The 72,089-nt window shown below is 35.3% G+C and overlaps 2 protein-coding genes across 3 annotated transcripts; both read right to left on the bottom strand.

Annotated features, from left to right (window-relative positions):
- Positions 1-24,107: 24,107 nt before the first annotated feature.
- ZnT63C (solute carrier family 30 member 1) lies at positions 24,108-38,230 on the bottom strand. Its single transcript, XM_089594382.1, has 8 exons — positions 37,566-38,230; positions 31,116-31,301; positions 29,320-29,542; positions 28,633-28,903; positions 28,419-28,536; positions 28,126-28,341; positions 27,923-28,033; positions 24,108-26,814 (listed from the first exon to the last, which is right to left on the bottom strand). The coding sequence occupies exons 2-8, from the start codon at positions 31,290-31,292 to the stop codon at positions 26,608-26,610; spliced, it is 1,323 nt and encodes a 440-aa protein (XP_089450508.1). The 5' UTR covers positions 31,293-31,301; positions 37,566-38,230; the 3' UTR covers positions 24,108-26,607.
- Positions 38,231-39,010: 780 nt separating this feature from the next.
- Positions 39,011-49,714, bottom strand: LOC106644336 (Rap1 interacting factor 1). 2 transcript variants are annotated; one of them, XM_089594915.1, is made up of 16 exons: positions 49,662-49,714; positions 49,404-49,568; positions 48,788-49,000; positions 48,085-48,708; positions 47,009-47,588; positions 46,700-46,905; positions 46,335-46,629; positions 46,048-46,261; positions 45,364-45,965; positions 44,970-45,277; positions 43,763-44,058; positions 41,390-43,197; positions 40,712-41,325; positions 40,331-40,585; positions 39,846-40,212; positions 39,011-39,778 (listed from the first exon to the last, which is right to left on the bottom strand). In XM_089594915.1, exons 2-16 carry the CDS (start codon positions 49,502-49,504, stop codon positions 39,461-39,463), a joined length of 6,801 nt encoding a protein of 2,266 aa, XP_089451041.1. In that variant the 5' UTR covers positions 49,505-49,568; positions 49,662-49,714; the 3' UTR covers positions 39,011-39,460. The 2 variants fall into 2 exon arrangements, with proteins under 2 accessions (XP_089451041.1, XP_089451040.1); XM_089594914.1 differs by lacking the exon at positions 49,662-49,714 and having other exon boundaries at positions 49,404-49,652.
- Between the last annotated feature and the right edge of the window lie 22,375 nt (positions 49,715-72,089).

The raw sequence follows: 72,089 nt of genomic DNA, 5'->3' as shown, positions 1-72,089 counted from the left end.
GTATGCTGAACTCAATCATTGGCTTCCTCCTTCTCAACACGGGTTTCGCAAAGGAAACTCATGTACGGACAACCTGCTTAGTTTTGCTCTTACAACAGAATCGGCTCTTAAGGACGGACAGGATATGCTAGCTGTGTTTCTTGATATACAGGGATCATTTGATAATGTCAACCTAGAAATACTGTTGGACAAATTAGCAGCTTTTGGTTGTTCCGCCCATTTCATTTATTTTATTAAGTTTATCACATATGATAGACACATTTTCTCCAACATCAATGAGTCTTTCTGCATTGCATCAAAAGGGGTTCCTCAAGGTGCAGTTTTAAGTCCACTTCTTTACTCACTATACTCGGCCTCTTTAGTCTCATCCTTACCGTAGCAAGTTCACGTGTCTGCCTTTGCAGACGACGTAGTTCTGTATGTAAAAACTAAACACTCTCTGGACAATCTACCTTTGATGAACTACTCTCTAAAAGTTTTCCAAACAAATGCAGACAAGATAGGGCTCTCTATTTCTGCAATTAAGACTCGGTTTCTTCATATTAATAAAAGAAATGTTAAGCCTGGCTCTACCGTGATTAATCTAATGGGCAAGGTTATAAAATCGTGCAATAACGTCAAATTCCTAGGTATCATTTTCGACTATAAATTTCTCTTTAAGGAACATGTTGCTCACATTGCAGGTAGATGCTCTTCAGCTCCAAACGTCATTCGTTTTTTAAGAGGCACTTGGTGGGGAGCGCACCCCGAAACGTTAATCATATTCTTCAAGAGTTTTATTTGCTCTGTTATTGACTACGGTTGCTTCATTTATTATCCAGCCAACGTTAATCCTAGAAACAAGTTGGAAAAGATTCAATTTTCAGCCATCAGATTGGCCTTAGGATTCAGAAATAGCACCCCTACCAATATCTTACTGAAAGAGGCGAAAATAGAAAGTATTAAAGAACGAACCTCATTCCTTCTCAATTGTTATCTGGCCAAAGTATCCAGTAATGCATCTTCTGAAACCCTCATATTACTCTCTAATTTCTTCAATAATTACGCTGGAAAACGATTTAATAAATTATTGTGCTCAAACATTCTGTCCTTTCCGATCTTTAATTTACCCATTCACAATCGCCCCCAAATCAACATTTATGATTACAACTTCAATGTCATCAACTCCTCTATTCCAGTCGATGTTAAATTTGGTAGATCTCTTCAATCCTCTTTAGCCCCAAATGAACTGATCACTGATATGGCGCACGAATTCAATGCTTTAACCGTGTTTACTGATGGTAGTAAGACCAAAGAAGGCCAATGTGTTGGTTTTTCTGTTTTCTGTCCAGTCCTGCGGCATAGCTTTATATCCAGCCTTCCCAGTTACGCTTCCATCTTTTCTGCAGAATGTGCTGCAATCTCTGCGGCTTTTGATATGATTCTCTCTCATCCAAATAAAAATTTTATCATCTTAAGTGATTCTCTCAGTGTCATTCCTAATTTGTCGGCTGGCTCTTACAGCATTAAGACCAATTCATATATTCTTGACATTAAATCTAAGTACCTTGCGTTTTCTGAAAACAATCCTACACTGGAAAAAAGTTGGTCACCCTGCGCCACCGAATACAGTCACGCCGTGTACTTACTTTCTTGGTCGCGCCGCATGCCTGTTTTTGGCGCGCGGCGCACCCAAAGTACCTGGCGCACGGGACAACTAAAATTTAGATGTGCAGCAGCACCAGCTACACATTCGGTAGTACGCCCAATGTTTAGGACTGCTGTCTGCCTGTTTTATGAATATATAATGCTATTAGCTTGCGTAGTTTAGCATTGTGAAAAATCACTTGCGTGATTAGTAATAATGTTACTAAAATTAATTTCTAGCATTAAGCACTTTTTCAATTCGTACAGTAAATTATTAAACAATTTTTTTTTATTAGTAAGACATACTTTTAATTATGTAATACGGTTTTGTATTACAATAATCATATAATGATTGCAGTTTGCTCGCTATTTGAAATGTGTTTTTAATGTTTTATTAATTACAAATGACGTACCGTATAGTAAAGTAAAATGTTTTCTCTTGAGTAGGTATGCTTCGATGAAATGAGAAATTTACTTTAAATAATAAGTGTAAAGTAAGTAGAGTATTAGTAATATTCTTTAATTATGTACATTACAATCATATAAATTTAATTATAATCTAACGTAATTACAAATAATATGGAGCGACAACTAACAAGTCTCCGTTAGATCTAGTATTTAAAGTACAAGGCGATATGTAAGGTATCTCTGACTGTTTAATTAATTGATATTTATTTTTTTTGTAAATTAAAAAAGAAGCATAAAAATGTTCATAAAATGTAATTTCTTCATAAGTTTCCACAAAAAAGTAAACATTGTCGGAGTATACAAAAATATTCAAGATCTTACCAAACTCTTTTTCACTACACGACATGTCTAATACAATAATGTTTCCTGTTATATATTTGATACCATTTACATCAATATACTTGTATGCTACTGATTGACTTTCAAAATCTTTTAACTGAGTTCTAATTGGTATTTTTGGCACATATTTATCAACAGGACCAACATTTTTAACATTGTTACACAGCACGTATACGTGAGGTACACTGGTATATTACCTGGGAGATATACACATACACTTACAACAAAAACACTGCCACTAATTTTTACAACCACATTAAATTAGAAACAAAAGTTAAGTAACTGCACAGCGTTTAAGCCACATCACCTCTTTTAAAACAAAACAGGCAGACAGCAGTCCTATAAACATTGGGCGTACTGACAAACGTGTAGCTGGTGCTGCCGCGCATCTAAATTTTAGTTGTCCCGCGCGCTAGGTACTTTGGGTGCGCCGCGCACCCAAAACAGGCATGCGGCGCGACCAAGAAAGGAGCTGTTCACATAGACATTTTTTGCTTAATTCAATGTGAACGTTCATATTGAAAAGGGGGTTCCACTGCTCCGCTAAACTCAAATTGAGTGAACAGACTGAGCAGACCTATGCTGTGTTCTCTGTCAGTCAACGTAGTTGCGACCATATAGGCTTTGTTGCCTGATGGAAAAAGAGGTATAGGTCTGTTCAGTCTGTTCACTCAATTTGAGTTTGGCGGAATAGTGGAACCCCCTTTTCAATATGAACGTTCACATTGAATTAAGCAAAAAATGTCTATGTGAACAGCTCCAAAGTAAGTACACCCGAGTGACAGTGATTCTTTCTCGGCACTTGCCCTAAATGGAAACGTTGAATATTATTTTCTCGAAGCAATCATAGATGTCGACAGATATGCATGGCACCCAGACTTCTCCCCTATAAGTAAAGAAAGGGAAGCGGAGAGAGAGCCTGACAGAGCTTGTTTACGTTTTTGAGCGTATCTTCTGCTATGCCGTCGAGACACGTAATAGTGTGATTTTTGGTGCCGGCATTATAAGTATAAGACTCGTTCTCCAGCTGTAGTTGTACCCCGCGGTATTATTTATGTAATTAATGAACTATAGCTGCACGATAGAGTCCTGACGGCTTACATAAAACAATGCTACTTTAGTTCAATAACCTGCAATTAATAATCAAGTTTAATTAACTCCTGAACAAGAGTGTGTACGTTGTAAGTAAATGGCTGTTTTTATTTGTTTGTATTAATTTATCTCGCGGTAAAAGTGTAGTTTACGACTCCCTCTGAGAAGTTAGCCGCGATTGTAACAGTGCTGCCAACTAAGCGTAGCGCGCTAAATTTAAAAAGTAAGTGGCGGGATATTTGAATTTGTAGAACCTGTAGTATTACGTTTGAATTATCTGATTAGTCCTGAAAAGGACTGATTGAAAAAACTCGCACACTAGGCGTAAAAGGACTCAGGAATGAGTGGAGTAGATCGTAGCAACATCATTTAAAAAGGCATCAAAGATACACGAAGCCTCCGCTCGCAATCGAAGGTACATGAATACTGCCAAGTACGAATCAAAATGATTTTTACTTCTATTTGCCGCTGGAAAAGTACGTTTAACAGCAGTCCACATACCCTCGATGGTGTTCGTGCAAGCTTCAGTTTCGGGATCTTTGAATGTTACAGAGTGATTTACAGTCAAGTGTTTGTAGCCCTCTTCGTCCAAACAATCGTAAGCTTTCCAGCAATCGCTTATAATTGTTGTACCAGGCTTGACAAACTTTTTAATAAGAGGCACGAGAGTAGCTGACGATCTATCGTCCACGGAAAATAAAAAATACCTGTTACTATCACGTTCTACTCCACCAAAAACCCATTGCCCTTCCACTCGTTTTCCGCGATTATACTTTCGCTTGCCAAAGTTAGACTCGTCAATTTCGACAATTTTACCAGCACCTCCAATTTGTTGATCAGCCGTGAGAGAAGCAACAATTTCTATACAGATTTCTCTGCAGAAATTGCACCAATCCACACATGTTTTGTTGGAAATCTCTAATTCTCTCATTATATGCTGTTGAGAGAACTAATAAGACCACATGTACGTCAACTGAAGTATTTTATGCATAGATAAGTGTGAACCATCAAACCAGGACCCTTTACGGACTGATCTCAAGGTCTTACACTTTCTGCACCTCCATGTATACTTGTCTGTCAGATCAGTTTTCTCACCCAAGTGCATTTCAACTTGACACTTGGAACAAATCGCAGTTTCTCTAAGTAATCCGCGACTCTGAAAATCTGTTATAGTTTGCAGAGGTGACATCGAACCCTCAAGTGCAAACAAATCACGTAATCTCACCATTTTATTAAAAAAAAACACGAATTTTGGCACACGAAGTAGTCTCGACACAAACGTTAGCACAACGAACAAACAACGAATGACAAGTTGAAACTTGAAAGCTCAACAGCGGTGAATAGCAAATAGAACACATGATCGCGACAGTATTTCGCGGGATATTCAAAATTAAAAAAAAAAAGAACTTTAAATTTTCCACAGTAATGGCTCGCTCGCTCGCTTCGCTCGCTCCCTCGCGCTGAAAATAATAACCATCCCTATACAGTACCCACAGTATAATTACTGACCGCATAAGTGTAAAATTTAAAAGTAAATAATAAATAAAATTATCCACAGTAATGGCTCGCTCGCTCGCTTCGCTCGCTCCCTCGCGCTGAAAAAAATAACCATCCCTATACAGTACCCACAGTATAATTACTGACCGCATATGTATCGAAAACATTGAACAAAATTTCAAATTTTGAATTACCCGCCATCCATACATAGTATGATTGTAAATATTTTTTCTAAATGTAAGGTTGGTACTATAGTTATAGTGGTTCACTCGGAGCCAACTTCTCGGAGGGAGTCGTAAACTACACATCCGCCTATCTCGCAAACGAGATGAATTTAGGGGTATCAAAATCTTGCACTTATTTTCTAAACCTGTAGATTGATTGAAAATATCAGCTGATACCAGATGAGCAGGATTCCTCAAAGATTCCTTGTTAAATCCTGAATTGTATATTACGTGCTTGTCAAGATTAAAACAGATGGTATTCGATGCTTATTTTTTTTTTTCATAAAGTCTAAATGACAGTTAATTTAGTGGAAGTGTGGGGAAGCAGCAAAGTTTCAGATAAGTGCCACAAATTCTTAATCTTTTACATAATATATATTGGATACAAGAAATCCGATACTTTGTGGTTTTTTTTGTATTTGTTTCCAGAATATGACTTTTTTAAAGGAATATCCAACAGTACTAAACATGACCAAAGGATGACAGCAATGGGGTATCGGGCAACAAAAGGAACAATCTCCTGGCAGTAAAGTGCTTGTACTCGTCGGATTTGGTGTTTCCACCAAGTTCTCTTTACTAGTCAGGTCAACTGTAAGAAATTCATGCAAAGGGCCTGAGTGTTAATGCCCCAGTAGCTTCCAGTAACTTTGTCAGCAAAAATCGTGTAAAAGTCTGTATCTGGGTAAGCTAGTATATTACTCTTTTTTTTTTTGCTTTTTTCACAATAACAGCATGCTTTTGTACTACTGGCATTTTAATCATGAAAATGCACGTATCATTAGCAGAATTTTAATAAAAATAGCCTGTTACCATTGTTAATACTTAACTTCCAAACTTGTGTGTGCGTTTTAGGTAGTGCAAGGCTAAGGAAGAAATATCGATGGCATTCGAAAAGGACCCCACGGCTTAGGAAAGCCAACGATGATTGGTGTATGAGTACTGAAGTATTTGCAGATCATCACTATTTTGAAGGAGTACCCAGCACGATACACTGTCACACTCAAAATTAGATCTTTGCAGGGAGTGTTGACAGAAGCTACAGCCAAGGTAGGTATAATATTTTATAGGCACGTTGAAAAATAGTTCCAAAGCGCTCAATCAACTTGCAATGTCGAGACAACAATGCGCAATGGTTTTTGTAAGCTGCAAACAGATTATCTTAAAATCACCCACAACCTCACAAATCACTGTATAAGCCTGTTTTGGGCATTCGCTTGTGCATACTCATCTGCACCGTTAAGGGGGCTCCAGCGGGAGGAGTTAGGAGGTCACAGGTAGCTTAATTGATAGATAAAAACACGCTGATTCCAACGGTGTCCTGATTTACCCCTCTAACCCTGGAAAATTTTGAGATATTTGCTCTCAAAGTTCGTACATTATACATAGCCTCTCATAGAGCAACGTGAAAACATCGGTATTTTCTAACAATAATTGAGGAGTTACATGTCAGGACTGTAACTGTTTTATAGAAAAACATCTCAGCTTTCAGATGGTACCTTCAAAAATATAGGTAACCCTGGAAATATTTGAGATATTTTGTAAAGTATTGATCAAGTCATTGAATTAGCAGGGTCATGACGGGATGCCATCTTGTTGTTTGTAAGGCGCGCGCTTTTGAATATTTCAGAATTACACTGCAAGTACTTACATAAGTTTCATGTCATTTGTAACTCTTTTTTAATCATGTTCTCCTATGGATTACTTACACATATTTTTTTTTTTAAATAAAATAGAACATTGAAAAATTTTAACTGCAATTATTTTTTATTTTATCAAAAATTGCGTCAATAATTTTTTTATTTGAAATAACTCTTACTTTATTATTTACACTCATAGATAAAAATGAGGTGATGCCATTTGTAGGATCTTTTTTATATGCATCTACTAATACTTCTATTGATATCGATTCTTTGGCCATTTTATAAATTATCTTATCATTAATAATACATTTTAATACAATTAATTTTTGTTTGTTATCATCAATTACTTTTTTATTTCTTTTTTGCTGTTGCAAAATCATTTCAGCATCCTGCAAGTCTTGATGACTCTTACAGTGATGTGTGATTTCTTTCATTTTTTATAACACAAAAAAACTAATTCTAAATAAAACGCTCTGTACGTGACAGAAGCTGCTGTTTGTTTACCATAGGTACGGACACATCATATATATAGATGATGGTGCTCGCTTATATATACACGCATATATAGATATATACTCACAGAAGTGATACCAACTAACCGAATAGTTTTCGGGTTGGTACCAGTGCTCGCTGGAGCCCCCTTAAATGCCCAAAACTGGCTTATACCGTGAATTGTGAGGTTGTGGGTTAAAAAACAAATAAAAACAGCCATTTACTTACAACGTGTACACTCTTGTTCAGGAGTTAATTAAACTTGATTATTAATTGCAGGTTATTAAACTAATGTAGCATTGTTTTATGTAAGCCGTCAGGACTCTATCGTGCAGCTATAGTTCATTAATTACATAAATAATACCACGGGGTACAACTACAGCTGGAGAACGAGTCTCATACTCATAATACCGGCACCAAAAATCACACTATTACGTGTCTCGACGGCATAGCAGAAGATACGCTCAAAAACGTAAACAAGCTCTGTCAGGCTCTCCCTCCGCTTCCCTTTCTTTACTTATAGGGGAGAAGTCTGGGTGCCATGCATATCTGTCGACATCTATGATTGCTTCGAGAAAATAATATTCAACGTTGCCAATGTAGGGCAAGGGCAAGTGCCGAGAAAGAATCACTGTCACTCGGGTGTACGTGTACAGTGTACACGGCGTGACTGTATTCGGTGGCGCAGGGCGACCAATTTTTTTCCAGTGTAATAATTTTGTCAAACTGGTTTGGATTCCGTCTCACTCTGGCATACACAACAATGACATGGTTATGGACAATGACTATTTAGCAAAACTTGGTACTTCCTCTCCAATCCATATTGTACCTAACGTTAATTACACGGACTTCTTTCAATTTTTCAAACAAATCAGTTATGATTCCTCATCCAACAAAAACATTCGGGACGGTCAACATAAGGGCAAAATATACTTTGACTTATTCCATTCGCCCAAGAAAAAACCCTGGTTCCAAGGTAAAAACCTTTCCTGCTTCTGCATTGTCACGATCAATAGAATGAGATCCAACCACAATAGCTTAGCGGAAAGCTTATTCCGTAAAAATATTGTAAATGACCCCTCATGTTTGTGTGGAATGGATGTTCAATCGATTAATCATGTTATGTCGAATTGTGAATTGTACTCAAACCAAAGATTAGCTTTATTACAAGATCTCAATAAAATCGACCTGTTCCCTCCTTTGAACATAGAATGTATTATAGCGGAACCTAATGTTCAAGCGTGCCTTTATATAGTTAAATTTATTAAGTTATGTAATTTAAAAATTTAAGCTAAGTTTTTTCCTCGGTTATGTGTATTGTGTGAATATAGTAAGTATAACGTGCATAGTGTCTGAAAGGATCATTTACTGACTATACCATGTGCCAAATACATATAGTTGTACTTTCATCAACAATAATGCATAATGCACTAAATCTTTGACTGGATCTTTAAACCATCATTTTTAACAAAACTAAAACCATGGTGACGAACTTTCGGCGAAGGTGTAAGGAGAAAAAGTATACGTACCACGGCCAAAAAGTGGGGCTACATCTGACCGAGCCTAGGACAATGAGCCGAATCGGACGATGAGCCGAATCGGACGTTCAGCCAAAAACTCGGACATTGAGCCGAACAAACAAAAGCATACGCAATGCAGCCAACTGAAGCGGGCCAAACTCAAATCGTATTAAAAATAGGTAATGTCAGCCTGCGCGCACAAACTGCAGATGGCGCGGCTGCATCTAAAAAGCTTGCCCGACAAAGTTAGCGTTTTTTTCACATCGGGGCTATCGAGTGCGACGTCTAGGTATGTGGACTCGCCGCAGACGGTGTCTAGGAGGTGCTTCCCAGGAAGTGAAGCTTTTTTCACATCAGGGCTATCAAGTGCGACGTCTAGGTATGTGGACTCGCCACAGACGGTGTCTAGGTGGTGCTCCCCAGGAAGTGAAGCTTTTTTCACGTCTGGGCTATCGAGTGGGACGTCTAGGTATGTGGACCCGCCGCAGACTATGTCTAGGAGGTGCTCCCCAGGAAGTGAAGCTTTTTTCACGTCTGGGCTATCTAGTGCGACGTCTAGGTATGTGGACTCTCCGCAGACGGTATCTATGCGGTGCTCCCCAGGAAGTGAAGCTTTTTTCACGTCTGGGCTATCGAGTGAGACGTCTAGGTATGTGGACCCACCGCAGACGTTGTCTAGGAGATGCTCCCCAGGAAGTGAAGCTTTTTTCAAGTCTGGGCTATCGAGTGGGACGTCTAGGTATGTGGACCCGCCGCAGACGTTGTCTAGGAGGTGCTCCCCAGGAAGTGAAGCTTTTTTCACGTCTGGGCTATCGAGTGAGACGTCTAGGTATGTGGACCCGCCGCAGACGTTGTCTAGGAGATGCTCCCCAGGAAGTGAAGCTTTTTTCAAGTCTGGGCTATCGAGTGGGACGTCTAGGTATGTGGACCCGCCGCAGACGTTGTCTAGGAGGTGCTCCCCAGGAAGTGAAGCTTTTTTCACGTCTGGGCTATCGAGTGGGAAGTCTAGGTATGTGGACCTTCCGCAGACGGTGTCTAGGAGTTACTCCCCAGGAATTAAAGCTTTTTTCAAGTCTGGGACAAAATACCACCCAGAATAGACGACGAAACTGATACCAATTTCACGCAAGAGTTTGTAGATGATAACGACTGTATGTGTGCTATGATAGATGGTGCAACATATAGTGAGATAGACGATAGTTATTGTAAAAGTAGATCATCAAAAAAAGCTTAATATTAATGTATCAAAAAAAAGCTAAAATTTAATGTACAGGAAAATTTAAATAACGATATTTTTTTTGTTATTAGTTTTTGTATTTAATTTGGTAATTAAGCATGTCCAATGTAAAATAATATGTATGTAACTGTACAATTGCGTATAAAAACTTATTTAAACTCAAACGCCAGCCACAGGCGCCACAGCCCGTGTGTTGCTCCATGCGCACAGCTTTATTTTCAATGAAATTAAAAAAGTGCTCTGGCAGTGTGATGCAGAAACACATGAAGATGATATACAATTTTTTTTGCAATAAAAAATTTAGTTAGCCCGTTATTGCAGAAAACGTCTATTTCTTGTACCTCGGCTTCAGAGTAAACTAGAGCCGCTAGAGCATTTTTTTTTATATTCATGTTTTCTTATGATCAATATAATACCATTTCTTGAAAAAAAGTATGTCAAATTGTCTGAGATATTTGCAATTGATCAAGTTGCAAAATAAAATTTTTTGTGGCAAAACGTCAAAATGTACAAAAATCAATTTTCTTTATTTGTTATCATTATTTATATCAAATACAATATTTTTACTGAAGTGAAATGTCGATAAACCAACCATGAAGTTTGTAATAACATTTCAAAGTTTTACATTGAAAAATTAATTAACAAAAAACTAATAATTATTTTGCAATTTTACAAATAGCTTTTTGTTGTACAACTTCATATCTATATTTTCTCACTGTTGCGTTTATTAAATTGACATAAAATTTTTTTTCTACGTCGGTCGAAAGTTTTTCGGTATAAAAATTTTTTTTCGTACTTTCTTGCCATTAACGTGTTATTAACAATAATTAATGGATTCACAAAAGTGTCTATTTCGTAGGAACTTTTAAGATGAAGAGATTTTCAGTCGTGAAGTTTCTCTAAGAGCAATAGAAGCGGAGATATAAGAAAAAAACTAAATACAAAATTTGCATTTATTTATCAATTGTTAAATAAATAAATTAATGAAGCCAACTTCTGATTTGGACAAAACTGTTTATCCCATGTACCTGGGGAAATTCTGTAGGGAATTGACCAACTTTTTCTCTACTGGAAAACATAAGATTAAATCGTCCTTTTTTTTGTATCCGGGCAATGAACTTAAACGAATCACTTTTCATATAATTATCCTAATTCTTATTTAAGTTAGTGTACGTACTTGGCATAAGTGGAATAGACATCCACTCATCCGGATTTGAGGAAAAACTATTTTCATTGCTTTTCGCATGCCCTTTTCGTAATCAGACATGACGTACTGTGGTATTAAATAGCCAACCTCGTTTTTAATAAATAAAAATACAGCCTCATAGTCAACGGTTCTTCTTCGTCCCATGAGAGAGTAAAACACCGGTAATCCCTATATTAAAAATGAATCAATACAAGTTTATGTAAGACTTTTCATGGTTCATCTGAAAATTTTCTAATTTCTATATTAAATAAATTTTTAGTTGGTTCTTAATATTGTGCTATAACCTTGGTGGAAATCATGACGATAATTTGGCTAAAAATTGGCCAGAAACCATCATTTATGGCCAAAATGTGTGCATAAATCTTGGCTAGAAACTGGATATAAATGTAACATTTTTTCCGGCATTAATCTAACATTATTTCTGCCCAGAAAAAATGTACATAATATCATCATACGTTGGCCATTATTTATGAATAAATTAAGGAACCTAATATGGAAACTATTCAATAATTTTAAACGTTTTTCATAAAAATTTTTTTTTTACGAAATTTTTTTACTCGTTTTCTTGAATCAATATTAATAAGTACAAATAAAGAAGTTATAGATATAAACAAGCACATGCATGCATACATAACCTCTACAGGTTATTTTTTATTCATTTTTTAAATAAAAATTTTTTTTTCCTTTCTTTACAACATATATCTATTTATTATGTTTTTAACAAATATCAACGAAGTAAAAATTACTAAACTTAAATCTTTTTAAATACTGAAAAGTATAATACCGAACCGACGAGCCTCCAAAGAGTCGAGAGAACTAAAACACATATGTAAGCACAAATCAAATTTTGGCCAATTTTTGGCCAAATATAGAACATAAATGTAATCATTCAGTCGATTTAATTTTCATAATTTGGGCATATTTTGGCCATAAATTAGGGGAATAAATTTTGGCCAGAAATTATGAACATACATAGACTAAAATCTGGCCAAAACATACAGGCCAGAAATTCTGTTCATAAAATGCTTTCCTGAGAATCTTTCCGGTTATGATTTCTAACAGGGGAACAGATAATTAAGGATAATCATTTATCTCAATTCATGAAAATGCTCGTGTAAGCTTTATTTTATGGTTTTAATTTTGAACATAATAAAATGTTTTGAAAAATGTAAGATTATTTTATAGTTTTTTTTCTTTGTTCATGCCAACAACGGAAATTTTTTATTTGTCGTGTACATGAATTTTCAAATAATCTTTTAGAAGTAAGGACTTTTTATTGGTTAAAATAATAAAAATAATTATCATTCAATATATTTTAATATATTTCTGCCGATTGGCACCTCTAAACTTCATTGTTAATAGAATTAATCAAAACTTCATCGATAATTTATCATTCTCAAAGAATTTTTTTCATGAAAATTAAAAGATAGACGCATTTATAATCTTCTAATACAACCATAAGTACTTTATTTTTCCATTACATTACCATACTTTTCCACCATAATTGTTAGAAACTGATATATATTATCAATTCTAGGAACAATACTGAACGTGGCATCCATAAACCATTTTTTTGTGTCACGTACAGCCTTAACAAAATCGCTATCATACAAAATCAAATGTTGCACAGTATCAACTGTAATTACTTTGTATGATAGATTTCTACTCTTTTTTTCAGAGTTAATGGAGCAGTGGCTATACCAAAAACAAATAAAAATAATTATTAATAACAATAGCATTACAGAATATAAATACCAATATTAAATAGCAATTAAATGTTAAGTAGTATCATTATATTTAAACTTCTAAAATTAATTATTATATTAAAAAATAGTAGTATATATAATGATATTTACTACCTTAATTAATGACTTTAAAGAAGTAGAGCGCACAGAATCGTATTATTTAAGGAGCCCCAAAGGAATACTTATTTTAATAATAACAGGATGCAATAATTTCTAGGAAAATATTCATTAAGAATTTATCATTAATGACAGTTAGAGCATTATAGTGATTCAAGAGGTATAAAATATGTTTTCAAACATTCATTTTTCAATATTTTGCCTCGTGAATATATATATATACCAAACAATAGTTTATTACCTAAAAAGTGCGGACAAAACTTTTTCCCATCTAAGTAGTGACAAACTCGTAATAGTGGCCAGAGTTGCCGACACGAGTGTGGGAATCGTCCCACATAAGTTGCGACAAGGACTCTGCGTAATAGTGCGTGGAAAATATTTCCTGCACTGTTTTCTGTACGGAAAATCTTTCCTACACTGTTGTTAGCAAATACTTCTCACATACAGTGCGGAAAAGTGAACTTACTGCACTAAAAACAGTGCATCAATAGAAGTTTTCCTACTTCCTAGGGAGTAACTCCTAGACAACATCTGCGGTGGGTCCACATACCTAGACTTCCCATTCGATAGCCCAGACGTGAAAAAAGCTTCACTTCCTGGGGAGCACTGCCTAGACACCATCCGCGGAAGGTCCACATACCTAGACGTTCCACTCGATAGCCCAGACGTGAAAAAAGCTTCTCTTCCTGGGGAGCACCTCCTAGACACCGTCTGCGGAGAGTCCACATACCTAGACGTCCCACTCGATAGCCCAGACGTAAAAAAAGCTTCACTTCCTGGGCAGCACCTCCTAGACAACGTCTGCGGCGGGTCCACATACCTAGACGTCCCAGTCGATAGCCCAGACGTGAAAAAAGCTTCACTTCCTGGGGAGCACCACCTAGACACCGTCTGTGGCGAGTCCACATACCTAGACGTCCCACTCGATAGCCCAGACGTGAAAAAAGCTTCACTTCCTGGGGAGCACCTCCTAGACAACGTCTGCGGTGGGTCCACATACCTAGACGTCCCACTCGATAGCTCAGACGTGAAAAAAGCTTCACTTCCTGGGGAGCACCACCTAGACACCGTCTACGGCGAGTCCACATACCTAGACGTCGCACTAGATAGCCCAGACGTGAAAAAAGCTTCACTTCCTGGGGAGCACCTCCTAGACAACGTCTGCGGCGGGTCCACATACCTAGACGTCCCACTCGATAGCTCAGACGTGAAAAAAGCTTCACTTCCTGGGGAGCACCTCCTAGACACCGTCTGCGGCGAGTCCACATACCTAGACGTCGCAATCGATAGCCCCGATGTGAAAAAAACGCTAACTTTGTCGGGCAAGCTTTTTAGATGCACCTGCGCCATCTGCAGTTTGTGCGCGCAGGCTGACATTACCTATTTTTAATACGATTTGAGTTTGGCCCGCTTCAGTTGGCTGCATTGCGTATGCTTTTGTTTGTTAGGCTTAATGTCCGAGTTTTCGGCTGAACGTCCGATTCGGCTCATCGTCCGATTCGGCTCATTGTCCTAGGCTCATCTGACCGCGCATAATATGCCGTTTAACCCTACTTTGAACTGTTTGTTTATCTCTGAGCATCAGCAGCAGTAGCGCAGCAGCAGCAACAGCTGAAACAAACAGCTCAAAGTAGGGTTAAACGGCACTCCGTATACGTTCAAAACGCTGTTTCAACCTTCATGAACGAATTCACCAAAGGAAAAAAATAACTACGTATCTCTCATTATGTCAGTAACATGGAATTAACAACCTTTTTAAGCTCAAAATCATTTTAAGTGCGAAAAAAAATAAAAACAAGATTCCTCCCATAAGACCTGTGTTATTTTCCCTCTACATTAGTCATATATATACTGAGATCACGTGGTAGAGGCATAATCCCAATACACATCGTGTTGCGCGCTCGTGCTTGCAATCGGCCGGCAAGCAATCGCGCGCAAAACATATTTAAAATTTAAAAAAAATTCTTGGGGCGAATAATAAGAAATTGTATTGATTGAATATTGTATTTTCAGCTTCAAAGAATACGTTAAAATTTTTTGTTCATCAAAAAACATTTCCATGATACCGCTTTAGAAACCTACAAATAGCAAAATCCGTGTTTTTTGGAATTTTAAGAGTTTTTCACTAAAAATTTATCAACTTTAGAGAAAAATGTGTTAAGAAATTTTTTGTTCGTTTTGATCACAGCAGCACAAAAAAAATTTTTTTTTACGAATTTATTGATTTTTTGTAATTTGTTAGAAAAAAAATTGTTTAAACAATTTCTGACCACATTTCCGCCTGGCAAACTGTACTTCCCCATACAGTAGCACATCTTAAACAAGATGGTGCAAAAAGATTGCAGGTGAATTAATTTTCCCTGTCGATTGATGATTTCGCCCCGTAATGGGATGATTTTGAATATCTGAAGATTCATTGGCCGTTTTTTGTTTGTGAGTAACCCTGAGAAATAAAAATCAATGAAGAAATGTACGATTAGTAAACTCTTTTTAACAAAATAACAGGAAAACTCACCTATATTCTATTATTTGAACGTTTTTGTTTATTCTTATGTTCGAACCTTACGTGACTACAGTATGCTAAACTTTTTGATTCCAGTAGGGGAGATTTGAATATTCATTACAACGTGTAAAGTTAGAGGTATGGATGGCGCCAACGTTGGAAAACTATAAAAAAGCCTTCCCTCTTAGCTTCTGAAATTCATCATCTCATGTAAATTTACATTAGCAATTGGTGCTGCAGCAAAGTTTGAATTTCTATTAAAGACTTACTTGCTTGTCTTTGGTTGTGTTTGTGTCACTTATAATTGTGACTACGGTATGTCATATAGTGTGATAGAATAGGCGAAAAATAATCGTAGTTTTTTTTTTCCTTTTTACAGAAATTTCGAGCCAAACCATTGAGTTTTGCGATTTCCGGGGACACCGTTAGACCAATAAGGTTCATCCACAGCTTATTTTTTTCATTTTTTTATGGTGCATAAGTGTATTGAAAGCTTTTTTTTATAACTGAATCTGCAAAAAATGGATTTTGGCAATTTTTACTATTTTTTTAGATCATTACTAGCAATAGTAAAGTGTTGGATTTCACTTTATTTTCATACTATTATTATATTTACTTAAATTCATTTTTTCTCCACACTCGGAATTGGCAACACCAAAAAACTAATTCTATTACACTGATATTAAATCTATGTTCTTTGAATTTTGAAATCTGTATACTCGAGAACAAATAATTCGAGGCACTGTTGATTCTTAGGCTGCGTGTACATGGAGTCTTGAACTTCCAGGACCAGCCCATAAGTCCGTGTGAGTGCGAGGGAGAAGCAAGAACATATTACTCTCTTTCTCGCACTCACAAGGGCACATGGGCTGGTCCTGGATGTTCAAGACTCCATGTATACGCAGCCTTATGTACTGCTCTGACGGAACGGTACATATTTCACTGGAAAGCTAGGCACCGTTTTTTTTACTCTTAGATGGTACAGTAAACATTGCACAATTGACGAGGAGCTAACCATAGCGATTGGGACATGCGGAAAAACTACAGAGGTAGCCGTGGGAAAGTGACGGAGCCGGGTAGGGCAATCGGCAGGGCTTTCCTTAAGATCTTTTAAAGTAAAACATCTTTAATCGTAAGTGCTTTTTACTGATAGAACGTCGTTCTAGGGATCGTAAGTTCGATTCCCGGTAAGTGCAGATTTTTTCAAAAACTGTTCGAAAAAAGTTCCTATGCAAACCCGGCTGTTTTAAGGCAGGTTTTGCCGTGAAATTTTCCTTCAAAGTAATTCCAGGGTTTTTTTCTCGCCACACAAGTCTTTAGTCCTGGGTAAATGCGAAACAGTGTTAGGGCTGTAGGTAGGAATTAGCGGATCCAATGCCAGGCTGGGATCGCCGGCCTTACCAACGAGAAGTGGTCCCTGAAAGATGGGGCTTCTCCGGGGATGCTAATTAGCCTAGGTCCGATGCTTCGGCCGAGAGCGCCGGCTTAACCGATTATTACTAATAAGCTTACTGCTACAACGCAGGGAAAACGACAATTTTACGATCGAACTATTAGTTAATATTACTACTATTATTATTATTACTATTATTATCATTGTTATTATTATTGTTACTATTATTATTATTGTTATTATTATTATTATTATTATAATAATCACTTCATTGTTTGGTATTAGTCTCAAAGTGAAAAGGTAAATTAAGAAAAATTTGAGGTGTATCTGAAGAAACGCACCGTAGATGCACGTTGGACAACAATCTTTCGAAATGGTCTTTTTTCACCAGTAAACAATCTCAAAAAGTTCAATAAAGTACGCAAAACGGTTTATCTGCTCGAGCTACCCCAGTTTAAAAAAAATAAAAAAAAGGTTGTTCTACGACCCAGGAAAGCCGAGATATTGATGGTTTTCCAACCGCAGGCAGTTTTGAGCACGCGTAATCAGATTAATTAGAAGCTGCAGAGCCGGGGGTTCCCCCGAAGCTCGGTCGGGACAGCCGCCACAATACTAACCCTCACTTCTGAATCACTTTTGCAAAAGAGAACAGCAGTCAATAACAATCAAATATTTTTTTTCATAAAATATAGGTATTTAAGAATAAAATATCCAAAAATCAAGTGTCTACGGAAAATTAACAAAGTCGTAAGAGTTAAATGAAAAAAAAAAAAAAATTATCTTTGATCCCGAGGGTCGTAGAACATTAAATTTTTTTTTTTAATTAAGGAAAAAAATCAGGCTTTTCGATAGAAAAGTCCGGTAGAGATTGTATTCAAATTTTTGCTAATATTCAATTTGCAATTAAGTGGTTTTTTTGCAGATCATTTTACCATTAAGCAATTGCAAAAATTGATAAACTGTAAAAGAGAATTGTAAAGTATAACTCTTAACGAACAAAGTGGTCACCTGTTGGACGCTGTAGAATGGCCTCTAGCCCTAATGATTAATTTAAACATAACCACTTTTTTTATCAAACAATTGCAATTGTGCAAAAATGGTTAAACTTACAAATTTCAATTTTGGAGGACTTATTGCACCATACAAGAGCTACAATTTTAGAGCAATTTCAAACAATTGAGATCAATTTTTATTAATTATAAGCAAATTTAAAAAACCACTATACATTGGTTTTTTGCAATTTGCAAGTAAACTATAAAACGGTTTTTAAACCAACGCGGCTCACTTTGTAAGTCTATGGAATTGATACAACTTCTTTCGCAGACACTTTCAAGTACAATCAACAGGAAAAAAAACTATAATCAAAAAACTACGTTTTTCCACCTTAAGTACTCTATTAAAAAATCTTCCAAATAAATTTAGTTGTACGAATCTATGTACGTCTGATTGCTGGTTATTCAAGGCTCCTAAATCCCGCACTTTTTTTGCCAATACATTCCTTTTCCAGGTCTAATAAGAAACGTATGGTACTTATCAGCATAATTATATTTTTTTCAATTTTTACAGCTTTTTACTTGACTAAATAAACTGTATGGGCTCCGAACAAATGGGTTTTTAATAAGAAGATTTTTGTTACCAGAAGTATTAAGAATAGATGTAAAATTTTTAACTAAAAACATTTCACATTACACGCGAACACACTACGGTATTTTATTTAGTGAGTCTCGGGTGAAGCCGAGACGGGGGGGCCGCTAGTAAGTATATGATAAAATGCCCTCATTGCTGTGTAAGTGATTGATTCACAAAAAATCTAAGGTAGTTTTTTAATATGACAATGATATGGTACATATGCAGAGCCGTTATACGCAGTATAAACTGTAAAGTAAAAAAAAAATAAACAAAAAAAGGTAGATTTTTGAATAATTTTATTGATTGGACAGCTTGGGATCCTAATCTTACCAAGGCTACGTATAAGATTTGAATGAGTAACAGGAAATATCTTGTGGAATTAAAAATTGCCGTATTACTCGAAAAAAATTGTTTTTTATTATTCAAATAAAATATTTAACATTATAATTTTACATAATAGTCACGTACAGAAAATATCTTCGTTGTAACCCCATACAGTAGACCCATTTTTATTTTTAAAAACTATTTTTATCCAAACATTTAAGGTGCTAAGTTACAAAACTTTTCAAGCCATTCGTTTACACATAATTTTTTTCATTTCGTAATTCATGTAGCTATCAAACACTCGAATTAAACAGTACAAAACGATGTACTATACCCTTGAAACGTATAGTACTAGTGAAATCTAGATACGAATTTTTCAATATTAAAAAAAAACTAATTAAAATAAGCTTACGTGCTTAGTAGACATATTATTGCATTTTAGTTTTTTTTTTTTTTTTTTCATTAACAAACATAATAACAAAATGATTTGAATAATGAACTGTAGAGAGCAAATATCTCTGCATAAATCTACAACAAACTTTAAGAAACAAAAAAATTCCATTTGATTATTTACACATCCACGTGGTTACATCTTACAATAGTGTATATTTAAAGAGCAATTTGTATCAAAAAAATTCACGGTGTTTAAAAATGCTAACAAAACATTTGCGTTAGCTTTGAGATGTCTTGTAACAGTCAAAGCATTAATAATAAAATAACGTAGCAGCTAATAATTTACTGAATAATTATTACACTTGAACCTATTTAGAGTTAGATAATTTGAGAGACTTACAATAACAATGACATACCCCCACGTCGGGGGTCAATATAATATAAGAAATACAGCCTTCATCTCAAAACGTACATCCATAGAGCTCTTTTCTTTCCGTCTATAATTTCCATTAAGGCGCACTATTAACTTACAACGTGGGTATTTCTTAGAAGCTAAGCTTGCATTGAAGTGTCCATTGAGGTGTGCCAGGCATACAAAAACGTCGTTAATAATAACTATACGCATCAAAGGCAAACTATCATCTCATTAACTCGACTGAAAGAGGCGCGAAGTCCAAAGTGTATATGTATGTACAAACTTTATTGGTCTGAGCTGCTCCAAATAAGCCCGAACATCTAATTACATAATTGAGCTGTTGTATAAATATGTGGCGTCTCACATCTCTCGCGCTTCAGGCTCCACTCGCCAGGTGGCCAAGCCCCTCATAGTTCGCTCCCGTCAAGCGGCGAAATTCCCGCACGATTAGTATATAAGCGCGATCGAAATAGTCTAAGCCCACACCCCTTCTGTGTCTAAGGCAGAGGGAGCACGTCATCAGCCTTACTGATGAGTCCTGGCGTGCTCTCGGGACGAAACACCTTTTTCTCTCTTATAGACGACCTCTTCGATCTCTATATTGGCGATCCTACCCTTCGAACCTATACTCTCACGCATCTCCGCATCTTCCACGCCGGGTAGCGGGTACACGCTAACGCAGCTAATCCCCACACGATTCGCTCATCGCACGAACCCATTCACGCACGACGGCAACTTGCCCCGCACCACACGATTGCGCTCATCGCACAAACTCGTTCACGCACGGCGGCCACGCGCCCCGCATCTCTCGCAACGGAGCGTGGAAGACCCGGAGATCCAACGAGACTTCTTCTTAACATCTTTCTCCCTCTCATGCCTTCACACCCTCGACTTTCATATCGTCACTTCCTCCCGGTTACACCATCGTCGTGACTAGGCGGGGAGTGATGTGGCGTCTCACATCTCTCGCGCTTCAGGCTCCACTCGCCAGGTGGCCAAGCCCCTAATAGTTCGCTTCCGTCAAGCGGTGAAATTCCCGCACGATTAGTATATAAGCGCGATCGAGATAGTCTAAGCCCACACCCCTTCTGTGTCTAAGGCAGAGGGAGCACGTCATCAGCCTTACTGATGAGTCCTGGCGTGCTCTCGGGACGAAACACCTTTTTCTCTCTTATAGACGACCTCTTCGATCTCTATAAATACGCTCAGCGCTTGAGGAACAGTACCACTTCCAGCGTCACGAGTAATACAAAAGTACAGATGAAATTACGTTCCATTGACCGAATGCGATTTTATGTGCTTCAGAGCAGCTCAGCCAAACATTGTGTGTTGTATATATCTCTACCTGCAGATTTGGCGCTAGAAAATTTATTGGGAACTTTAAAATTATTGGGACGCTCGCATTGTGTTTTCAATTAAAAAAATAATAATCTTATATGATTTTTTATTACGAAAAAAAAAACCTATTTTCTTGATTTCTAGATTCCTCTCTGAAATGTTTAATTTACTACTTATGATGCCACAGTCTAGTAATTATGTTGCCGAGAGTCATGAAATAAAATAATGTTATCGCGTAAAAAGTTATACATGCAATCGATTACACGAAAAGTTTTTTAATATTCCTATCTTTGTACGAAAAATCTCCGTAATTTTTGAGGTGTTCCTTCATATAGATTTAAATTGTTGACTCTACACTAAAAATTTTCGATGTAAATGACTTCCTTCGATGAGAGAAATTCTGGGATCTCCCTTTAACAAAGTGATACGACTTAATTGTTTCTCAAATAGTTATCGATTTAAGAAATTTCACAGAAAAAAAAAATAATAATAATCAGCCTCACTTTTATACGTATACCAGTATTTAGAAAAAAAAAGTTTTCATACCTGATGGGGCATGTGGCCAGGGTGAACATATCGTATATCTGAGGGACCTCTGGGGCTTGCCAGATTTTTTCGTACCGAGGGCGCAGTAAACGAGCAAAGATTTCCTATCTTTATACTTAAAGTATTTGAAAATTCATCGAGTGATTGGTTAAGCTGATCCCGTGGCTTGTTTGTCGAGGTAAAGAAAAAATCAAATGTTTTAAATTTTAGTTACATTCGAGAAATAAAGTAAATTCATTCTGTAACAATTGATCTTAAGTGATGGTATTTTACTCGTTTGTCCTTTTAAAAGAGAAAACTAGACGAACAATTATTTTGGATTAGAAATAGTATTAAAAAATAAGTAATATAATATATTATAAATTTATAGCTATCCTTGTACAAGACACGTATATTTTTACTACAAAAAAAATAAAATTTAAGTTAAATCGGGTAAAAAATTCAAAAAAAACGGCAAAAATAAAGATTACACGAGTACGATGAGAGATGAAAATTATAAGCATGGTTTTATTTTTCTCGAGTTATGTGGTGAGATTATGGAACATAAAAATATGAAAATATCTGTAATTAGTTATAAAAATGTCGTCACAATGACTTATATTGCGAGAAGAACGTCTAACATAATTAGTAAAAAAAAAAAACTTTTAAACAAAACATTTTGTTGTACATTACATGTTTGTGTAAAAGGTGTTAAAATTACTAAAGTGGTTGTACAGTATAATAACAATAACAGTAAAAGTGATTATAATCATTACTAGTATAACTATATAATTTTTTGATTCAGACTAGGACACAATAGTTGCATCGTATGTTCTCAGAAATGTTGTAACTACAAGATTTTATTTTTGTCACTGTCGTTTTCAGTGCACGGATATGTTTTTATCTGAACTAATGAAAATTTTAACTTATGGCGGATAATACCTTTTAATTTTTCTTACACTTCGTTAAAACTTGCTCATTTAATAATTTTGATATTTAATAATATTTTTTTCAATGTATAGCAAGCCAAATATTCCAAATGTTGTCATCAGTGCGCACTTTCACATAATTGTGAAATACTTGTACGTAAAAACCTCGATTATTTTGGTTTAAAATCGTTTTATGGTAATCATTTTTTTTTGTCTGTAAAGCCAGCTCACTATATTTTCTTTTGTTTTTATGCGAAGCCGCTATGACTTGGTTATTTACAGTTTTACTATTTTACTCCAAAATAAGTAACGTGGCTAAGTTTTCTAACAAAAATAATGGAAATAACATTTGTTTTCTAATTTTTAATAGGATAGAGCTTACACGTATAATTATTCAGGCATGGACTTTTCAGAAACTTAAATTTATTCGCGATCAGGTTTTTTTTACATTTATTAATATTAGCTTGAACTGCTGAAAAAATTTTTTACCTTAACGACCACAATTGGCCATTTTTCAATAGAAAATTATTTAAGACCTGTTTTAGACTAAAGTAAATTTTTCAGGTGCAATTTTAAGTGTTTTAATACATGGATGGTATTAAAAAAAAAAAAATATACAATAATAATTATAAGCGTGTTACTATATTTTAGCAAAAACCATCACCGGGTTTTTTCAGGGGTGACAATATTTTCACATAACTTACCTACTGTATTAGGGGTTAAACAACCGAAAATATAACCCACCAACTTTTCGAAATAAAAACAAAGACATCTCGTACGCAAAAAATTTATCACGAGATACCAACTAATAATATGGTAAATTTTAATCTTCTTATCTACAAAACTGCCTTCATTTAAGTGTTGCGAGTATAAACTGTACATAACATTTCAAGTCAACAATATACTTGGCATGCTATCAGTTTACGTGTGTATAACAGTTTATGTGTTAAACTGACCAAATGTTCACTGAAAATGCAACTTGTATGATGATTTTATTCCTAGTTTTGTCTTTTTTGTTAACTGCAAGAAGTTTAGGTGGCCATTTTTACAATCAAGAGATATCATCCCAAAATTTCTTTTACTTTTTCTCTCCTTTTCTTTCGAATGTGGCGTGGGATAAATTGCAAACGGTATTCTTCAACGATTCTACGTTATTTCCTCGTCAGTAAAAGTGTTTCGATTTTTTCGTCAAACAATAAATGTATGGATATTGAGATGTCTATAGAATTAAAATCTGAATTTTGATATCAGTGATTGTTTATTTTGTCCTCGCAAGAAAATAAAATTTTACGTTTATTTTACGTACAACAAAATATTTTATTAAAACGATGTACGGAAATTTAATGTACGTATATTTGCGAAAGAGAACAGAGACTTGTATTTGTGAAAGTGTCCACTTCGATTCGCTTAAATTCTCAACCATCGAAACAATGAATTAAAAGATTATATGCTTTTGAACCAAGTGCAGTTACTTTTCCACAGTGTTTTATTCATTATCGTTAATATTGGTATTATCATAATTACTACTAATATTATTATAATTAATATGGTCAATCTACAATATGTACATTATTAGCTATGTATTATTACAATTAAATACACAATTTTTTTATCGACAAATTATTTCACAAAATTTTCATTTTTTTATACAAAATTTGGTGTGAATGTAAAAAGTTTTAATTATATATTGTTTGCTATACTTAAAGTCTTGAGATTTTAGCATTATTATGACAAAAGGCTTATACATTGATCCTAAAAAGCTGACGATTCCCCATAACTTTCGATTCGACTTTACGTATTAATATCAAGCTTTTTTTCGTCATTTACAGGATTCGAGTTACGTTTCCTTTATAATGAAGGCCCCACCGTTAATTGTTGAAAATCAGATGGATAAATACTAAAATTTTTGTAAAAATAACATATTTAAATTCGATAACTCAAGGCTTTGTAAATACACGTTTTTTTGAACGTCATACTGTGATTATACGTGGTTTCTACAAATCTGAAAATCTAAAATTCTCTGACTCTTTTCGGATTTCCGGGAATATATAATATGAAGATTTTCGAGATGTTTCATTCCAATGAAATAATTTGTAAAGTGAATGATAATTGAAGAAACATGAATAGGCCCAAATGTTTACCGGATGTAAAAATTAATTCTCAAAGAACTTTCTCAGCTTTAATGATGTTAAAAAGATTCCTGAGAATTTCTAGATTTTCCAGCTTTTCCGGATCTGTAGATACCTTCAACGACATTGTCCAAATGGAGAATGTAGTCATAGAGAGTAATGATGCTCTCATTTAGAAATTGGATTTTAATTCAATAATTATTTTTGTCTTTCGTGTGATTATACCGAGAGGCTTTGTGTCCATACTCTTCGCACTCACATGTCAGTGCCAGATAGTGACCCATAAGACGAAAAAAAAAAAAAAAAAAGAATAGACCAAAGCTATGAAAGTATTAAGATCATAACTCAACGCTAAAAGGTAGTAGCAGCTACTTTTATAATTTACCGTAGCTAAAGGTCTACCAAATAAACGATGCAGCTCACAATGAACCGTGGGAAACTTGGACCTAAATAAATAAAAAAACAGGTATTGTACATAGAATAATTACGAAGGATATTTACAACGTGATTTAACCGATAAAACAACTGCAGTAAAAAAAGGAAACCAAAAATACTTGACTCTCATTTACACTGAATACAATCGTGTCACGAATATTATTTAATTGCAATTGGAGAATTGCGTCAAGTCAAAATACTGTTATATGGGTTTTTAAGGAAGTTTACCTCCTAGGCACTGTAACAACAAATGACAGTGTTTTGTGTAGACTTTTACGTACAAAAAGTATTTTGGGCCCGAAATACTTAGAAATCCGATTATTAAAAGTGGTTTTGAAAACAAAAATTTTTCAAGTCACGACAGAGACAGATTTTTAAGTCTTTCGTAAGAGCATGTGTTTGTGGAACACAAAATTTTTCAATTTTTGGTTCTGAATGGCTCAGAAGCTTTGACGATTATCTTCTATACGATTAAATCTAGTATGTTTTATTTTAAAAGTGAGCTCCCTCAAGAGTGTACTGAACGAAATAACTATCTTTACAATAATAAACGTACTTAAAATAAGATTTTTGTAAGATAAGATACAAGGTTGTTTGTACAAAATTCAGTTTTATTTTCACAAGCTACGGTGATTTTACTTGTAAATCTGACTGTGGAAAATTTTTACAAATAACATAATAATATAATAGCAAATAGAATAGCAATATATTTCTGCGAAAAAGAGTTCTTTGAAGCAAATCTCTTTTAAAACACTTCATGACATTTTTCCAGTCACATTGGAAAATCATAATTAGCTAAAACAGTCACACCAATGTATTAATACTTATTCTCTTTATCAAAAAGACTTACTTTTATTCACAAAATAACTTGGTTTATATTTCATTATAAAACAAATTGAACTACTATAATCAAGGGTTGAAATTTTCTTTGAAAATTTTACGCAAAAAAAAAAAAAAAAAAAAAATATTGTACATTAAGTAATTTCCGTTGTAACGAGAAACGCAGGTGTAAAGTTCATACCGTCTTTGTAATCGTGTAAACGGTAGAACTCGAAAAAATGTTTCTGTATGGGTGGTGAAAAAAAGAGGTATAATAATTTAAGTGAAATTAAAAAAAGCCTTAAAAAAGCCTAAAAAACAGCCTTTTCTTTTTATCCTGAGACGATGTTCATTTTTGTTCATTCAACCAAGTAGGCAACGATAACAAATCATTGTTGCACTTGAAAATCGAGACAGCAATAATATCCAGTGGAATACACTGGCAGTAAAATAAACCTGGAAATAACGGCAGTAATAGTTGTCTAGGCCCTTTTCTTTCACAGGCGTAAACACACATACACACACACACACACACACACACACACACACACACGAAGTTGGTTGCTGTCTATTAGACCGAAGGCGACATGAGGAGCGACTGGTGAGGTATCTGGACAGCCGTTGGTATCACAGGAGGCGAAAGCAGGTGGCCCCGCTCCATTTCGTTGAGTTCCTGTTGCTCGTTACTCTTGCCAACTATGGAATTCGACGAGCGAGCTAGGCTGCTACGCTGTCGACACAAGTATGGCGTCTCGCCCGGAGAGGGTGTGTCCCGACCCTGGAGATAATATTTGAAAAAAAAAAAAAATCACCCAATTAGATAATCATCAAACAGTTTCTCATGATTAAATAAGAGTAAGCCTTAATCACTTTTTCATAAGTGATATTTCACAATGTATCCAAACGTAAAGAAGTTTTTTCTGAAACACACATGTTACCATTTTGATACGATTGCACAGTGTGACAATGACAAATGTTTGGCTGATTGATCAATTATTTTAATGGTGAAAATGACACAGTACTTAAAATAAGCATCAACACTTGTAAAAGTAAAACGTGAAAGTTCGCAAACACGTGATTGAAAAGTTCGTTATTATGAAAGTGATGACAGTTAAACAATATTAAACACCACTTTATTGCTAATTTTGGAAATTTTTACTTAACTGGATCTAGATACCAAACTTAAGGGATTATAAGTCCAATAGTCCTAAAAAATAAATATTTTCTAAGATTTAATCACTCTACATTTTGACTCCAATCAATTTTATGAGATTTACTTATTATTTATTATTGTTTTTTTTTTTTTTTTTTTTTTTTTAATTGTTACTGTCATCTTTGGATGGAATATTATCCAAGTATTTGGAGCACAAATTCAAATGACACACTGTACTTTTTAGATAAGTTACTTATTACGTTGTCAATAAAGTCTGCAGACTTCAAACTAAGTTTCAATCCAGTGCTTTTGCATTTTGTAAAAATCATTTGAATAGCTCTGCATTTGTAAAAAAAAGGAAACAAAGAAATACTATTGATAAAATATAATTATGATGAACGATTTGACTCCTTATTGCCCTTAAACTTGAATTTAGATGATTGCTGGTGTACAAACTGAAAAATTTACCCATAATAGTACTAGTCTCAGATGCAACACAATCTAAACAGTTACCAAGACAATTGGTATTGGAATTCATGAAGGGCAGAGGTTCATTTCTTCTGGATTTGAACTACAGGGATAAAGGAACCGGTAAAATTAATGAGTAGCTTAAATTCTATCTTTACCATGTTAAAAATAGATTAGTTCAGTGAATCAAGTGATGTAAAAAAGTTCTGGAAAATGCTTTGTTGTTTAAATGGATCCGAAAAACTATTGAAATAAATGAAATTACCTGTTTTGAGGGACCGCAACAAGTAGCCTGATTGCAAGGTCTGTCAGTTTTGGGACAATCGAGAACACAATCTTCAGTAGGAGTTTCTTTGATTTCGCTGTTCGATTGATACTGAAAAATAAAAAAATTGCATTGTCAATACCATAATACCCGCAAATCTAACGGTAGATACTTGACCAAGTGTGAAAAAATGTAAATCTTACATCTATAAATTCAGGCTGTATAGTAGTGGAATGAATGCCCTCGTTGTGGAAGAATTCTTTGACCTGTTCGGCAATCTTCATGTACTCGGACAGATTGCGACAACGTATGTGTGCCGAGGCGATGATTCTATCACCCGCCAACTGCCACACATGGAACTCGTGGACGGCCAGTACACCATCAACGTTTTCCAGTAACCTCTGTTGAATCGCGTCGACCTAACAACAGAAATTAAAAAAAAAATGAAATCACCCGCTGAAATGTAGCATCTACAGTATTGCAACAACGTGATTACCTGTATATGCGTTGGAACGGTTTGCAAAAGAATCAAGGCTGACTCTTGAAGAAGAGGCCACACAGATTTCAATATAAGCATCACCAACAGCAAAGATAGAGCAGGATCGATGTAAAACCTGTAGCGAAAACAATAAAAAAAAAAAAAAAAACATTGTACAATGAGTAATTTGCAAAAATTCGGTAGAATGATGAAAGTTAAAATTTTCATTTACTTGTACTTCCACTGGGTGAGCCAGACAATGAGCGCAGATATAATGACGATAACAGAGCCCAAGGCGTCGGACAGCACGTGAAGAAAGACCCCGCGCATGTTCATCTGGCTGGGGTCATGGATGTGCGAGTGTCCGTGGCCACCGACATGCTTGACCGGCGAAGGTGGCCTGTAAGTCTCGTCGTTTTCATTGTCATCTGCTCCCACGAGAGTGCTCAGCCGATTGTGACTGCGCGAAATGCTGTGCGAGTGGCTGTGACCATGACCGTGCTCTGCAACAAAAAAAAAAAAAAAAAAAAAAAAAAAGATGTAATCATCATCATCATCAATTGGCTATGCCTGCAATTACGCCGAACTTGTTATTATACGTTACGGTGATATTTCATCAAACAAGTGGTTTCGTAGTTACCGTACGTAGAAACGTTAGGATGATTTTTTGTTCATCATGAAACCACCGAGACGAACAATTCCAGGCAAACGGCAATAATAAGGAGTTCTCCTATTGCATGCAATCATTTACAAAGCGCACAAACAAAAGGCCATTGTTTCGTGCCAACGTTATCATATTTACGCGAGTTTTTATCGTTGCGGTTTGCAGCCCGATTTTCGTATTCGTCGTGAGCTTACCATGTGCCGTTGTTTGCCGTTGGTATAGTTGAATGAAAGGAAGAAATAATTAAAAGCTCACCGTGGAAAAGGCATAATCCTACTAAATTAACTAAAAGGCCCAAGGCGCCGACGGCGACGAGTAGCGCGGCCTCGTGGATTTCCTCGACTTCGATGAACCTCTTGCAGGCCTCGACTGTTATACTAAAGCACAGGGCGACTAGGAAAACTGCATTCACCAGGGCTCCCAACACCTCGGCTCTGGCCCAACCGAAGGTGTTCTTTGACCATTTTTTCGGGGACATCTGGAAATGAACGAGCAAACATAATCATACTGTTGTGAGGAAGAAAAAAAAAAAACTAAATTCCAGCGTTGATTTAACGATTGAATGAAATGTTGCGTGTCGAGTATGCAAAAAAGTCGTCGCCTCTTACGTAAGTATATTTTTTAAAAAAGAACAGAATCCTTGATGTTTTTCCGATACTTACCTCGATGTAATCATCTTAGATTTTCATTGTTCTCGCGGAACCGTAAATTAATAATAATAATAATAATAATAATAATTGGTCAAACAAAAGAACTTTGAGACTATATACAGCGCGCGCTATTACTTCATTCAAACGCAACGGTTGAGTTTTAATCAAACGATACATTCTTTTTCATTTGCCGCTTGTATCGTTCGCTCGCCTGTTTTGCCGCCTTAAAGAGAAAGCATTAGGGCCATTGAAAAAAATTATGTTCCCTATGTACTCGTTTGGCCTCCTCTATGGGCTCACACGGACGCACAGGTTGAAAAACATCGCATCCCGTTATGCGTGCATGTGTATGGGAGACAAATCGCCTTTGATTTCATTCGAGTTTTTTTAAAGGATTGGGTATAATCGTTCGGAAATATTCAGCCTCGAAGTATCCGGAAAGTCAAACGTTCCTTTTACTTGTGCCGAAAGGCGCGGCGCTTTCGGCAGGGCTGTGGTTATTTTAAAATTGAACAAAATTCCGTTTTCAACTGTGAACATTTTTTTTTTGTAGGGAGAGCAACGATCTTTTATTAAGTCTCCTTTTTTTCCACAAAACTTCACTGAGCGACCCGATTCTTTGAATCAAAGAAAATTTCTTTACCCTCATTCCGTTAAATATTTTCTTATGAGTAAAAAAAAATAAGTTAATTGAAAATAATATTTCATTAAATTAAAATTTTCTTTTTTTAATTACGAATTTCTCATTTAGTTGTACGAATGATTTTTTTGGATCGACTAAATTTGTTTCAATTAAAAGAAAATATTTAACGGAATGAGGGTAAAGAAATTTTCTTTGATTCAAAGAATTGGGTCGCTCAGTGTTAAGAATTTATTTAACCACGCGGATATTTCAATCGTAACTTGTTTAACGTAGAGTTTTTGGTACATGACTGTAAAACCATTTTATACTTTTCGACTCAAGTCGTTATAAATATTAATTAATTATGACGAATCTTAAGTCTCGAGCGCTCAAGCAGGGCATTTTTGAAAAACTAAAAAAAAAATTAAACGACAAAAATGACATTGGTCCAGTCTTTCCAGTTAAAAATGAAAGAATCATTTTTTAACATTTTTCAGTTCTTTTGCAGTTATTTTAATGGTATTATGGAAGTTTATAGTCGTTAAACGCTCCGGGCAAGCGCATGGAATTTTCATCGCAATCTTGAAATTGTGATTAAATCTGGAGTTGGATAACTTTCGCTATTGTTTTTCACTCCAACATCGGTATATTTGCCAGTATTCACGTGATGGCCCGCCAAAGGTGGTGTCAACATTTTTATTTCCACCGTAAGTCTTACACACTTTTGAAACCGATAAGCAATTTTTCTGAAAACACCACAAGTGTGTATGTATACTCACTTTCACGGAAAGAAATGCCACGACCAAGGCGGCAACGTCTGATAGCATGTGAAAGCTGTCCGCTATGAGAGCCATGGAATTCGTGACGTATCCTACTATTATCTCCACCAGAAAGAAAAACGCTGTCAACCACAACATGGTCAACAGCCGGCACTTTTTCCCAGTGAATCGGCCCATTTTTCATACCTGAAAAACAAGCGATTTTCAAAATTAGTTTCCATCCGAATCAAACTTTTCTTTTTTTTTTTTTTGTTACTCATTCAACTGATCTTTGGTACACGCATAATTTTATTGCCAGTAAAAAGCATAAGAAATCATATTCAGTACTGCAATCTACGCAGTTCAGTGGTAGATTTGTAGCATCGCCACGTGAGAGCTTCGACTCTTATTTCCATCGAGAATTTTCGAAATGCATGTCCACGCAATCCTTAAGTTTTTAACTATTCAGAATTGCACGAACTTCACTTTATCAACCATTTCGAGGAACAAGTTACTGTTGCAACTACCAAACAGTTTATGCGAGTAAACATTGATCACAATGTGTTTTCTATATCCATTCAAAGTACATTTTATCACTTTCTTTCTTTGATGTATTGTTTGCAAAATAAAAAAAACCGAACCTTCGAAACAGAGCACTCGATCAAATAATTTTTCGAAAATTTTGAACAAGACTTGTGAAAAATAAAAATTTTTTAGAATCAACATAGAATTTTTCAAAAATCAAACAAACTACCTGGTAAACCAAGTATTTGATAATTTTTTTTTGGTGGCGATGATTTACCAACAATTATAAAAAAACAACAAAGTATAACAGCACATATTGATGACAAAAGAACCTGAACTTCATAACTGTCATAACTGATAATAACTATACCGTTGGGAGTGAGATAAGGATATTTTAAAACTGAGCAATATAAGTAAAACCCAAGTATGAAATTGGCTACTTACGAAGGGGGAATTTACGGCAGTAAATGGATGGTCAACGTAAAGTACCTCACTGAAGAAAAAATTTGGTGGAGTTTACATGCTCTGGTAAACAGTCATTACTATATTATACGTAACTTTAGTAGCAGAAGGGTGTTTTTCTTAGGGTCATATCTACCTTCATACAAAAACGCAAGATTATTGTTAGGAAAAACATTATGCGGGGGTTGAAATTTTGCTTGTAAAATTGTTTATTTATTTATTCACCACTTAACAGTGAACACATAAAAGTTATTACATATGATAATTACGAAGCCACTTGATTACATTTTTTTTAATTATAAAAATAAAAATAATATGTACAATTAAATAAAATAAACAAAAAAGAAAGAATAAAAAATATGTAATTTATTAATTTTAAGTTAAAATAAGATCGGAAATATAGTAATAACCACTTAATTTAGCTGATCATCTTCTAATGGTATAATACTGTAGTCATTAAAAATTTATATGATCAGTCACGGCCATTCATTTCTACCAATTTAATTTATAAAAATATATTTACATTGATAGATTTTGGTTAGATTTAAATATTACATTGATGATAAATTATTATCGTTACTTTTTTAAAACTTTCATCATTTCAAACATGATAGTTTTCGTACGAAGCTTGCTAACAAACGAATCAGGTATAAATCTTACATTCCACGCATTATTTCCTAAAATTGTTTTCATCGTCATTTCAATACTATTAATCGTTAAAGAAAGTTTTTAATTGGGTCGTGCAGATAAGTCAGATGAGGCTTATCGGTCAACAAAACGACACTTCTGATGTATGTATACGTGCGCATGCGACATGTGTGCTAAGTTTTTGCCCGATTTAGTATAGGTATATTATTATATACTACGTTTAAGGAGGTTCCGTCAAAAAAAAAAAAAAAAAAAAAAAACTAATAAAAAATGTTAGATAACGTTGAAACAAAATTACGGTTTTTTTTAGAACATTTCGTGTGCATATGCTTTTTTTCCAGACGTACTTTCGAAAAAAACACTCGTTCACTCCCACAATTTAACATAGGCTCTATAGTGGTATATACTTGTACTGAATTTTATTAATTACAATCGAATTGAACTCATACTTTATTAATCTTCATGATGAATTGCAACAAACGAGATGAAAGTCACTGAAGTACAATTGAATTGATATTCTACAAAGGTTCGATAGGATCTAGCAATTTTTGAGCCGACTTCGAAGCGGGCTGGTCGTTTTTTTTTCGTTTTCTTTCTTTTACGAACGGAAAAAGTCATGACTCAACAAGTGTGCAAGATAGCTTTACCAAAATAAAACGAAAAGTAATTCAATAACCTTTTTTTTTTTATTTATTAGAAAGGCAAACTTGATAAAAATTAACTTTTCTGTTTCTGAAGGCTAACCCACCGGATACTTGGAAATAAACGACTTAGTATAGCTAAAATTGTTCGAGACATCAGCTGAAATAATGGCTGTGTGCATTTGACAATTACACATAAAAATATTTTAATCAATGAGGCTTCATTAACTGGAATGCAAAAGGACGATAATTAACGTTTCTTAAGATAAGGAGTGATAGTAATAGTGTAATTGCTTTCGTGCTGTAGAACAGCTTGTTTAATCTTTTAATGGTATATTAGACCAGACTGCGAAGATTTTCGGGTGCAGTTATCTGGTACGAGCAAGGTTTCAAGTGATGACAATATTTTTTTTTTACCCTGAACAAGAATATCACTGTACAGAAATCGTTAGCTGTGATCTAGTCACTTTCACAAAAAATTAAAAAAATTAAAAAAAATTATTATTGATAACAACTACTAAGACGATAAACATTATTGTAGTCTTTAATTTGGACTTTATCATTTCTTAGTATTAGTTTTCATGAGATAATTTTTGTTGGGACATTTTAATTAATTTTAAACAGAAATTTTTTTTGCTAAACATCCTTTTACAATTGTTTGTTCCTTACTTTATTGTGTGGAAATTGGGGGTAGGTATAGGTTTTAAGGTGTTTTTTTATCGGCAAATACCGTTTCAAGTTAAAAACATACGGTTTTTTCGGTATTTAATTAATCAATTAGGATAAATTTACCTAGAAACCTGAAATTTTTGATTCCCTAAAAATTTGAAGTAATTTATGATATGAAAACATTTAGCATCACTTCTGTCGACTCAGTTAGAAAAGTATACCAGAAAAATGGCTTAAAAATATTTTGCCAAATAATGAAGCAGAAAAACAGCGCGTCATGGAGTTTTGTGTGCCAATTATTTTTCTCGTCGTGCCAGCTATACGTTCGAGAATACTGTGTAGATCACAAATTTACGGATTTTTTAAAATTGGGAATGACGTCAGAGAGATAATTTTTCATTATTGAATAGAAAATATTACATCCATCATAAAATATACGAATGGAAGGTTCATGAATAAAGTTTTTTTTTTGTTTTACCTAGAAAAAGACATTGAAGTATCTATGTATACACAGTTTCTATGGTTGATGGAAATGATCGGTAAAACTTTTTTTTCCATCAGCTACCAAATAAGTTAAAAATATTTCGCATTTTTTTTTTTTGACGAAATCAGAGAATAATTAGCTTAGAATGTCATTAAAATCGTCTGTTTCGATCCGTCAAGTGTAAAAGATATGTTTTTGTCCTTAGGCATCGGTTCTTGACGTAATTAAAAATACAAGTAATTAAATTTCAATTAGCATCCAAAGAAATCCGTTTTTATATTAGTTTTTAATTACCCACGATGAATTCGTTCATTGATGTACATTAGTTGTAACATTAGTTATAACCAAGGTTGAAAATTTTTGTGCTTCATGTGATCTAGTTAAAAAAATACACAAATAAAATGTGTTAATTGCATAGTTAATTACAAGATGGAATAAAAATTTATGGTAAAACGTATCAGGGATCGATTCTTGTAGTGATTTCAAATAATAGCTTCTGCCCATTGATTTCGACCAAATTTATGTTTACTGCTGCTCTGCTCTGTGTGTGTATATGTGTGTGTAATAATGTACTTCTGTACTCAACTTTTAGTCCTCGATAATTTAATTGATTTACATTTATTATCGTGATAATAGGCAAAATATCTATTGTCAATTCAGCAGCTTATGATAAGAAACGGTTACGAGCTTCATAAGCTAAGATACCTCGGGTAACTGCATTGGTAAAATAAAACTTTTGCTGCAAATTAAAATATAACTACCATCCGAAACGATATCGTTCAAAGTGGCAATGCTGTGATCTGAATTTTAATGAAAGTATTCAAATTTGTGTAATTAACAACATTGTGCGTCAAGAATTTATTTCACCAAATATCTGTCCGAGAGTCGTGCCTTTAACTCAAGAGTAGGGCACACTCATAAGACTGTTTATCAAAAATAGTGTGACAGTTAAAAATACATTTATCTTATTGATTAGGCTCTAGATAGTACAATCTAGCATAATTTACTTTATATATATTAAAAACACGATGACAAACGGGTGAAAGAATGTGTTGAGAGATAAATTGGATGATTAGAACTTTTACTGATTAAATTTACTTTTTTCTCTTTATGTGGCTCACCAAATATCTTTGAAGCTAACTTTGAATGATTATCTACAGACAAAAGGTAGTCGATATAGTTTCAAATTATCTACAAAGTTAATTAATCAAGATCAGGCATTTTTTCAAGATGCTTGCTACACTTGATATAAGACTCATGTATATATGTATGTGCATGACGGTGTTTGCATATTCAACATACACATGTGAAATGAGATTTACACAACAATAAAAAATTTCTCGTTCACAATTTTTTCTATTTTCATTCCAAATAAGATATGAACTCAAGAGACTTAAATTATTCAGCTGTCTGCTGCTGATATGTATAGATATATAAACATTTTTATAGTTAAAATTAAAGTGGCAGGTTTTTATGCTCACAGCTAATTTATGGTTGATGTGATAAAAATTACAATAAAAATTACTGTAATTATTTAAATGAGTAAAAAACAACTAGCTAAAGGATTCCTTGTAATGTACAACCATTTTTCTGCTTAAGTTTGCATTTTATAGAAGAAGTGTGTAAATAAATACTACTTATCCTTCAGCTTCGAAAACTTTTTAAAAATTAACCTTGTGAAAAAAACACTTTAATGGCATGCATTCCAACATAGTGATAATTAACTAGCTCGTTATTCATTTTAATTAATCGATATCAACTTGTCTACCACTAAACGATTATTAAAACTCCATAGTGGCCATCAAAAATAAGGATCTCCCCTATTTTACTTGATATTTGGAACCTATCAATTTTATCAATTTTTGTTAACAGAACAAAAATTAAGAAAAAGTACATATAAAGTAACAGAGGGTATGAAAAACTCTACACTGACATTTAGGTCGACTGAAATTGGCACTCAACGATGAGCTCCCTTTTCTTTTTTTGCAAGGAGAGAGCATGATGAACTCCATTTTAAAAAAAACACGGAGCTTTACTGAGGTTGGTATTTATTATTTATGTGTTTATCTCCACCATACCATACTTTGTACTCTGTATCAATCAGATGTATGTAGAAAGCGAAAGAGACAACATAGAGAAAAAATGAAAGAAACTCGGCAAGTATGTCTACCTTGACAGCTTCAAATGAATACAAAAAAAAAACTATGGCCCTGACCGTCGTTGTCGTCGAAGGGAAAGGCATAGCCATCCATCTATAACAAGTATACTAAATAAGCAAACTGTAAAAGAGCAGCCCGTCCCGAATTAGATTTTTGACATGGGTATACTTGTATATTGTATCCCCTTCTCCCCCATGCACGAGTACTCGTCGTGCCCCAATGTGTGTGCACACGACACCCGTGAAATAAATCTATTGAACTCTTTACACTTTTTAACACTGAAAGTTTTTTTTTTTTTTTTTTTTTTTTTTGTAAAAATAACACCATTAATGTGGTTAAGTAAAAAATGTCCCAGAATGTCACTTGAGCTAGAGACGAACATCTGATCCAAGCATTATTTACTTCTGCCCGTGATGTGTACATAATTTTACGCACTAGGACCTGGGGAGGACGTGGACGTTTCTTCCCACGCAGAGCTTCTTCGGGACTAGAACCGTGAAATATTATATGGATAAAAACTAATTATTTAATCAACCCTTGGACATGCAGCTGATCGATTTTACACATGCAATACCAGAACTTTCATGTTACAGTTTCAATTTTACTATTTTAATGCGTAAAGAAACATAATTTGGGCAATGCAATGTAATAAAATTGTGATTAATGTCAGAAGAAGTCAGTATAACGTACAATTGCGAGTCAAGTAGGTAGTAGTAGTTATCAAAAATTGAAGAACTTGCCTGAATTTGGAGTCGAGGTTCAAGAGACGGAGGTTATGTGGCAAAATGTAAGCTACTCACTTAATACACATGTTTCTCCCTTATCAATAGAATGAACAAGATATGCAAGTAATTATCTGAAACTGGATTAGACAAAAACTTACGTGTGTTGATTGTCCGCAAGGTGTATGGACAGAGAGTTAAAGATAAGGCCGTGCTATTGGAGCACAAGTGTGATTCGATTATATTGGCGAAGACGTCGAAGAAAAAATCTGCGTCTTTTTCACACAGGGCACTTGTCACAAACACTTTTTTTCTCTTGAAAACTATAGGTAGGTGTATCTAATGTATATACTCGTGTACCGTGTGTACCAAACAGTGCGGGATTGCAGCAGCTGCTGCAACAGCTGCAGTAGCTGTTTTGCAAATGATCCGCTTGTGCTCGTGACGATGATGCTGATGGCCGGCAGTCGAAGAGCCCACTAGCATGATATTTTTCTTTTCGCTTTGTCTCTCCTTTTCTACTCTGCTACTCTACTCAGCAGGGAGTTCTACACGCGCGCACTCCTTTTTTTTTTGTTTTGTGGCGACTGGCGATGATGATTGTACTCTTATGAGTATTTGCTTCAGTATAGTATGTACTTCTTATTCGCCACATGCACATGCACATTTGTTATTAATCAACTTACTCGCTTCTCCTCTGTTTAATCGAGTTATTATTCCAGCGGCCGCGCACAAAAAAAAAAAACGTGGAAAACAATTTTACCGTTTTTTCAAATGTAGACTACTACTCACACAGCAGGAAGCAGGATTGACGGATTGTATATATATATACTTACTGGCGGAATATCCGTTCGCGTGTGCAAATTACTGTGTTATAACTTATAACTATACAGTTCGCAACTTTGAAAGACGGGAAATGATCAACATTACTTTATTACTTACGACGATTTTTTTAACACTACCTATATACTTATTAGGCAGTCAAGTGGTCAATTTTATATTCTTTAATGGTAGTGGTACTTACGGCGTAGCACTTGTGGGGCTTTATATCCTCACTCTTATCATCATTAATTAATTCTCTTTAGCTTTATTCTTTAATCACATATATAGACATCAATTTTATATCATCACATACTAATGGCAATACTATGTATCGACAGTAGATACTTACTTTTCCTCACACGATTGCACGCGGTTATATTCTTGCTCTCGAAGCGCTCGGAGAGCCGAGAACGCATGGTCAATCTTATAAGATTACATATATGTTGAGACGGCTGAACCGCTTACACCGGCTTAACCAGCTACACGTCGATATTTAGATATAAAATGATAAGATTTCGAATTTGAGAAGCTTTAAACTATTTAGACTTCGAGCTAAGTTTGAAGAGTATCTGAGCATTTTCAATCTCCAATCAAATGATTGAATAGGCTTTAAAAAGCACAAGCAATAATTAGAAAATGATCAATTTAATCAAAAAGTTGATACATTATATTTAAAAATGAAGAATGTATCTAAAATTAACGGTACAAAACAGTTTAATGTGCGTTCAATTTTTTTTTTTTTTTTTTTTTTTTTTTTTTTATTTTCTTTTATACAATCGTTCATACGTACCACAGTAAAAGTTAACTGCACTTTTTAACGGTCTTTTTTCTTTCTTTCTTTTTTTTTTTTTTTTTTTTTTATAGAAAAAAAAAACTTCTTTGAATAATTTTGATAGTTTTGAAGACAAAAGACAACTTCAAGCACTGTACAAAGGCATAATTAATCCCTGCATAGCTTATACTCTTACACAAATATGTACACATGGTTTCTTAGGAACAAAAAAAATTGTGCAATGTTCAAAGTAATTCACACTAAAAAATGCAGGCTTAAAAAATTTCGTAGTTACGAATAGTTGTTAGTGGTACAAAAACACAACTATTTTAGCAGTTTACGATCTCATCAGTCTTTAAAACTACATTAGAAAAATTATACATATAAAAAAAATAAAATAAAATTCCAGCTTATTTTGAAACAAGTTTCACTTTCAACATCACATTATTTGTGATACATTTTTTATTTTTTTTGCACGTTAAGTATTTCCGACTTCACCCACTCACTGTACGTGTCGACAATCGCACTTGGATCGCATTTTTCCCAAATTTTCTTGAGAATTGACATCTTGTCAGCACTGTTATCCAAAACAACGTTCAACAAAGTTGTAGAAGATTTTAGTTCTTCTCTCGATTTCACATGTTCTACTATTGTTTCAACTGAAGTGTTATCCAATATAACTTTGAGATCATCCGATTCGGGAGTTAGAATGCTAATGCCCTTCTTATTTTCTTCAACGAGGTTCTTTGACAGGAGGCTCATCAAGTCTTCCGTTTTGATCTAAAATATTTAAAATTATTTGTAAGATAGAAAATAAAACTTAATTAAAACAAATATCAAAACTTACGTTGTATCCCTGAAGAACTTTTTGAAAATCAAACCTCTTGACGAGCTGATCCAACAAAATGTCATCATCGCACTGCGCCATTAGATCAAGGCACGCTCTTTCGTCATCTTTTTTAGATTGTTTCACGGGACTCGTTTGAATTGAAGAGTCTATCGAGAGTCTCTTGGAAACTCTTGAGCCTCTCATTTTACAATCATACGATGATGAATCTAAGTCATTGCTCTCTTTTTTTTCAAGTTCTTCAAACGAATCGTCGATGGACTTGGTTCTTTCAGGTCGTTTCTTTTCCATTGGCGTACTTGAGGATACACAATTTTTAATCCTTATCTTTTTTTCTGGTGATTTTATCCTCAGCTTTTCCTCGTATCTGTGACAACCATTTTGATTTTTAATCAACAAATAGATAAACGTTTGATACTTCTACATATTCAAGTTTTGTTGTTTGATGTTTATTAATTTATTTATTTCAGCTAGAAAAAGTCTACCTTGATAGAGCTCTTTTGACGCTATCGACTTTTGGACTAACAATAGGCAACCTGTTGATCTCACGCTCGGTTAATTGAGCTAATTCACCAACCGTGCGAATGCACTTCATCAAAAAGTGCTTTGCCAAGTCGTCCACGAACATAGGATCCACCAACTCAGCACTAATTGTGTCAACTGCATCGTTGCAAGAGGTCAGGGAAGGGCAGACTGGCAGCATCGAGTCCAGTGCCTCGGGTTGGTTCAATTGCGCAACGCTTGATTATGAATTAAAAAAACATTTTACTGCTGAATATTTGTACGGCCATTGATCTTATAAAACCGCAAAACTGCCACATGTACTATACCTTACGAATAAGTTTATGACTTTTTTTTTCTCTCACCTGTTTTGGGACTCCTGCAAAAGCGCTGGATCCGAGAATACTGAATCAGAGACTGACGACGGATCGGCTGGTTGATCTTTTTTTTGGAAGCTAGCCAATATTTTTTTATTCGCCGTTACTGCATACGACCAATTGAGACTAGTAGACAAATTATTGATATCTATGGTATCTTCCAAAGAAACGCTGCGATCGGTAGATTTTCGAGAAATACTGGAAATGCTTATCGAATCCGGCTTAACGGGAGAGTAGTTTAGCTCAGTTTGAGTGGAAGTTTTGGTTATGGCCATAGCCTTGATTTCTGATGCTGCTGAGGCCAAAAACAGCTCCTCCTCAAGCCTATTTTGCTTTTGACTGACTTGATCTTCCGTCAAAATATCATCATTCTCATGGCTTTCAAGCATAGTTAGTAGCTTTATCTTTGGACTAGGCGGTTGGTTCAAATTACTATTGGATTCGTTCATTTCTCGCTCCATCCGTCGCCTCAATCTCCTTGTTCCAATAGGACTGCGAACTGTCGGCAATTTTTCGAGCCTTGGAGGAGACGACGTGTCTGTCATTATTTCATAGCCCATTTGGCGCGACACTGGCGGGTCAGCGAAACTTACACGTTTTTTCTGGAATTCCAAAACACAATGTTATACATTAAAAGAAAAGTTGTGACAAATCAATTGACTTTACCTTACTGCCAGGTGTTTCGAGTTCGCATTCTTGCATTCTTTTCAGTATACTGGCACTTGGCGAGGCGGTGAGCGACGGTGGATTGGCATTAGACCACTCCAGGATGGGCAGCTCCTTTTTCTTAGGAGAATCTTCCGAGGAGTCAGATGTATCGTTCTGTGAAAATAGTTCTTTCTGTGTGTTGATAATGTCATTGTCCCCAGCCTGCAGATGCTTCTCTAGTTTCGGAGATATGCGTTCGCCGTCATTCTTCAAGTTGCAAAACATGGCCATCGAAGGCGAGGAAGACCTTTCAGGAGCTTTTAGATTATTAAAATTGTTCATGTTGCTGAACATTTTGGACTGTCGACTGTTGAGCGGGCTTGAAACTCGCTCGGTCTCTTTCACGATGGATTTGTCTTTTTTCAATGGGACTATCGTTACCTCGTCTGTGAGATTAAAATCGGATTTCGTAGTTTCAGGGGAGCCAACTTTGTCACCCACCGATTGCTTCGTGACAAGATCAACCATCCAAGCGGCACGTCCACCAAAGGCGTAATTTTTTTTGAAAATTCGCGAAGTCGAACCTTTCGGTGATGACGTGGGGTTCGTTGCAGTAGCTGGTTTTCCAATATTATTTTCAACTGTTTTTGCTTCCAGCTCCGCTATCGCAGTAGTTTTCTTAGCATCGACTGTGACTGGGAAAACTGATACCGTATTATCTTCTGAATCTGCTGGAGTTTCATCGATGATTTTTTTATTTATCACCGTCACCGCTTCACTGACCTCTATTTCAGGCACTTTTTCCACAGGAATGGGCTTCTGAAGCATTTCCACTTTCTTTATTTTTATCACACACTCCGATTTACCGAATTTCGGATGAAAACTTGGCTCCTGCGAACTTTCCACTATATCTGGATCTTGAGTCGCTTTCATGTCCATCGAAGCTTTATTGGACACGGTGGATTTGGCAGGAATACTTGGCTCGTTTGTTTCAATTTCTTCTTCAACAGAAACACACTCGATGTCGACAACTTCTTGCGAGTTTGGTACTTGTGTTTCATTCTTCTTTTTAGAGACAGTCTCGATTGTTTCGGGCAAGGACTTACGAGTTCCACGATTGTTTGGGCCTTCCGCACTGTCCGCTTTTCTCTCCTTGTTGTTTGCCGTCGACTCTTTTTGTTTGTTAGCGTCAGATTTCATCAAAATAGGAAGTAACTGCGAATCAAATCCCTTGAGAGAATGCCTCTTCACCTTGATCTTCTGTTGCTGACTGCTATCCGACTTTGTGGGCGAAGTATCTTTCAGTTTGGAAGGTGTAGCGGCACCCTTACCCTCTTTAAATTTAGAAATCGTAGTAGCAGCATCTTTGTCGTCCTTCGCTTTGGTAGGTGTAGCTACTTCTTTAGCTTTGGCTGGCGTGGCAACTTTGTCTTCCTTGTACTTTGCTAAAACTTTGTCCTCCTTAAGCTTCTTATCACCTGTCGCGGTGGTTTCTTTGCCAGCACTGTAACGCCGATTCGGCAGAGTTTCAAACACCATGTCGATTTGTAGCCTGTTGAGCTCGATCAGGGTTTTTTTCGGCAGATTTTTCTTTTCCTCGCCATCGGATTTGTTGCTGTCCAGGCTATTGCACACCTCCAAAGATTCCGTGATCCTCGGCCTCTTGACGCGCTCGATGCTCAGCGCACCATCCGAGTTGCTGTCCGAGTTCCGCCGCTTTTTGCCCCCAAGGGGTTGCAACTGTTCCGAACTGTTGAACTTTTTCAACGATAATCGCTTGAGCTGTCCAGATCGACGTGGATTATGATTTTTCTCTGCCGTACCCACTGAATAAAAAAAAAAATAAAAAACTCATCAGTTTTACATTTTGACGGAAAAGATGCGCTTTCTAACAAATATAGTAAAATTAATACGATTTGGCATGTTTTTCTCTCATCTCCGGACACTTGAATCAAAAGCACCGTCCCAGCCTGCCCCGCCCCCAAATGAATAATTCATTCAACATCTGTTAAATTAAAACACCTTCCCGCCCGAGCATGTTGCGCGCTAAAAAAAAAAAAAAAAAAAAAAAAAAAAAAATACAATTCATTGATAAGGTTATGTTAGACGTCAGAGAAATTACATCCGCAAAAACATACACCCAACAGCGATTGTTTGCTGGTACTTGGTCACGCAGGTAACTCAATCCCTCGAAGTAGTAACGCGGCGACACACCAATCATGTACCCAATTGATAAACACACAGCGGAGAGAGAGAGAGAGCTCCCGGGGGAGAGGAGGGGGCGCAGCACTTGTTCCGACACTTGCGATCGTATCACGCGGCACTCGAGAGGGAAAACCCGCTCTTACATAAATGCAGTCGTGGAAAGGCTGAGAATGAAAAGTGTGTCACCTGGTGTACCAGCTGCGGTGGACTCCTCGGCGGTGTTCTTCCGGCGCATCTTGACCCCTTCGATGATCGAAGGTGAGATTTTCTGAAGCTGTTGCTGCTCCTCCTCCACACGCGCAGCGACAGAAGTAGCCTCGTCAGGTGTTTCGGGGGTGACGTTGGACAACGAAGTCAAGGCGGTGGCCTCGGGACTGTTGGTTGTCCTTTGCCTCTGGGGCGATTCCTTGGCGACCGCCGCCGACGACGATTCCCCCGCATCCTTCGATGTTGCAGCCTCCGAACCAGACGTGCAGCTCACCCTGTGCAATACAATTCTCAGCTGTTTTCTTGACTGCGAGTTGATCTCGTGATTCATCTCTCGGCGGCGGTAAAATCAAGACTATACCGCGACGCGTGCCACAGAGTATTTTAAATACACCTCGGGATGCAACCGATGATGAATATTCATTCTTTTCGTCGGATAGGTAGCAAGGTGGGTATTAAATATATCCGGGTTTTCGAGTGCCTCTTTCAGATCACGGGAATTTCTGAGAACAACGCGCTGCTACCAGAAATGACACAACTCACTCGGACCTTTCGTGTTTATCAGACTACGTGTACTACACTATGAGTACTAGATAGATGCGGTTTTGTTTAGCGGTACTTTTTATATATTTCTGAAGAAAGAGAGAGCGGGAGGGGGTAGAGAAAGAGAGAGATAATTTTGTGACACGATTTAAAAATTAAATGTACTTGGGTATATATAATAGGTGTGTATATTTTTTCGACCAAGAGGTAAAATCGTCAAGTGTTATAGGTGCGCGCACGGAGTGTACAAATGGAATTTCTGTACTTTTGGATGATGATGCACGTTGATCATTTTGATCCAAACTGAATAGAAAATAATAACCGATCTGTTCAAGTAAGGTGTTTCCAAACTCTGGGATTCCTCGAAATACATTGACACATCTACTGACAGGCAGAGCTACTGATGTGTCAGCAGAGTGTTATGTTGCAATCAGAAGCGAGAAGTAGCACTATGGCAACTTGCTTGCAGGGTATGCACATTGCACGCGTAAATTTGTAAGTGTATATTTATGTGTATGGGTAATTTATAGACTGGTGCAAAAGGTGTTTACTAGTTTACCGATCGACATAAATTTTTTGTAAAAAAAATAAAAAAGATTTAAAAAAAAGATTATCGAAGTAATGGGATATTGAATATACTCACGCAACAGTTTTTTCCCCAACTTTTTCTTGATCGCGAGGCAAAGCCTGTGTTATATTTCTGAACGTTGATGGCAATCCAGCTTCCACAGCCTCCGTGTTGTTGTTCGTGGCTTCTTTTTTCTGGTTGGCCGTCGATTTCGCCTTTGCGTCGAACCACTCTTGGAGCTGTTGCGAGTCTTGCGAATTAGAAACTGTGAGTTCGTTGTACATTGCCGGTATGTCGTCCTTGCGCTTTTTCAGCTTTTCCTTTTGGTGCTCTGTTAAACGGCCTACGTCCAGCTTTACTTCTGAATTTATCACTACGAAATCCTAGAAGAAAAAAAGAGAGATGAAAACTTTATGAAACCATTATCGCAAAACAATTCCATGAGTCACGTCTACCAACGAATTCTCACCTGAGAATCCGGTTCAATGTTCATAACTTTGGGTTTGACAAAATTTTCTTTCCCCGGCGTTCTGGTGAATGGACTTGCCATTTTTCTGCCAAGAAAACTACCGACCACTGCAGTTTTCTTTTTCGATGTGGCAGCATCGCTTATCTGAACTTTACTGACACTCATTATTTGACTTAGCTCTTTGGCGAGCTCCTCAAAGAAGTTTCTTGTTTTTTCGTCTACGCTACAATTTATATCAGCAATTGGAAAAGTCGCTGCAGCTGTAGTTGGATTCCAAGCTGCCATAATAATTGTCTGTCGGTAGCAGCTCAATAATTCGTCGTTCAAGGATTTTTGAAGACGCGTGAAGAGCCCAACAATGTCTGTCCAAGTTTTCAATATTTCACTACCGAAACTGACGTGGTCGATTTTCGAGATCATTAATTTCACGGCTGGCTCAACGGTTTTCAAGTACAGAGCCGTCTTCTCTATACTGTGGCTGAAGACGCGCAACAAGAAAGACGCAAGGGCTTTCAATACTTGATCAGAAGCAAAGCTTTCGGAGCGAAGGCATTCTATCGTCAAGTTCTTCAGTAAATTCACAAATTCAGGCACTTCTTTTTCTAATTCAGTAAAAACAATATTGTTTGTTAATAACTTCAATGAGCCACAAACATTTAAATTTGGTTAAAAATGTTAACATACCGCTTGACAAAAGGTGGTCATAATTTACTACGGCGAGTAGCGCATCAATGCAAACGGCCGCAAAGTCGCAACATTGGCTATTTTTTTGCATCGAAGAAATTATCATTTTTGACGTTTTTTCCAAGACAACGTTTGGTTTTACAACTACAACTAATTCGGCTTGGTAATCGAATACTTTGAACAAGCTGCACCACGCCTCAGCCACTTTTTTCATCTAAAATTAAATTTCAAGATGATTTATACGAGAAATACTTAGTAGTGTAACGATAAATAAACACGTCACTTACCAAAGATATGTCGTTTGGCACACAACTAATGAAAGGAAAAGCTGTGATGCTTTCAATTGTTTTGAAATTATATTCTATCGAGGTGCCTTCATTAATGGGCTGTGCATCTTCAATATACTTTTGTGCTATTCTAGCGAGGATGCACCAAATGTCGTATACAACGTGGTTTTTTTTTGCTTCACTAATGGATTTAAGTACTGTTTGCATCAATTCCAATGTTTCCGGATAGTACGCGTTTGCACTTGAAGGTTTCACGACACGATTGAGTAACAATTCAAAAGACATGCAATGATCCCTGAAAAAGTAAAGTTAATTTGTTTTTCTGCCAATAATTGTAAAAAGTAGTAAGCTCGATTAAATTTTACTTTGTGAAGAGTGAAAAATCATCAATTTTCAGAAATGTGTTAATGAGCTCAAGCAATGCACTTTCTGTGAATTGCCCATTCTTTAAAATTTTATGAAAATCTTTAAAAATAGTATCCATCAAGAAATCACTTATCAAAGGTATTTTGATAAACTGATGTTTAATCAATTCACTAACAACACTGGAAATCTCTTGGTACATTGGAACCTAAAATTTTTTTTGAAATATTACAAACTTGAAAATGAAAGCATTAAAAATATGAAAATGGTAAATGTCATCCATCATTGATGTGAACTCGTGTCTGTATTACCTTCATTTTATCATATCCTTCAATACGTGCCAACAAGTTTTCCCACATAATTGTAACCATAAGTGGCTTGTTTGTAATAACATCATTTGGCGAAAGTCCCAATAGAACGATACTCTCACCAAAGCAATAAATAAGTATTTTGTAAATTTTCTCAAAAACAGCGTTATTAACGGTATTGGGCAAATTTTCATTAATAATGGAAGCTGGAATTTTTGACAAATCATTGTTTACAATCAACTGAGCAAGGGCTTCAATTGCAAAAATTTGTGTCTTGACAAATTTTTTTCCTAAAGCTGCACTACTATCGTTTACTTGTACGAAAAGAGGCTTATCACCAAAAGGTCCAAAACATATAGTTAAAAAAGGCACTAAAACTGTATCCGTAAATTCAGATAAGCTAGAACATATTTTAATCAGCAAGTGCCACCACACTTCCATTTTAGTGAGCACCATTACTTCAGTTCTGCTATTTTTTGCGTTTAGTGGGACACACAGAAGCTTTATACGACGCACCGTTGCTAATTCGCGTGGCTCCAAAGCAAAATTATCTATTAAACATTTCCAACTCAAGAAAGCTTGCCTAAAAATTATTGTTGTCAACAATTATCACTTATTCGATATTTATGCAAAAAAAATTATTGAAACCCAAGCAAAAGTTATCTCAATCGTTCAATTAATTAAAAAAAAATTTTTTTTTTAATAATAAAAAATGATAAGGCCCAGATTTAGGAGATTAATAATATTTATCTTTGTAATGGATATTATTAGTTATTTTTTTTATTTCAAAATTTTTTTAGAATAATTAATAATAAAGAATATATGTTATTAACGACAAGTTTCAGTTGACTAAGTTATATTAGTTATTATCAGTTTTTTTTTTTTTCCTTTCAATAAGTCACTCATGAAGTAGTTAGAAAAAAATAATCAATAATATTTAATATTGACAGTTATTCAATTCTCTTCTCAGTCTGAAATCTGAACTTCATTGTTTCTTATTATCGATTTTTACAACACTAACCATTAATTATTAACTAATTTAATTTTTGCTTGGTAAAAGTGATAGTTTTGTTACTTACTTTCTATTGATATCACCAGATTTGAAAGCAAGTTCTTCAACTTTCAACAAACTATTAACAAGAGTGGAGCCTTTGTGAAGATCAGTACCGACTAGAGCAATACTGGTCTCCCATTGCTGGGCCCACTCCAAGCAACATTCGTTTACCAACAACGTCATACGCTTGCAGTACACGTTTTGCAAAGATTGCTTGAACTTATCCCAAATTTCTTTATGGAACGACCGTACTCTCGTACCAAGGTCGTTTTTGGTTGCTAGCTGCAGTACCTTAAGGGCTTGAGATCTTTGCCGCTCGTTACCCATAAAAGCCAAAAGTACAACCTTGTCCATGATAAACGTATCAAACTGCTTGATAGAAAGTCCACAAGAAGACAAATCACACATTCTGCACAATAGTTCTAAGCTTCTGTCTACAACTCGTTCTTCAAACTCTTCGTTTTCATCGAGAACTCTGTCTGCTGTATTTATCACAAATGAATTATCAGCATTTTCCGGTAGCAGCCAAGTCATGCTCTTTGGTTGAATTGACTCCAAACAGTCATAAAGAAAATCAATTACTGATTTCGTGACAATTGTTGCCACTGTTTCATCTTTAAGAATGCTCAAAGATTCGAGTATTTTAAGTCTGAAAATTCATTATGAAATTTTAATAATACAAATCTCGTACAATGAACACTGAATCTCGCCCAAGGATTAAAACTAACCTTTTTTTTCGATTGATTTGTAAAACTGCCTTGAAAAAATCAAAGTTTTTGTCTCTGGATTCAGGTAAGATTATATCAAGGGTACGCTGTGCCTCCAACAGCAATCTATCATCCAAAGTATTCTCCGTTAGGTTTCCCAGTATTACAGAGCAAAGCTCACAAAAGTCTTTATTACTGATGGTTTTTATCATTTTTTGTTCATTCAAATGTAATCTGTAATGTACAATAATACACAACAATGTGTTTTAAAGGGTAAAGCAAGTATTTGTACTTTGTACAATCAGTTTACACACACACATACACACACATATACGTGAACTTGAATATTTACTATATAAGTTCACGTATGTGATTAAACTGCACCTAGAAGGTTGAAACTTTGCTAAAAATTTCTTCATAACGAAAAAAATATGGAACCGAATTATCCTTGGAGCTACTTTTTTCTTTCTATGTTATGACTTTCAAAACCAAAACAATAAATTTCCAAGAAACCCGGCCATTTGTAAATATCACAGCAATCCGGTGTTGAAAATTAAAAGTAATTACAACTTAATAAAAAGTACAAGAACTTTATTGATATTTACTACACAAGAGTATTAGAAAACTGCAAACTTACCGTCGAAGGGAGGTTAAAGCTTGAGCCTTGTCGGAGTCCAGGGAGCTGGCCTCCTTAAGCATTTTGAGGGTCATTTGGACGGTGCCCACCGCACTTGTCATTGTCAATTGCCAATTATGTACTCTTACGTATAATTATGTAATACATACGATGATGGTCTTGAAACTTAAAAAATAAGGACGCTATAGAAAACTAAAAAATATTCACTGAATACGTATCGTAATTCAACACACGCGCATTCCCTTACACTATACTTACACATTGTCTGGCAAGAGTGGCAAGACGTATGTATGATGAGAACGCGCGGGAAACTATGGGGAGATATATATAGTAAGTAGGAAAGTGAGACAGACCATGGGGTGTAATAGCAGTTACATATGTACGACGTGACAACGTTGCGTGGTTGGGGGCGCTACTGTCGATTTACTGGTGATGTGATCCGCAATCACCAGCAGTAAAGCAGACGACGTCGGTCTATACTTGCTATTTTTCGTGACATTTTCCGACATTCTATCGTCTGCTTTGCTTTGTTTATACGCAATCAGAAAATGTCACGAAAAAGAGCTAGTAGACCGACGTCGTCTGCTTTACTGCTGGTGAGATTGCGGATCACACTTAGAGAATGTATATATTCTCTAAGACATCACCAGTAAATCAACAGTAGCGCCCCCAACCACGCAACGTTGTCACGTCGTACATATGTAACTGCTGGCGGCGATTGCGGATTACACCCCATGGTATAAAGGATATTTTCGGAATATTCGGATCATCCGAGCCAAGTCAGGCCAAGTTGCACCCTGATCCTGATCAACGCGCCACGCGCCATTCGACTGTCAAGTGTCAAACTTGAACCAATATTGGTTGCCTGTATAAGCCTCAGCGAATAAAATCGGCAGATTCATTTCTTTTCCAAGCGGGCAACAAATAACACGTAAGTATATAAATGAGGATACGATAACATGGAGTACATCTATATACGGAACTCTATTGAAGAGATTAAATTTAAGTGTACGAAAAAAAAACCGCGAAGTTTGAAGTCTTAAATTTTTTTTTGACAAATAAACATAAAATATGATTTTAACATTGTCCAATAGTTGTTAATATGATAGTTGTTTATCGTTCTATTTTTATTTTATGGTTATGGTTGTTCCTCGTGTTTTAATACTATAAATTACTTCAAGAATTCAAACTTTGCGGTTTGCGAATCAAGGTACGGGAGCTATTGGGATTATGCCTCTACCACGTGACCTCAGTATATATATGACTAATATAGAGGCGAAATAACACAGGTCTTATGGGAGGAATCTTGTTTTTATTTTTTTTTCGCACTTAAAAAGATATTGAGCTTTAAAAGGTTGTTAATTCCATGTTACTGACATTATGAGAGTTACGTAGTTATTTTTTTCCTTTAGTGAATTCGTTCATGAAGGTTGAAACAGCGTTTTGAACGTATACGGAGTGCCGTTTAACCCTACTTTGAGCTGTTTGTTTACCTCTGAGCATCAGCAGCAGTGGCGCAGCAGCAGCAACAGCTGAAACAAACAGCTCAAAGTAGGGTTAAACGGCACTCCGTATACGTTCAAAACGCTGTTTCAACCTTCATGAACGAATTCACCAAAGGAAAAAAATAACTACGTAACTCTCATTATGTCAGTAACATGGAATTAACAATCTTTTTAAGCTCAATATCTTTTTAAGTGCGAAAAAAAAATAAAAACAAGATTCCTCCTGTAAGACCTGTGTTATTTCGCATCTATATTAGTCATATATATACTGAGGTCACGTGGTAGAGGCATAATCCCAATTCACATAGACATTTTTTGCTTATTTCATTGTGAACGTTCATATTGAAAACGGGGTTCCACTGTTCCGCTAAACTCAAATTGAGTGAACAGACTGAACAGACCTATACTGTGTTCTCTGTCAGGAGCCGTACCATATAACTTTTTTTAGCTTCGCGAGCCTATGTTATAACCATAGAGGTATAAGAATAGAGGAGAAAAGGGGGCGTGATATGCGACAGCAGAATTCGCTACGTAACGAGGCATCTGTCTTTGTCTGGCAGTTATGTTATTGGTCGAGTCATACATGAGATTGAATCAACTGTAGGATTCAGGACGAAGAAGTAGCCAATAACGTGGCTTTGGCAACAAGGACAGATGCCCCGTTACACTTAGTTATGCTGTCGCTGCCGCTAATGGGCTAGTATAGCGCTTTTCCCCTCTATTCTTATACCTCTATGGTTATAACATAGGCCGATGTACAGAAAAATAGTTATATGGTACGGCCCCTGCAGGGGTAGGTAGGTAGAAAAGTCAATGTCTGAACGGTTAGTTTCATACGTGTATGAAAGTATGTTTCATACTGTAGAAAACTTTTGACTTTCATACAGTTTACGACATATCCGATATAATTTCAAGGTAGTTGACAAGGAAATCGATTTTCTATAAATTTTCTCGAAACTTAGCAAATAAGTACATTTTAGTGTCCTTCACACATCAGTACAATTTTAACATAGGTACCGCAGCTAAAAACTAAGATATTAACTTATAAATTTATGGCTTTTATCATGGGATGCCTCTGTTACGCTGATGTGAGCCTTGCAGTTTTAAAGATTACAAGAATAGTTTTCTATACATTTTTAAAGAAAACTAACTTTTGAATCCGTGGAATCCAAGGAATATTTTGCATTATCTCATGATGTTCCTTCCGCTACTTGTTTTTGAGGAATTTCAGTACAAACATCGTGTATTTCGAGCGAACGTAACCAATTTAGCAGACAGCTTATATATAAAATTTGAGACATGACAACGTCGTTTGCCCTCGTTGTATATATACATCTACGTCATTCATGAACTCAAAATATAATTTGAAACTGTGGAATGTAAGTCGTGTAAATAATAAACTTATTAATAAACAGAAAAATGTGCAATAAAATTATCAAATGAATAATCTAGTATATGATTACAGAAATTAACCAAAATATATTTGTATTACAACAATCTGTCAAATAAATTCTTGAACAATGATTTTTTATTATCAAATATTGTAACAAGTAAAACACCTATTTCACTAATAAATTTCGTAGAAATAACCAGTACAGATGGTATTAGTTTTTTAAACTATATTTTAACTTTTATTTTCCATATTTACATTTTTTTTTTAAAAGTCAGTAAATGAGCAAATAACTTTTTTGTTTCTTGTGATTCTAGCTTTACCGTTGATTATTTCTGAAAATAAGTTTTGTATACCTTCTTCACCACTTACTGTGTAAATATCTACAAGTGAAGTATATGTTATATTATTTGCTGACAGTCGTTTCAACATTAGTAGTGACAAGACTTCTCGAAGCTCTTTCAGAAATTTCAAACCATGACTACTTTTTTCAGACATTAAAAAATCAGTGTAGTAATTATAAAAACTTTTGCGTGTATTAATTAAATAATCTTCTGCATCGAATGCAGAAATAAGCTGTTGTAAAATTGTAACGTCAAACAGTGCCTCATGAAAACTTCCTTGTTCTTGTATCAGTAGCTAAAGTTTGTAACTTGAACATTCCTTGTCTGTTTCGATCTGGTAACATGTAACGAAACACTGATAGGGAATATCAGAGAAACCAAAAATTATTTTTTCAAATTTATCCAGTAAATTATTATTAATAATAGCCTTTAATAAACGTGGGACATCAAAACGGGCATTGTGAGCAACTAAAGTATGTCTTTCGTTTTTCAGGAATAAATTTAAAAATGTCAAAAATTATTTCAAAGCATCAACAATATGTACAGCGTCCAATTTTTTATCATGATGATATAATACTCCATTCATGTGATGTAAACCATTAATGATATTAGTATTTTCAGTTATAATTCTGGTCGACGTAATATAAATATTAAATTTTTTATCATCACACGCAGCACCAATTTGTAATATATCATCTTGCATAGCAAGACCCGTGGTTTCAATATCAAAATATACAAATTTTAATTCGTTGGCTGATTTGAAAATACTATTATCGACTGTGTTTTTCAGTTTTACTTCGATTTTGTCAAAATTTATGTTTGACTTGTAAGTAGTACCCTCTTTTTTTTCTATTTCTTTCCGGAGCAATTGCTTTTTTTTTTTTAATTGTAATCTTTTAACTTTGGTTGTTCTTAACTTAGATTGAAGCGACCTTATCAATCTAGTACGATCACTTTGCAGAGCAAAGTTTTCAGTATGAATCCCAGGTAATAAACCCAAATTTTTTTTGTATTCTAATATACATTTTTCTCCATCATTTTTAACACAAACGCTGTCAGCAACTAAAATATCGCACGATGAGCTTTTACTTAAACACTTATTTTTTGGAGCTTTATGAGCAACGATATTGTTGAAACTTTCGTTTGGCTGACTAGATGCTGATACAGAGAACTTATGAGCATTAATTGCATACTTTTCGAAAAATTTTACAAGCGACTCGTACAAAGATTGCTCAGAAAAAGTAAAGCTGTGTTTGTATTCGTTACTGCACCAATCACCACAGTTCTCGTGCCTTCCAAATAGGTGATCAGCAAGCTTTCTCAATACTTGAGCTAAATTTTCGCTGTTTCCTTGATTTTGAGCAATCGCATAAGTAAAACACTTCTTAACGTGTGCAATAGCTCCAGATCTATTCAGTTGCTTATGATGAGCTCGCATTTTGTATAGTTCACCCGTGAAATTTTTTACTAGGTGGTTTCTGTCAGCTAACTTATGAATATATACATCTGGTTTGTCGTTTCTTACAGCAGAAATCATACTACTATCTTCGTCTCCAACAATTACTCGAACTTGCAGATTAGTATCTTGTAAGATTTTACTATGATTGATTAACTGAACTCCTGCATCAGCTTCCATCGCTTTTGCACTTCCGCGGAAGTTAAGCCGGCAATCGTGATCATCTTTCTTACGCCCAAGATCACATTTGGCACATTTACGGTTTCTCGTTGTAAAATCAAGAATTTTTTTTGATAGATAACCGATGATGCAACTATAGCCATTTAAGCTATCATAGCTGTGTTCATTTCCTCGTGTACTCCAGCCTGTGTCAAAAGATACTATAATATTAACAGAAGCGTCTACAGTGGTGTTCAATAGATTATTTTGCCCCAGAAAATTTTCCTTGTTTTCTATATTTAAACTCTGTACACATAGTTGAGGATTACGTGGAGTGTCTTTTTTTCTGTTGAGATTGGATTTCTGGATGTACAAAGAAGGAGAATTATGTCTTGGAGTATCTTCTTTGTCGGGGTTGGAATTCTGGAGGCACATATAAGGATATAGTACGTCATCGACGATGTTTTGTGGTCTGTAATACGAGATGGCAGTATTTAATTTCTAGTGAATACATTTTATTGATTTACATTTATTTTAAGAAATTATTAAATGTAAAAATAGTTCATCAAATGTAAAAATAGTTTTTTGCATAAATAAAGATTTGACAATAAATTATGCTTAAATACTCCATAGGAGTTAATTTTAAATGTATGCAACAAACAAACAGAAATAACGAGCAACTAAAAAGTATTTAACAAAAAAAAAAAAAAATCAACTTTGTAATAGTCTACTTGACTCTTCTGCAGAGCGTACACTATAGTAATAGAGTAAAAGTGACTAAATTAAAAAAGTCTTACAAAGTAAAATACAAATCATCGCCATTATTAAGTACTAAAATCTTTTCGTTCATCGCTGCTCTTCTACAACTATTTAACTATTTTTTGCTTCGATTTCAATCGATGTCCCAGCCAGGTTTTCATATGGTCGATAAACACTCTCAGAAATAACTGGTATATTTGCACAGGCAAGAATTTTATTTAAACTAGTTTTTCCTGTACCGGAATGAACAACTCCTGCAATTTAATATTATTTCGTAAGAATGACCTTTTTCCCACAAATATACTGTTAAAAACATAAGATTTAAAAGACATGCAATTTAAAAAAATTACCTAGTATAAGAGCCTTGTTGATTTCAGAACACTTTTTATCAATTTTACCAGTCTCAACACGGGTTTCTTTCTCACATGTTGTACAGAGAACCATTAGTGTAGAGTGAAATCACATACGGTTTTCATTAACAATATTCTGTAAACTCAAAATTTCTGGACAGTCTCGACAAACTAGATTTTTTCCTAATTCAACCAAATCAACGATTCTTCTTCTTTCTTGACTCTCTTTTATGTGTACAAACGGTTTTTTTGCCTCAAATACGTTTTGATTATTTTCTAAACTTATGAATCCTTCCTGTAACGAACTTTCTCCTACTTCTGTTGGTTTAGCAACTTTTGATCTTCCTTTCTGTGCACATAATTCTTTACGAATCACTGCTTTCTTTGCTTCATTCATACGATGTACACAAGTACTGTATTTCTTACCTAACTTTTTTGTTACAAATTTTCCGTTCTTCAATCTTAGATTATTCATATTTATTTGCAAAATAAACCGGCTGAGCACAAATTAAGTAATACGATAACCTAATTCTCAAAAAAAAGGTAAACAAAAATAATATACATGTATGTATACATATACATATGTATGAAAATGCAACGTTGCCCGATTTCGTCAAGCAGTGCAGACAGCCAATTTTTGCTCTTCTGCGCACGAAAAGAGACGAGTGGTACTCAACCATTTCTACTTTTACTATACAGTAATGTTATACGCAGTAATCTTCGTTCTCACTGAGCACGACTGCATCTTGTCAACTACCTTGTAAGCTTCGAATGTTTATTTTAAGACATCTTTATGAAAAAAAAATTCTTCAGGATGTTTTAAGGTGCGTATGAGATATTTTCGAAACATCCACTAAAAATATCAAAAAATTTTGAGAAATTCTTTTTGTTGGTTGGAATTGTGATGAACTCCTAACTTAACTCTGCCGTTCTCTTTTTTTAAATAGTGATCGTAGCATTGCACACTTATAAAAGTTATAAAAACAAAAGTTGTTTGGAAAGCAATAAATAATGGAACGCACAGGAAGACCGAAAAATGCCTATTAGAAAGAAGGAAAATTCGAAGAAGTCTTCATCGAAGGAAAACTGACAGCTTTTTGCCCGTCTTGTAAAGAAACGCTGCAAAATATGGCTGAATCAAGGTTGAGGGCTCATAGGTTATTTATGTTTTTTTTTAAAGTTATTTTTACTCCAGAAATTATACATAAATAAGTATTTAATATAGGTAACTCACAATCAGTGTTGTATTAATTATTTGTCTTAACTTTATCTATATTTCATACTTTTACACACATTGTGTTCCTCAGGTAAAAAGCTATTTTTAATATTTTTAATTTACATTAAAGTCGATGAAACGTATAGTGTGCTATTTTGTGATTTAGATAAGCAATAATTCATCTTTAACTAGTTAAAAAGAAATAGAACCTTCATCTGAGTGCACCTCTGCTAACAAAAAAAAAACAAATTAAAAAGAACAAAAGCATCACATCGTTTGTTGATACTATTGACAGTCTCACTTATTCGCAAATTAACAGAAATTTTTTGAAATTTTTAATAAGTCATAACATTGAACTGACTAGTACACAGGGCCGGAATATGCCTTTTGCCGCCCTACGCCAATATCATTGTGCCGCCCTCTCAAGGAGAGCGTTTTTCTATATATGTATATATATGTGTGTGTGTGTGTGTTTCTCTCTCTCTCTCTCTCTCTCTCTCTCTCTCTCTCTCTATATATATATATATATATATATATATATATATATATATATATATATATATATATGTGTGTGTGTGTGTGTGTGTGTGTGTGTGTGTGTGTGTGTGTAGTTACATCATGTCGTATATGTACGTATAAGAATGAAGAAATGTTATTTTGTTTTAAAATGATAGTAACACAAGAAAGTTGAATGCACCAAGAACTTTATACTTATCAGTGACTTTTAACAATTTGATAATTATTATATTGCAATTTTTAATAAATTATTTATTAACATTATTACATAATAGAACATAAATTTTATGTTGCATTTATGTGTATTAAGTACATCTATTTGCCTCCTTGGTGGTGTGGGAAAGAAGATGAAAATAAATATTTTTAAAACTAAGTAAAATTAAAATTTATTGTTTGTAGAAGTAATTTTTACTCATTAGAAAAAGTTGTAAGGGGACAAGAAACATGGTGTGGAAAGGCTTTGGGAGACAAAAAAAATAGCGTGGTGGGTCTGTGGGGGTCTGTGGGGGGACAAGAAAAATGGTGAGGGGGGCTGTGGGGGGGGGCAAGAAAAATAGTGTGGGGGGCTGTGGGGATCTAAGAAAAAAGTTATAAAATGTCAAATTAATTATGAAAACGGTCGAATTTCAGCTTATATGTGGGAGGGGGGCTGTGGGGAGATATGTGGAATGCCCCACATAAATAACTATATAATATAGGGATATATATACACACGTGCCTATAACAAACTCTTCTTGATCTTCCATATGCTTGCGAAACTAGTAACAAGCAGTGGATTGGTGGGGATCAGAATCCTCATCTATGAGCTGATGACCGACATCCCACCGTTTTTCCTGGAGCAGAGAAAAAAACCCGACAGCTCGACAATATCATAGCTCATCCTTAGATCGAAGCCCTCTTATCCGGACTCAATGAGCCAAAACTTCAGCAACTTTATCAGAGCTTGCTTAATAAAAATCCACGCTCGCAGCTAGGAAGTGGTCCCAAGGACGCTATGGACGTCGAATGAAAACAAGTTGTTTGGTCGCTTTGACTTTGACTTAAAGGCGCTGGCGTGGCGCGAAGTCTCACTGCCCAAGGTCCCCGAAATCAGCCATGAGCTTAACACGAGTAATTTTTAGGAGGAATTAAACAAGATCAACGTCGTTGAGTATGAGGGCAAAGTCCTCCAGAATACATAAAGGATGTGTTATCCTCACTTGTTATTTAATTTAAAGCATTACACGATTAAACAAATAACAAATACTATTAATTTTTTCCCACAGGGATACACTTACGTGTCACCAGTCACCATTCAGAATATGATGCCGGACGAGATAAACCCTCGGCTTGCAAACCAATCTCCGATGTCGCCACAGTGATCCATGAACCCCCGGCGCTTAGCCCTCAAAGCTTATATGCATTACGAGGAGTCGAGTTTCTTCGTAAAGTACGAGCTCGAGAACAACGAGCTGCTTGGCGACGAAACCTACTTGGTGTGACAGTGCTGCCAGGATCGTAAAACACAGATCGACTTTGACATTAAAATAATGCCTAATATCCAGTATTGGCAAAAACTGTTGAGCGCATGTCAAAGCCACCAAAATATTGGTAAGCTGATCGATGTACACGAGGACAGTGCATTCGTGTATTTGATTACTGAGCTGCTAGCTGGTGGTGAGCTGCTGGCACCCGCTTATTATTATTATTGTTATTATGTGTATCCATTATTATTAATGTCATTGTAGATGCCATAGGTTATTCACTTGGTACATTTCTATAGCCTCCTGTTACTTGGTACATTTGTTTAATTTCGAGCAGACAATCGAATTCGGGTCTGCACAGTTAAAGAACGCCTGCCAGCGCAAGCGCACGTCCTGATTCGGGATATACCATACGCGGCGCCCGAGGTGATAATGTGCAGTACGAGCTACGACGAGCGTTGCGCCGTGTGGAGCCTTAGGGCCGTCGTATATGAATAATAATTTTTTCTTTTTTATTTATTTTTCTCATTACTCATCATTTTAAAAACCATGGATGTAACTAATGTATAGTGTCTTATATTGTTGCAAAAAAGCCATGCAGCACGAGAAAGCAAACAGTCTGAGACTCAGTCGTGCTGGTAGTGGATGTGTCGTCTGGGCATTTCATCGTTGCAGCCGAAGTACTGGAGCCGAGAAGTCCAAAAAAAAAGAAAGTGCTCCGACACGATCAAGATAGTTGGGGAGTTGACGTCCGGGCCAGTGACGTGACCGTGCAAAAAGCGCGTAGAGCAACACTGATTAAATGACATTTAATTAATGCTGTTCTGATTTGCGTTTTAAATAGTATACCTGTAATCGCAAGCAGCGATTTACTGAAATTGCCAAGTAATACAAGAAACTAATGAAATTCAAAGCATTTATTGCATAAAAACTATTGCATATAACTTTAGAATTTTTGTTAAGGTTGGGCGACTTGCTATTCCTTTTCACATCCTGTCACAAATCTCTTATTTTGTAAGAAATGTCATGCATAAGAGAAATCAGCTATTCAGACACATTTTGGCGGTAGTCATATTATAAACCTCCTAACAGGAATAAATTTACAGACATGACAAAGGACACTAGTTTGCTTTGCCAAGGTCTTTTATAGTACAGCACAGAATTTTTGATTATTAAAATATAACTTTTAATATATTTATTTATTAGTTTCCAACCAATGTGGTCAAGAAACAGCTCATTACAGCGATCTTTATAAACACATTCCAGTACAAAAGTTTAATATTTACAACTACCAATAATAAATTCAAAATTGTATTAAAAAATATATCCAAACTTAAGTACTTAATCTTAGTTTTATCTTAGTCTATATATTCTATGTATATATATTCTATAAATTATTCTATATCTGTCTTATCCTATGCCTAGATAATCGTATCATTGTGTTTACTTACTTCATCGTAACCGTACATATTTAACGCTTAGAATACTTTTTGCACCTTTTTTTTTTTTTTGTATTATTCTACTCTATATTTTTGCTATTTTACACGAATAAACATCCTTTAACATTTTATTTACATTTATATCACCATTCAATTCTCCGCATATTTCATTGCCTTTTTACAATTACACATTCTTTTATTGAATGTTCTAATGGAACTTCAAATGTACTACGTTTTTAATGCGAAAAAAAAATTTAATAACTCATTAATGCAGACTTGTGAGGTGAGAACACAAATATAGAAAATATAAACATAGCGTAACGCTTGAAGGCTCAAACAATTCTTCCTTTATGGTAGGGATTCTATTAACAAGTATTTTTATTTGTGAATTTATAATTTTTTAGGGATGCAATTTTGCCTATATGATTTGATTTCTGCTTTTATGAGGATGACAGAGATGTACATATAAGTTAATCAATTAAAATGCAATATAGTTAGCAGCTATTAAGCTTAATATTATTTTCCTATTATAGCCCCTAGAAAAATTATCTAGTTTTACCCTGCAAGGGGGCAATTTTATCACCTAGAAATTTATAATATACGCCTTTAATTTATATTTATATTCTTTTATTTATTATATTTTTTCTTTTTTGACAATTAATAAAAGACACGAAATCTGTAAAATAAACAATTCAAAGAATTAGCGCGAAGGACATAATCCGCGCTGTCGACTGCGCGCAGGAAGCTAGATTAGATATGCGCAGGAATCATCAGCGAATACGGAGAATTGATTGTGCGCCGAGAGATAACGTAGATTGCGGTGGCGAATTATCTCAAAGTCGGCTATAAAGGCACCGACATGCGAGGAAAAGGGTCCTCTTGCAGCGAACCTGAGACGCGTGGATCCGCTGTCTACCCAGACCTGGAACTCTCCCGTGCACCGGTACTAACCGCGTCGATCACGAGCCAAGAGAGAAAGCGACCACGTAGTTGAGAGACTAGGGATAGCGACGGCGCTTCTTGGGTGAAATACTGGTATAGATTACTAGAGCGTTGCTCTAGGTACCCAAGGTCCCGAAAACGACCTAACCCTACGTAACTCGTTCAGGATAGGCATAGAGCCCAGGACCAGCACCCCGAGGCTATACTACTCTCGGTGAAACCTCCAACGCGAAAGAGAAATTTTGCGAGAAAATTTAAAAATCTTCTAAAATTTATTTTGGAAAAATTCAAAGTTAAAAGTATAATCTGGTTTTGATTCAAGCACCAAATTCAACTTATCTTGAAATAATTCACAGCCTTTGAAATAAAATAGAAACGTTTCAGTTGGTAATTAAAAAATTAAGATAGTTATTAAAATAAATATAAGTAAAGAACCTAGCGATTAAAAACATAATTTTATCATTAAAATAAAGGTGAATAAATCTACAAAAAAAAACAATTGATTGTACTTATTTAATTAAACTTTCCCCTCCACAAATGATTACGAGTCTCCTTTTTTAGAGTTTAAGAATAAAAACTAGAATCGTAGCTGTTGAGATATTTTATGAAATTATTTTATATAAAAGAGGAAAGCTGAGAATTTTGTCTGTACCCAAAAAAGGCAGAAATAAATTTATTTAGAAAGATAAAGACATTAACTTAAAGGAATATTCAAGGAACGATAAAAATCATTAAAGTAATAATCAAAAATAATTACTGTATATCGCGCAGGAATTAATTGATTATTCTACAAGTAAATTTTAAAACTTGATGATAATTATTTTTAAATATTTTTTTTTATATATAATCGGCAATCCGAGCTACTTCGCTCTTTTACACAGGGCAACAAACCCGCCCTTCAACATATAAACACTAACATTGTTTGTGTGTTGGTTCCTAATCTTAGAGTTTCCTCAATACAGATAATCTTCTTAGCCGATTGTTACCACCGCCAATTAACCGAGGTTATACTCAAAAAAAGGGAAGTCGTAACCCATAGTAGGTAAAGGGTTCTATTTAATTTCTTGTAAATTAAGCCCAGGAATAAACAGTAACGGCTAACAGCTAACAGACTAGCACCGCAACATTTATTTACGGATCGAATCAGTTTTTTTTATTTTTGTTAAAATAGAATATATATTCTAATACAAAACGTAACAACGCTGACCTTTTATGCCTGTTGTTAGAAACATATACATTTTGAGCCTTAGATAGTAACGCTGTGTTAATATTTAATTTTTTTGTGTGATAACCATACAAATCTGCAGAACTTTTCTCTTAATTGTTTTTAAATATTAAAGTATAGTAAAGCCTAACGTTGCAAATAAATTGCGCCCACAATGTGCAAAAACTTAATGCCCATCGTCAAACAAAAGTAGTTTTAAGCTGCTGCTAAATTATCTTAATAATATCTATTCGTCCCATATGTCACTTGGCCTCAAAGTGTTCATTTTTAAATTAGTCTCCAACATCGTAATAATATTTAATAGCTTGGCGTTTTTCCTACGCTCGTCCTTTAATTTTTTTCTGAGGTCTAGAACATTTCCCGATTCCTTGATTTTTGCGTGAATCATTACTAATGAACTATGTAAACTTTTAGAATCATACGTCATTGTTTGTATGATATTATCTTTCTCCTTAAGATACTTTTGCTGGCAAAAAATTTCTTCGTCTTTTTCACTAAGCAAGGAAGTCAAAATGGAGATTTTGTCCCGTAGTTTTCTTATCGCCTCATTTTTCGATTGGAAAACTTTTAGTAGCTTAGTTCTTTTACCAGCAATACAAGAACTAACACGCTTCAGCCGAGCTTTTATTTCTCTTAGCTGAAAAAAATTGAATAAAAACATATATATTTGTTAAGATCGTTTTTGTTTGTTATTTAATTTTATCATTTAAACCTTAAATTCTACGATTTTCTCAAAAACTATAGATTTTTATTGTATCATACCTTCATATCCTTATAATGAAGAACCTGCTGATCAACTACTGTTTTATTAATAAGCTGAGATATTTTAGATCGCAGTCTCGAAATGGTTCGTGTATGGGCAGCTAGATCGTTCGAACTCTCCTCCTCGAGTTTTGTCCGCAATCTTTCGATTCGCAAGTGCTGTTCTGATGTTGTCTCTAGAAGATATTCTTGCTCGAGTAGTAGTTCTTCGTTTTTCTCCTCCAAATCTTTAACCTTCTTGTGTACCTTATCTTCAACTTGAAAGTACTTTAACAACCTTTCCTCAAGCCTAAGGATTTGACCAACTGGTTCTTTCTGGGGATGGCTTAAATAATCAGCAGCGTGCGTCGCGCTTATCTGTTTGGGTGGAGAAACAATATCGTTTTTATGGCTGGTGCTTGAGCCACATAAGTCAAGCGCTTTCATTCCCTGAATTATGTTGTCAAGCTGAGCTTGAAAGTTAGATGATTCTTGACTCTTTTCTTTACTGGTTTCGAGAAGCTCTTCTTTCTCTTCCGTCCGCGCGATGATAAAAACCTCCAGCTCCTGAACATGACGATTGAGGGTCTCTTCTCTCTCAGTTTGGGTTTGAGCTTGTTTCATCATATCCTGGATTACTAGGCGCAGTTCATTAATTTTTTCAGAAGACATTTTTAACTTTTTTTCGGTTTCTGCAGATTTTGACTCGACCTCACGTAATTTGGCTTCTAAATTGGCCACCTGTTTTTATAAATATATATTTTGTTAGCCAAGAGTGTTAATGCCATCGACATAATATATTTTGTACAAAGCAGCTGAAGAAAATCGTAGAGAAGTGGATGAGATTTTCTTGACTCGTGAGATAAGTCAAGAGGAGTTCATACAAGAGCTCAAGTTCGTCAAATCTTTTAGTGAAAACTTAAGACTCCAAGCTTATGTTAAATATCTCAAAGAAAAAATAAAAAATAGCTGTAGAGAAAAAGATAACAATTCTTTTGAAGCACATTAGAAAAAGAACACTGCAGGTTAATGAATAACCTAGTTTTAAATGTAAATAAAAAATGCAAAAGTAATATTTAACAAAATTGCGGCTGGAACCAAGACTAACAAATTTAACTTCGTAATAAGATAAAAGTTAATGCGGATTTTTTTTTGTTTTTCTACATACATTTTTTCTAATCAAGTTATGTTTGATCCATCTCATTACTCTCAGGAACTTAAAGCTTAGTTCAAAATAAAACTACACTATCTCAAAAATGATAAGCGTATGACAAATATGTCACTTGGTAGGTGATACTTGAAATTTTTTTTTTATTCATTATTAACGAGTAAAAAAAATTTTAATTTAAAATTTTTTATGTAGTCTAAGTCCAAGAAAGTGACAAACTGCAAAAAAATTCCAGCTATTGATTAAAAATATTAAAAAAGCAAATGAACAGATACAAATATTAAAATCAGAATTGGAGGAAAATTACACCTAAGAGATGGAAGAATTGCGCACTTTTTCTGAATAACAGTGTTCAGTGTTTAAAAAAAAAGCAATGTTTCGAGTAAATATTTAGTTGGCAATCAAAAAAAAATAAAATCACAGCAAAATCAAAGGTCCAACTAAAGACTTGTTTATCAGCGGTAAATCCAGTCATAGTTTGGGTAATAGTGGTGATGCCACAGGTCATTTATTCTCTACTATACATGAGCAATATTTGGTTAATGTTTTACTGAAATTTTGTTACTTTAAACTCCTTTTTTAATTTTTATTTTAATTCTACGTAACTGGACATAATAAGCAACTAATATTATTCCACTCCACAGCAAAATGATTATTTATTATTTATTCTTTGAGATATTTAATTTAATTTTCAAAGTAACTTAGTTTTGTGTATTGTAATTTTATAGGCTCCAATTGTTTAACGTTCTGTCTTGTTTTTGTAAGCTCAACGATCAAGTCTGTTAAATAAGTTATCATATTTTCTAACTTAAGAATTTAAAAACAGTGAACATTAATCACTAAAAAAATTCTTTTCATTAAAGAAAAATTAATTTTACCTTTTTAGTATAACTGTCAAAGCAGGAAACTAGAAACCGGACTTCCATGTGTAATATATCTTTAGAATCTAATGCTTTTCCTAACGACGTTGTCAATGCTTCAATCACAACATTCCTTTGATGTAGGTCTTCAAATAACAGTCGAATCTGTTGCAAAAACGTGATTTATCAATATTCAACATTTGTGAGAAAGAAGAAACAAATTTTAACATTAAAAATTAATTAATACGCATTATATTATTCTTATAAATGAACTGTTTTAATTGTTTTTTTTTAAGTAGCTTATGCCTCTATTTTGTCAATTAAATATTAAGCCAACGTAACTTGGCTTGGAGTAAAACTATATTAATCTTCTGGTGTAGTGTTTTTAAGAAATTAAAAATACTTAAATGCATCTCTTTTTTTCGTCTCGTTAAAAAAAAAAAAATTGTTTGTTTCATCAAAAAAAATCTTGAACTTGGTCAAAAATCTAACACGATCATTTCTATTTTTATTTCGCACCTTAAATTTCGGATTTGTTATTCAACGTACAATATCTTTCATTAATCTTGTACTTATATATTTACGAATAATAAAGAGAACATTTTCACAATACACTGCAATCTTTACATTGTCTTTTGCAGTAAACTTTTTGTCTGTGTATTAGTAGTGTAGTATTTATATTCCACGTATACCCAATATTTAGATCTCAAATGGTCACGTGACTCTTGCAATATAAATATCTAATTAAGGTAAAAATAAGAGAGGTCTTATTAGAAAACTCTGTATTTATTTATTTTATTACACTGTAAACAATTCTAAAAAAATTAAAAGATTTTGATAATACAATTTTTTAAGAAGATATCAATGCCTTAACTATCTTTTTCCTAACGCAATCGATCTTTCGAAGCTTAAAACTTTTCTTTCAACTCATGAGATGCACATTTAACCTGTTCAAACCTCTTCTATTTTCGACTATGCATAGGTAAACCAACAGGATTTTGGTAAGGTCAAATGTTTGTTTGCGCTCACTAAGGACAGTATTAGCTTAAAAAAACCAATTGAAAGTGCGGAAAAATAGCTTAGGTATCATTGTCTTCTTAAAGTTATATTATTCAAAACTTAATATTATATTACAACTAGCGGCCCCCCGTCTTGGCTTCGCCCGAGACTTACTAAATGGAACACCGTAGTGTGTTGACGAGTTATGTGAAACGTTTTCAGTTACAAATTTTACATCTACTCCTGCTACTTCTTAGAACAAAAAACTTCTTATTAAAAACATATTTGTTCAGAATCCATACAGTTTATTTGGTCAAACAATAAGCGTAAAAAATAAATAAATGTAATTATGCTGAAAAGTACTGTGCATTCCTTACGTCATAAAATAATCGTTGGCCCTGAAGGGCCGTTGATTTGCAGCTTCTCCCATATAATTTACCAAAAGGGATATTTTTTAAAGCTGTTTAGATCCAAAACTAACAAAAAATATATTTAAAAAAAAATTTTTTTTTCTTATCTCACAATTTTTTTACAACAACTAAGTCCTGGAGCTTGATCTCTACATTTTTTGTGGCCACAGAAATACAAATACATTTTCTACTTATTTAAAAATCTAAAAGATTTAAGAGATAACTGTGAGGGTGCAATGAAAAGCTTATCTCTCACGTAATGGATTCTTTATTTGTCGATTTTGACGCTGCTGTTCCAATCTCGATAAATTTTTTGCGTCAGCTTCTTGACGCCTAAAATTTGTCTTTATTAAATACATTTAAAATTTTCCTTCCAATTCACCCTCCTGCGGTTATTGGCATGCTTACGACTTTTGTGACCCCTAAAGGCTATTTTCTGCCAACTTTGTTAAGTCCTAATATATTTGTTGGCAATGTAATTCGACGTCCGATGGCCCCGAAAAAAAACCGGTAAGCTTTTTAAGTAAACTCTTTCTTAACTAAAGTTTACAGCAATTGTGACTACCTGGATACCTCAGGGTGATATTCTCTGGCCTGCTGTTGAAGTCCCAGACTAATCGGGAGAAAAATAAAAGTTCGAAGCTTTGGAGCTAGTTGTAGAGTTCTTTCCCAACGTCTCCTGGTATAACGCCGAAGTTAGTGTCTAAAGCACTTTTTTTTTGCAGACTCAGTTGTTTTGGTGATCTAAGGTGAAGAGATTGGTTTGTGATGTTTGCCCGTTGAAGACTATTCCGTTGGTTCAAGTTTATTTTTTTTCTTTTATAGCTGTTAGGTTCGCCTAGCGCAGACTGAGAGGATCGACGATTACTGGTTGAATGCTTAGAGTCGAGAGGGCAACATAGGGTTGTCGGTCACCAGAGTTCCCAGCCTTGCGACGAACAGCTCCGCTCGTCACGACTGATAGTGAATGACTGACTTGGTTTAATGGCGGTCGTCTTTAGTTAACATAGTCTTTTAGTCGACGAATCGCTTCCGAAAACGGTAGTAAAAATGTATTTGTTGGTAAGGTAGTTTAAACATAGGTGGCCCTTAAAAGTATCGATGAGATTGATGGTTGATCAGGGAACGTAAATACTTATAGTGACCCTGAAAAAGACCAGTGGTAAAACTTTGAGCTATTCCTTATGATTATTCCTGATGTTGAAGAGCTAGCTACAGGTAGCTTGACTCTTACCCTCGAAGTCTCTGTGTACGAAGACCGTGATGGAAGGAGGTACACCGCTAACCAAAGAATATCAGATCTTCGGGTCGTTCCCCGGATAACCAACCGCTCATCGTTAGTCGGGAAAATGGGCCGAGAGAGTACCTTCTCTGTCGGTATGCTGTTGGGAACGACCACTGAGAAGAAAGCCGTTGTAGCTTCCCGTGCTCCTGAGGGCTGTTTTCTCTGGATTACATTTGTAGTTCAAAATTCCCTGACGGCACCAGGCGGGATGGTGAAACGGCCACATTATTCTGAAGTGTTGGGGCAGGTGGTGCTCTGGCTAGATACGTCTCCTGGTATTCCGCCAGAGACGTTATAGAGAATAAATGTTTATTGGAGGCACTCGTCGCTCATGGAGGGTCAGGGTGGAAGTAGACCTAGATCACTTGTCCAATGGGGAAGAGTGATGTCGGTAACTGGGATACCCAACTGCACGACTATCATCTACATTTTCGTTGCAATTTAATGAACTGCTAGTAGACGACTGCAAAAAGTTCCAAGATGCCCTGGCCTAGTATAACCACACTTATTCAATTCTGTTAAGGGGAGCTTCGATTTTATGTCGACGCCTCCTAGCGGATCCTACTGAACTCAACTGAAAAGCAGGCGTATTTTTGAGAAACTTTGAGCTTATTTATTGCTATCGCTATGAGATTTTTCAAGATAAAAACTATACTAAAACCATCTAGGAAGTGCGAAGAATCGGTATGCAAAATTTCAGCAAAATCGGTTCAGTAGTTTTCGTGGTTAGCGATTCCAATGGTTTTAGTGACTTTGCTTTATATGTTAGTAAGATTATATTATTTATTGCAAAAAAAACCGTACTGTGTCATTGTGGTAAATGCGTTTATTTATTTTTCAATAATTTCACTTGTCATAAAAGTGAAGAATAATTGAGCACACTGGGCCATTGGGGTAAAGGCACTTGTTTATTACATAAGCAAATTACATAAGTATTACATAAGTTAATTTTAACAATTTATTTCTTAGACTACATTAAAATAAGACAAAATGTCACCAGCAGCTTATTAAATGAAAGTTTGTAGAGTTATAAAAAAACTACAACTCTATAATTCCAATTTTGTTTTACTATTCCTAGACTCATGAACAATTTTATAACAAACTGAAGTTTAACATTAAAATTTGTGCAATATAGTTTTATTCTAAAGTATCTATTTTTGTTTATCTATATTTTTATTCGAAATTTTGTTGAAATCTTAATATTGATTTTTCAAGTATTTGTCGTACACGCCACGATGTTTTGTGAATTTTCATGGTACAGATGTACATTCTGAATCATAAAATTTTCTTATATTGAATTACGCATCAGTTAATTGTAACATTAAAGGTTTAAGCATAAATTAAAATCAGAAAAGTTCAGTGAGTATTATGTTATATTTTATCATTTTTGTCAGATATGCCACACATTACTTGTACATTCCTGATAATGTGATGGGTTTGATCAAAGAAAATAATACGTTAATATTTAAAATTGTTCATGTATTCGCTATGTTAACTTGCTTTGGGTCGTCAGGTAACTTGCAACGTGTGACTCAACTCCAAAACTGTGAATATTTTAAAAAATTCTTGAATTTATTCATACAAATAATAAAGGTTTTAATCATACGAAGTTTAGTTTTTTTTTATTTTTTTTTTATTTATTTTTTTTATTTTATTTTTATTTTTTTTTTTTTCTTACACCAAGTTACCACGGCAGCCTACTTGGCCTAGTCGCGGGGGCCACCCACTCACCACCTATTTGCATGAGTGTTTTCCCGCACCTATTCCCAACCGTTTTACTGATATCATACCTAATCTATGGGCACAGTGGGAGTATCTCTGGTGAAACACCTTGCCAGTTAAGCTGACACTCTCTGCACCAATGGTGCATTGGCTCCACTCGCCACTGTGTAGCCTTTCCCCGGAAAGGACTCCATATTGCAGGACGTCCAATCCTTGCCGGTCAAGCCAGCGCTCTCTGACGAAGCATCGGGCGATCCCAATACTCATTGTATAGTTTTTAGGTATTGTATTCGCTTCAAGTTCCAAGCAGAAACCCGGAGAAGATAAAATGATATACACCAGCAACTATGGTGTCGATTGAGGTAAATCTAGGAGGAAGCCTGAGGCATCAAATCTACACGGAAATATGTTTTCCTTTGAAAGCTGACGTACGAGAGATGCGCTTACTCATAGATGGCATGACGTACTAGAATACTAGAGGGAACGGTACCTCAAGTCAATATTTGTTTCTGTACTTCATACAGTCTGACTCAGTCATCAATTTATTCGCATAACGTGGGCATGCAATCCGGGTTCGGTACCTCAGATTCGAGGGTATTACCTACCGTTCCCTCTAATAACCAAGAACGTCGTGCCATCTATGGGTGAGTACATATCGTACACAAGCTCCTAGGAGACATCACATTTCTGTTAGGTTCTGTACCTTAGATTCTGAGGGACAGTCTGTTGTTCCCCCTTAAGGAACTAGAATTCTAATAACTGAGTACGTCATACCATATATGGGTTAGTGCATCTCGTACGCAAGCTTTCAGAGAAAGACATATTTCCATGTACGTAGTCCGTAGATATCTTTTCATATTTTAGAAACTAAACATTTCATGACAGTATATAAAGCGTTAAATATGCAGTTTATTTAATCATTAGGTGGGGCTTTTTTATGCCATTTAACTTAGTGCTATTTTTGTGGCATAACAGTCGTTTAAAGTTTGGTAAATGAAACCAAGACCTATTTGTTACGTCTGCCTAACCATACATCAAGCAAATGCATCGTTTTGATATACTGTGTACTATATCTCACTAATAAACATAATAAAGTCGCTAAAACAGTTGCAATCACTAACCACGAAAACTACTCAACCGATCTTGCTCAAATTTTGCATAATGATTCTTGACACTTCCTACATGATTTTAGCAAAGTTTTTGTCTTGGTAAAAGTATTAACAACAGTAATCAGAAATAAATAAGCTTAAAATTTTTTAAAAATACTCGAGCTTTTCACTTTTGTTTAGTAGGATCCGCGAAGCAGCGTAGAAGTAAAATCGAATCTACGTGCAATATAATTATATAAGTCTAGTTATTATAATCCCAAGCAAAGTACCAAACACCACAGTCGATCACCGTCAGTGCATAAAGCATAGAGCTGGAAGTCGTGCAGCTGGGTATCCTGGCTACAGACAACACTGTTCTCTAATGGATTAGCAACTTACGTCGACCTCCATCCTGAACCACCAAGATTGACGAGTGCTACCAATAAAAAGGTGTTTCAAATGGTAAGGTTTTGGGCAAAACACCAGGAGACGTATCTATCCAGAACACCATCTCATCTAGTATTTTGATATTTCATGGCTGTTTTTCTAACCGTCCTGAGAATACCAGAGCATATTTCACTACAACATTAAGCCAGGGAAAACAACCCTGAGGAGTTTGGGCAGCTACACAGCCTCCTTCTTAGTGGTCGTCTTAATGGAATACCAACAGAGAAGGTATTTTCCAGACCCACTTTACCGACTACCGATGAGCAGTTGAATATCCGGGAAATGCCTTTAAGATGAGGTATTATTTAATCAGCGGCGTACCTCCCTCCACCACAAACTGCTTACACAGAGACTCCTAGAATAAGAGTCCAGCTACCCGCAGCCAGCTCTCTATCATCGAAAATACTGATATGAAATAGCTAGAAGTTTCGTCACGGGCCGTTTTGAGGGTCATAATGAGTAGCTACGTTCCCTTCTTAACCATCAATCACATCCTTTCTTTTAAAGGCTAATTAAGGTTAAACAGAACTAAGAGTTTGCAAAAAAAGAAGGTTCTCTAGACACCAACAACTTCAGCATAATATCAGGAGACGTTGTAGTTTTTCTCCTGATCATTCTAGTGACACAATAGCGGGCCGTTACTGTATAGAGGTAGCCACGTTTACTGGAAATTTCGATAAAAGAAGAGTTTTTGTAAGAAGCTCACTAGCCTTTTTTAGGGCCATCAGACGCCGATCTACCATGCCAGCAAGTATATTAGAACTTAACAAAGTAGACGACAAATAGTCTTTCGGCCTCACAAAGGTTGTTACCATGCTAAAAATCGTAAGAGGGCGAATTAGAAGAATTACAATTTTGGGCGTAAATAAACTGACGCAAAACATTCATGGAGATTGAAGCACTAGCATCAAAACCGACAAATATATAATTTGTTGAGTGAGATATCATTTTATTATAACCCTAAGAGTAATCTCATGAATCTTTCAGATTTTTCAATAGGTAGAGCATGTATTTTTGTGGCAATAAAAAATGTAAAAATTGAGCTCCAGGAATTTGTCGCTCTGGTAATAAGTTGTCAGATTATAGAAGAGTTTTTTTAATTATTTATTTTTAGTCCATTGTAAATCTTTATAGCTTTAAAAAATAGTCTTTTTTGTAGAATATACGGAAAAAACTGCAAATTAACGGCCCTTTACGGCCAA

Source organism: Copidosoma floridanum, unplaced genomic scaffold (assembly GCF_036245765.1).
Source record: "Copidosoma floridanum isolate Cflo_tuat_1 unplaced genomic scaffold, Cflo_Japanese_pri ptg000021l, whole genome shotgun sequence".
Classification (NCBI taxonomy): Eukaryota; Metazoa; Arthropoda; class Insecta; order Hymenoptera; family Encyrtidae; genus Copidosoma; species Copidosoma floridanum.
This window is presented reverse-complemented; position numbering and strand designations above follow the sequence as displayed.

What these genes read in the sequence shown, in the direction of transcription:
- ZnT63C (XM_089594382.1), bottom strand. Translation starts at nt 31,292, where the DNA reads ATGGGCCGATTCACTGGGAAAAAGTGCCGGCTGTTGACCATGTTGTGG. An exon ending in TGGCATTTCTTTCCGTGAAA is followed by an intron (nt 29,543 to 31,115) that starts GTGAGTATACAT and finishes GTTCATTTCCAG; the next exon opens with ATGTCCCCGAAAAAATGGTC. An exon ending in TACAGCCTGAATTTATAGAT is followed by an intron (nt 28,034 to 28,125) that starts GTAAGATTTACA and finishes TTTATTTTTCAG; the next exon opens with TATCAATCGAACAGCGAAAT.
- LOC106644336 (XM_089594915.1), bottom strand. Translation starts at nt 49,504, where the DNA reads ATGACAAGTGCGGTGGGCACCGTCCAAATGACCCTCAAAATGCTTAAG. An exon ending in GATTTTTCACTCTTCACAAA is followed by an intron (nt 46,630 to 46,699) that starts GTAAAATTTAAT and finishes TTACTTTTTCAG; the next exon opens with GGATCATTGCATGTCTTTTG. An exon ending in GTCAAAAGAGCTCTATCAAG is followed by an intron (nt 40,213 to 40,330) that starts GTAGACTTTTTC and finishes TGGTTGTCACAG; the next exon opens with ATACGAGGAAAAGCTGAGGA.